Below are 72,089 nucleotides of genomic sequence, written 5' to 3' on the forward strand. Positions count from 1 at the left end.
CCCTACCCCTAACCCTAACCCTATTCTAACATTAGTGGAAAAAAAAAATTTCTTTATTTTTTTTATTGTCCCTACCTATGGGGGTGACAAAGGGGGGGGGGTCATTTATTATTTTTTTTATTTTGATCACTGAGATATAATCTATCTCAGTGATCAAAATGCACTTTGGAACGAATCTGCCGGCCGGCAGATTCGGCGGGTGCACTGCGCATGCGCCCGCCATTTTGGAAGATGGCGGCGCCCAGGGAGAAGACGGACGGGACCCCGGCTGGATCGGTAAGTATGATGGGGTGGGGGGGGACCACGGGGGGGGGATCGGAGCACGGGGGGGGGATCGGAGCACGGGAGGGGTGGAACAGAGCACGGGGGGCGTGGAACGGAGCACGGGGGGGCTAGAATGGAGCACGGGGGGTGGAACGGAGCACCAGGGGGGTGGATCGGAGTGCAGGGGCGGTGATTGGAGCACGGGGGGGGTGATTGGAGCACGGGGGGAGCGGACAAGAGCACGGGGGGTAGCGGAGCACTGGACGGAGGGGAGCCGGAGCAGTGTACCGGCCAGATCAGGGGGCTGGGGGGGCGATCGGTGGGGTGGGGTGAGGGCACATTAGTATTTCCAGCCATGGCCGATGATATTGCAGCATCGGCCATGGCTGGATTGTAATATTTCACCCGTTATAATAGGTGAAATATTACAAATCGCTCTGATTGGCAGTTTCACTTTCAACAGCCAATCAGAGCGATCGTAGCCACGAGGGGGTGAAGCCACCCCCCCTGGGCTAAACTACCACTCCCCCTGTCCCTGCAGATCGGGTGAAATGGGAGTTAACCCTTTCACCCGGCCTGCAGGGACGCGATCTTTCCATGACGCCGCATAGGCGTCATAGGTCGGATTGGCACCGACTTTCATGACGCCTACGTGGCGTCATGGGTCGGGAAGGGGTTAAAATGCAATAACGGGCGATCAAAAGAACGTATCTGCACAAAAGTGGTATCATTAAAAACGTCAGCTCGGCACGCAAAAAATTAGCCCTCACCCAACCCGATGTCTCAGAAAATACAGAATCTAAAGGGTATCAGAAAATGGCGCAATTATTTTACTTTTTTTTAGAAAAGTTTTGAGTTTTTTTTCACCACGTAGATAAAAAAATAACCTAGACATGTTTGGTGTCTTTGAACTTGTAATCACCGGGAGAATCATAATGGTAGGTCAGTTTTATGCTATGTGCACATATTGCAGATTTGGGAGTAGAATTTTCTGCACAAAATCTGCATCTCCTTGCAGAAAACACAGCTGCGTTATTTTTGCTTTTTTCACGTTTTTTGCGCGGTTTTCATGCAAGTTTTTTGTGCGGTTTTGATGCAGTTCTTGGTGCAGTTTTTGGTGCGGTTTTGATTCAGTTTTTGCTGCAGTATTTGGTGGGGTTTTTTGCGTGGTTTTGATTCAGGTTTTTGATGCTTTTTTATGCAGTTTTTGGTGAAGTTTTGATGCAGTTTTTAGTGCAGTTTTGATGCAGTTTTTGATGCAGTTTTTGGTGTCGGTTTGATGCAGTTTTTGGTGTGGTTTTGATGGTGTTTTTATGCAGTTTTTGGTGTGGTTTTGATGGTGTTTTTGATGCAGTTTTTGGTGCGTTTTGAAGCAATATTTGGTGCGATTTTGATGCAGTTTTTGGTGCGGTTTTGATACAGTTTTTGGTGTGGTTTTGGTGCAGTTTTTGGTGTGGTTTTGATGCTGTTTTTGGTGAAGTTTTGATGTGTTTTTGGTGCAGTTTTAATGCAGTTTTTGGTGCGGATTTGATGCAGTTTTTTTGGCAGTTTGATGCGTTTTTTATGCAGTTTTTGGTGTGGTTTTCATGCTGTTTTTGGTGCGGTTTTGATGTAGTTTTTGGTGCGGTTTTCATGCATTTTTGGTGCGGTTTTGAGGCAGTTTTTGGTGCGGTTTTGATGCAGTTTTTGGTGCGGTTTTGATACTGTTTTTGTGGAAGTTTTGATGCAGTTTTGATGAATTTTTGGTGGAGTTTTTGGTGGAGTTTTTTGCATGGTTTGATGCATTTATTTGGGTGCGGTTTTTGCGCAGTTTTTGTGCGTTTTTGTGTGCGTTTTTGAAAGCTAAATAAAAATGTATTATTGAAAAATAAAAAAGATTTGTGATGTCAATATTGTCCAACCTCCTCTTTTACATTTGTCCAACCCACACTTAATTACACACAGATAGACAGATGATAGATGAAATGGATAGACAGATCTACATATAGATAGATCTATAGATGCATACATCTATCTATTCATATATCTATCTATAGATATATCTGGATAGATATATCTATTGATAGATGTATGGATAGTGTAGGGTGCGTGTCCACTGTCCGGATTACATCTGAATTAGCTGCATATTGGATGCTGCGTACTTGTAGTCCCATCGGATGATGCCTGCACACACACCCCCACAGCCCCGCACACGCCCGAACAGTCCCGCACACACACCCAAACAGTCCCGCACACACCCAAACAGTCCCACACACATCCAAACAGTCCCGCACACACCCAAATAGTCCCGCACACACCCAAACAGTCCCGCACACACCCAAACAGTCCCGCACACACAGAAACAGTCATGCACACACCCGAACACATCCGAACAGTCCCGCACACATCCGAACAGCCAGGCACACAACCGCATAGCCCCGCAAACAACCGAACAGCCAGGCACACACCCACACAGTCCCGCACACACCCGAATAGTCCCGCACACACCTGAGCAGTCCCACACAGTGCTGCACACATCCGAACACTCCTGCACACACATGCACACATCCAAACAGTCCCGCACACATCCAAAAAGCCAGGCACACACCCGCACAGCCCTGCACACAACCAAACAGCCAGGCACACACCCGCACAGCCCCGCGCACACCCGATCAGTCCCGCACACACCCGAGCAGTACCGCACAGCACTGCACACATCTGAACAGTCCCGCACACACCCGCACACATCCAAAACAGCCCGCAGACCCCGCCCACACACACCCAAACAGTCCCACACACATCCGAACAGCCCGCAGACCCCGCACACACACACATACATGCACAGTCACTGCCCACACACTTCCCTCCTCCTGAACTGCAGCATTTCTCAGACCCACATCCGCAGCAAGACTGCAGATCTTTTTTACATCTGCGGTTTTGCTGCGGATGTGCCCGACTCAATGAAAGTCTAAGGGTGCAGAAACACTGCAGTTCGGCACAAAAGAAGTGACATGCTGCGGAAAAAATAAGCTGCGTTTCGGTGCAGCTTTTTCTGCAGCATGTGCACAACAAGTCTGCTGCTCCCATAGACTTACATTGGTTGTTGTGCACTGCACTGCAAATTCTGTGCAGCAATAAACCCTGCGGATCTTGAATCAAATCCCCATCATGTGCACACAGCCTTAGCATTTAGTGAACCTAGCAAAAAAGCCAAGTAAAAAACAAGTGTGGGATTTGCACTTTTTTTGCAATTTCATCGCACTTTGAATTTTTTTCACATTTTCTGTTACACAACATGGTAAATTCAATGGTGTCGTTCAAAAGTAGAACTTGTCCCACAAAAGATAAGGACTCACATGGCCATATTGATGGAAAAATTATGGCTCTGGAAAGAAGGGGAGCAATAAACTAAAAATGCTCCAGGGGTGAAGGGGTTTAGAAATATGGATATGGACATATCTATGTAAATAGACATAGATATATAGATACATATGTATCTGTTATCTATCAATATATCTGTATGTAATGGAGTGTGGGTTGGACAAATGTAAAAGAAGAGGTTGGACAGAAATGACATCACAAATCTTTTTGAAGATAGAGGAGGGAGGGGTTTGGGTGTGTTTTGGAGTGGGTGTGGTAGGTTTGAGCTTAGTGGCCAGTGCAAAGCATCATGGAACTTGTAGTATTAGAGCACAATAACTCAGGAGAAAGGAAGTTGTCGATTAACCCCATGAGAGCTGGATCCAGCACTGAAGATGTGCTGCTACAGCATGATAAAAGGTAATATCGCTAAAATAAACACAGTGGATGTTTTCAGTGGCACATAATAGCAAGATTTATGAAAAAAAAATTATTGTAGTGGACAACTTCTTTAGCAGAAATAAACACTTGACATAGATCACTCTGTTTGAAATTACTCTATATAATATGAATTTCACTTTTTCTATTGAAGAACTGAAATAACAACTTTTTGATGATATTCTAATTTTGTGAGAAGCACCTATATACAGTTAGGTCCATATATATTTGGACATAGACAACATTTTTCTAATTTTGGTTATAGACATTACCACAATTAATTTTAAACAAAACAATTCAGATGCAGTTGAAGTTCAGACTTTCAGCTTTCATTTGAGGGAATCCACTTTAAAATTGGATAAAGGGTTTAGGAGTTTCAGCCCCTTGTTTAAAATTCATTGTGGTAATGTCTATAACCAAAATTAGAAAAATGTTGTCTCTGTCCAAATATATATGGACCCAACTGTATATATAGATAGATAGATAGATATAGATACAGTAAATATATACATATATATATATACTAGCTGAAGAGCCCGCGTTGCCTGGGCATAGTAAATATCTGTGGTTAGTTATAGCACGTCACTTCTCTTATTTTCCCATCACGCCTCTCATTTTCCCAATCACATCTTTAATTTTCCCCCTCACATCTCTCATTTTCTCCCTCACACATCTCATTTTCTCCCTCACTCCTCTCATTCCCCCTAACACTTGTCATTTCGACCTCACATCTTTCATTTTCCGATCACTACACTATTTTCCCTCACTCCTCTCATTTTGCACTCACACCTTTTCATTTTCACCTCACACCTCTCATTTTCACCTCAGTATATACATGTTTGTCATCTCCCTTATATATAGTATACACCTGTATGTCATCTCCTGTATATAGTATATACCTGTATGTCATCTCCCCTGTATATAGTATATACCTGCTGTGTGTCATCTCCCCTGTATATAGTATATACCTGTATGTCATCTCCTCCTATATATAGTATATACCTGTATGTCATCTCCTCCTATATATAGTATATACGTGTATGTCATATCCTCCTATATATAGTATATACCTGTATGTCATCTCCTCCTGTATATAGTATATACCTGTGTGTCATCTCCCCTGTATATAGTATATATCTGTGTGTCATCTCCCCTGTATATAGTATATACAGTGGGGCAAAAAAGTATTTAGTCAGTCAGCAATAGTGCAAGTTCCACCACTTAAAAAGATGAGAGGCGTCTGTAATTTACACCATAGGTAGACCTCAACTATGGGAGACTAACTGAGAAAAAAAAAATCCAGAAAATCACATTGTCTGTTTTTTTTAAATTTTATTTGCATATTATGGTGGAAAATAAGTATTTGGTCAGAAACAAACAATCAAGATTTCAGGCTTTCACAGACCTGTAACTTCTTCTTTAAGAGTCTCCTCTTTCCTCCACTCATTACCTGTAGTAATGGCACCTGTTTAAACTTGTTATCAGTATAAAAAGACACCTGTGCACACCCTCAAACAGTCTGACTCCAAACTCCACTATGGTGAAGACCAAAGAGCTGTCAAAGGACACCAGAAACAAAATTGTAGCCCTGCACCAGGCTGGGAAGACTGAATCTGCAATAGCCAACCAGCTTGGAGTGAAAAAATCAACAGTGGGAGCAATAATTAGAAAATGGAAGACATACAAGACCACTAAAAGCTGCCAAAAAGGAAACAGAGAAGCACATTGCTAAGGAGAGTAAAACTAATCCCAAACTGTTCTTCAACTATATCAATAGTAAAAGAATAAAAACTGAAAATGTAGGCCCCTTAAAAAATAGTGAGGAAAGAATGGTTGTAGATGACGAGGAAAAAGCTAACATATTAAACACCTTCTTCTCCACGGTATTCACAGTGGAAAATGAAATGCTAGGTGAAATCCCAAGAAACAATGAAAACCCTATATTAAGGGTCACCAATCTAACCCAAGAAGAGGTGCGAAACCGGCTAAATAAGATTAAAATAGATAAATCTCCGGGTCCGGATGGCATACGAGTACTAAGAGAACTAAGTAATGTAATAGATAAACCATTATTTCTTATTTTTAGGGACTCTATAGCGACAGGGTCTGTTCCGCAGGATTGGCGCATAGCAAATGTGGTGCCAATATTCAAAAAGGGCTCTAAAAGTGAACCTGGAAATTATAGGCCAGTAAGTCTAACCTCTATTGTTGGTAAAATATTTGAAGGGTTTCTGAGGGATGTTATTCTGGATTATCTCAATGAGAATAACTGTTTAACTCCATATCAGCATGAGTTTATGAGAAAGCGCTCCTGTCAAACCAATCTAATCAGTTTTTATGAAGAGGTAAGCTATAGGCTGGACCACGGTGAGTCATTGGACGTGGTATATCTCGATTTTTCCAAAGCGTTTGATACCGTGCCGCACAAGAGGTTGGTACACAAAATGAGAATGCTTGGTCTGGGGGAAATTGTGTGTAAATGGGTTAGTAACTGGCTTAGTGATAGAAAGCAGAGGGTGGTTATAAATAGTATAGTCTCTAACTGGGTCGTTGTGACCAGTGGGGTACCGCAGGGGTCAGTATTGGGACCTGTTCTCTTCAACATATTCATTAATGATCTGGTAGAAGGTTTACACAGTAAAATATCGATATTTGCAGATGATACAAAACTATGTAAAGCAGTTAATACAAGTGAAGATAGTATTCTGCTACAGATGGATCTGGATAAGTTGGAAACTTGGGCTGAAAGGTGGCAGATGAGGTTTAACAATGATAAATGTAAGGTTATACACATGGGAAGAAGGAATCAATGTCACCATTACACACTGAATGGGAAACCACTGGGTAAATCTGACAGGGAGAAGGACTTGGGGATCCTAGTTAATGATAAACTAACCTGGAGCAGCCAGTGCCAGGCAGCAGCTGCCAAGGCAAACAGGATCATGGGGTGCATTAAAAGAGGTCTGGATACACATGATGAGAGCATTATACTGCCTCTGTACAAATCCCTAGTTAGACCGCACATGGAGTACTGTGTCCAGTTTTGGGCACCGGTGCTCAGGAAGGATATAATGGAACTAGAGAGAGTACAAAGGAGGGCAACAAAATTAATAAAGGGGATGGGAGAACTACAATACCCAGATAGATTAGCGAAATTAGGATTATTTAGTCTAGAAAAAAGACGACTGAGGGGCGATCTAATAACCATGTATAAGTATATAAGGGGACAATACAAATATCTCGCTGAGGATCTGTTTATACCAAGGAAGGTGACGGGCACAAGGGGGCATTCTTTGCGTCTGGAGGAGAGAAGGTTTTTCCACCAACATAGAAGAGGATTCTTTACTGTTAGGGCAGTGAGAATCTGGAATTGCTTGCCTGAGGAGGTGGTGATGGCGAACTCAGTCGAGGGGTTCAAGAGAGGCCTGGATGTCTTCCTGGAGCAGAACAATATTGTATCATACAATTAGGTTCTGTAGAAGGACGTAGATCTGGGGATTTATTATGATGGAATATAGGCTGAACTGGATGGACAAATGTCTTTTTTCGGCCTTACTAACTATGTTACTATGTTACTATGTTACTAATAATCTCCCTCGATCTGGGGCTCCACGCAAAATCCCACCCCGTGGGGTCAGAATGATCACAAGAACGGTGAGCAAAAACCCCAGAACCACGCAGGGGGACCTAGTGAATGAACTGTAGAGAGCTGGGACCAATGTAACAAGCCCTACCATAAGTAACACACTACGCCACCATGGACTCAGATCCTGCAGTGCCAGATGTGTCCCACTGCTTAAGCCAGTACATGTCCGGGCCCGTCTGAAGTTTGCTAGAGAGCATTTGGATGATCCAGAGGAGTTTTGGGAGAATGTCCTATGGTCTGATGAAACCAAACTAGAACTGTTTGGTAGAAACACAACTTGTCGTGTTTGGAGGAAAAAGAATACTGAGTTGCATCCATCAAACACCATACCTACTGTAAAGCATGGTGGTGGAAACATCATGCTTTGGGGCTGTTTCTCTGCAAAGGGGTCAGGACAACTGATCTGGGTACATGAAAGAATGAATGGGGCCATGTATCGTGAGATTTTGAGTGCAAACCTCCTTCCAACAGCAAGGGCATTGAAGATGAAACGTGGCTGGGTCTTTCAACATGACAATGATCCAAAGCACACCGCCAGGGCAACGAAGGAGTGGCTTCGTAAGAAGCATTTCAAGGTCCTGGAGTGGCCTAGCCAGTCTCCAGATCTCAACCCTATAGAAAACCTTTGGAGGGAGTTGAAAGTCCGTGTTGCCAAGCGAAAAGCCAAAAACATCACTGCTCTAGAGGAGATCTGCATGGAGGAATGGGCCAACATACCAACAACAGTGTGTGGCAACCTTGTGAAGACTTACAGAAAACGTTTGACCTCTGTCATTGCCAACAAAGGATATATTACAAAGTATTGAGATGAAATTTTGTTTCTGACCAAATACTTATTTTCCACCATAATATGCAAATAAAATGTTAAAAAAACAGACAATGTGATTTTCTGGATTTTTTTTTCTCAGTTTGTCTACCATAGTTGAGGTCTACCTATGATGTAAATTACAGACGCCTCTCATCTTTTTAAGTGGTGGAACTTGCACTATTGCTGACTGACTAAATACTTTTTTGCCCCACTGTATCTGTGTGTCATCTCCTCCTGTATATAGTATATACCTGTATGTCATCTTCTATATATAGCATATACCTGTATGTCATCTCCTCCTGTATATAGTATATACCTGTAGATAATCTGCTCCTGTATATAGTATATACCTGTGTGTCATCTCCTCCTGTATATAGTATATACCTGTATGTCATCTCCTCCTGTATATGGAATGTACCTGTAAGTCATCTCCTCCTCTATATAGTATATACCTGTGTGTCATCTCTCCTGTATATAGTATATATCTGTGTGTCATCTCCCCTGTATATAGTATATACCTGTGTGATCTCCTGTATTAGACCTCAATAACACGTTATTTGCTCAGTATTTTTACCTCAGTATTTGTAAGATAAATTGGCAGCCTGATAAATCCCCAGCCAACAGGAAGCCCTCCCCCTGGCAGTATATATTAGCTCACACATACACATAATAGACAGGTCATGTGACTGACAGCTGCTGTATTTCCTATATGGTACATTTGTTGCTCTTGTAGTTTGTCTGCTTATTAATCAGATTTTTATTTTTGAAGGCTAATACCAGACTTGTGTGTGTTTTAGGGCGAGTTTCGTTTGTCAAGTTGTTTGTGTTGAGTTGTGTGTGGCGACATGCATGTAGCGACTTTTGTGAGATGAGTTTTGTGTGGCAACATGCGTGTAGCAACTTTTTGTGTGTCGAGTTGCATGTGACAGGTTAGTGCAGCAAGTTTTGCGCATGGCGAGTTTAGCGCGTGGTGAGTTTTATGTCTGGTACCTTTTGAGTATGTGCAAGTTTTGTGTGAGGCAACTTTTGCATGTGTTGCAAATTTTGTGCATGTGGCAATTTTTCCTCGTGTGCAAGTTTTGCGTGTGGCGAGTTTTCCATGAGGTAAGTTTTGCACTTGTGGCGAGTTTTGCGTGAGCCTAGTTTTTGCATGTGGCGAGTTTTGCGCGTGGCGAGTTTTGAGCGGCGACTTTTGTTTTTCAACTTTTATGTGGCGAGGTTGGTGTATGTGTGGTGAAATGTGTGCTGAGGGTGGTATATGTGTTCAAGCACGTGGTAGTGTGTGGCGCATTTTGTGTGTGTGTTCATATCCCCGTGTGTGGTGAGTATCCCATGTCGGGGCCCCACCTTAGCAACTGATCGGTATATACTCTTTTGTGCCATCGCTCTCATTCTTTAAGTCCCCCTTGTTCACATCTGGCAGCTGTCAATTTGCCTCCAACACTTTTCCTTTCACTTTTCCCCATTATGTAGATAGGGGAAAAATAGTTTGGTGAATTGGAAAGCGCGGAGTTAAAATTTCACCTCACAACATAGCCTATGACGCTCTCAGGGTCCAGACGTGTGACTGTGCAAAATTTTGTGGCTGTAGCTGCGACACCTCCACCACTTTAACTTTCACTTTTTTCCCCATTATGTAGATAGGGGCAAAATTGTTTGGTGAATTGGAAAGCGCGGGGTTAAAATTTCACCTCACAACGTAGCCTATGACGCTCTCAGGGTCCAGACGTGTGACTGTGCAAAATTTTTTTGCTGTAGCTGCGACGCTTCCAACACTTTTCCTTTCACTTTTTTCCCCATTATGTAGATAGGGGCAAAATTGTTTGGTGAATTGGAACGCGCGGGGTTAAAATTTCGCCTCACAACATAGCCTATGACGCTCTCGGGGTCCAGACGTGTGACTGCAAAATTTTGTGGCTGTAGCTGCGATGGTGCAGATGCCAATCCCGGACATACACACACATACACACACACACACACACACACATACACACATTCAGCTTTATATAGGATATATATATATATATATATATATATATATATACACTTGTTTTATCTATATGACGATAATTAACCACATGGTTAAGAATATATAATTGACAACATTAACATTAAGATAAATGAAAAAATACAACTTTTGTCCTATGGATAAAGAATGCTATGACAGTTTGGTCTGACAGATATCCCATGATGACTCAGAAGTTACGGAAGAAACTATTCTTAATATGCTGTGAGATGCAGACAATGTGCAACATGTACTGTCAGAAAATAGTTTCCAAGGTAAAAAAAAATGGCTAATAGAGAATCCATTGCTTGAGTACTGCATTCGGTCTATTTTTATCTACATATTCTGCATTTTATATTTTTTGAATTGTAATTGTATGGCCGTCAGAAAACAGTGAAAAACAAGTAATACAAATAAATTGTGTAGTCTTAATAATGAAAATAGAAGAATAATAAATTACATCAATGTCAGTTGAAAATTATCTATATTAATAGGGGGTTCTTGTTAACAAAACAAGACACAAATTGAAACAGCCACATTGAATCACCGTTTAGGCTGGTCATAAGATCAAATAAAATTGGAAATTGAATACAAGTAGCTTCATCAGTCTTTTCTTCAACAGTTATGATTGGTGTTAGAGCTCATTTAGACAAGCATATTAAATGACCATGTGCTATATATGTAAGGCCAGTTTCACACGTCAGTGGTTCCGGTACGTGTGGTGACAGTTTCCTCACGTATTGGAGACACTGACTCACGTAGACACATTAAAATCAATGTGTCTCTGCACATGTCAGCATGTTTTCATGGACCGTGTATCCGTTTGCAAAACACGGAGACATGTCAGTGTTTGTGGGAGCGCACGGATCACACGGACCCATTAAAGTCAATGGGTCCGTGTAAACACGTATCGCACACGGATGCTGTCCGTGTGCCGACTGAAGACCACACGGACCGTGCAGGAGACAGCGCTAGAGTTAAGCGCTGTCCCCTGCTTTTGGAGTTAAAGCCGGCATTCATTCCTTCTCCCCAGCAGCGTTCGCTGGAGAGAAGGAATAAAAAATCAGTTGTTTTTTTTCTGTATAAAATAAAGTTCGTGGTCACAACATCCCACCATCAGCACCGCAGCTTGTCCTGTGTGAGCGGTCATGTGGTACTGCTAATTATAGTGATGAATATGCGGCTCCACCCCTATGGGGAGAAGGAATGAATACAGGCTTCAGCACCAAAAGCAGGGGACAGCGCTTAACTCTAGCGCTGTCTCCTGCACGGTCCATGTGGTCCTCAGTCGGCACACGGGCGGCACATGGCTGCCACACATGTGTCACACTGATGTGCCACGTGAACACACGGACACACGGACACACGGACACGGATAACTCCGGTACCGATTTTTCCGGTACCGTAATTATCTGGACGTGTGAGACTTGCCTAAAACAGGTAGCATATGGCCAGTATACTGGCCAATGCTAATCTATGTGGTAGTTGACTTTAAAGTTTTTATATACAGGCCAATGGTCCGCATGTAAAAAAAACTCTCAACATGCACTACTTTAACCCCCTCCAACATCAGGCGTAATAGTATGCTGATTTCAGACACCCTCCCTTTGATGTGAGCTCCGGCGGTGAGCCCACATCTTCTGGCACATGTCAGCTGTTTTGAACAGCTGACATGTGCCCGCAACAAAAGCAGGTGGAATCGCAAATCACTTGCTGCTTGTCAAACTCTGACAGCAAGAAATACGAATACATACTGGGAAAGAAAAAGCACAATAGGGTCTTATCCGATGACAATGGGGTGTCATGAAAAAAAGGAGATACACTCACCTTGCCAAGTTGCTGATTGGCAACACAAAAGGCATGTAATAGCTGCTGCACAGATACCTGTCAAGAGGATGACCACAGCAATAAAATAGAAATGAACGGAGGTATCACTTATGCGCTGCTGAGATGAAATATCATTAGAACAAAAACATTTATTTAAACCTGGCATTCTGAAACTCTGACAGCAGCATTCAACAGGTCCTTCAGTCAAGCATGCCGGAAAGCCCTTCCATCGGCATCCGTGTCACATGATTCGCGGGTTGCCGATGGGTTGGCATGACAACCATAGGTCTCCAGCAGAGCTCTACGGTTGTCACTGCCGGATTGTTATGAGCGCCGCCCGGTGATCTGATCATCGCCTATTTGTAGCAGGGCCAATCGGGATATGGAAGTTTCTAGTCTCCCATGGAGACTATTAAAGCATGCCAAAAGTAAAAAAAAGAGTGTTTTTAAAAATATTAAAAAATTATATAGAAAAGTTCATATCACCCACCTTTTGCTCCATTCAAATTAAAACAATAAAAAAAATCAAACATAGAAATATTTGGTATCACCATTTTCAGAATTGCCCAATCTATCAATATAAAAAAAGAATTAACCCGATCGCTAAATGACATAACAAGAAAAAAGGTCAAAACGCCAGAATTATGTTTTTTTTGGTCGCCGCAACATTGTATTAGAATGCAATAACGGGCAATGAAAAGGTTGTATCTACACCAAAATGGTATCTTTAAAACCCTCAGCTTGGCACGCAAAAAATAAGCCCTCACCCAACCTGAGATCACGAAAAAGGGAAACGAGTATTGGAAAATGGTTCAATTTTTTTTTTAACAAAGTTTGGAATTTTTTTTCCCCACATACAGGCTCGGACTGGCCCACCGGGGAACCAGAGGATCCTCCGGTGGGCCCTGGCACTGACACCTGCTGGCAGGGCCTCCCCCCGCTCCAGGGCCCCCTCCCCCGCTGCCGCCCGCCCGCCTTGAATACTCACCCTGCCTGCTCCAGCGATGGTCTCGGCGTCTGCACTGCAGCTCGTCCTGAATGAGCTGTCACGTGACACCGCTCATTAAGATCATGAATATGCGCATATTCATGATCTTAATAAACGGTGTCACATGACCGCTCAAGCAGGAAGAAGGTGCTGCGCCGGCGCCGCCGCCTGGAGTCGGGACAGAGCGCGAGGGATGTCGGCACGGCCGTGCAGTGGGACAGGTGAGTATGAGGAACGGAGGGACGGGGGGGATGAAGGAGGACATAAGCCGGCGCGCCGAGCAGGAGCAGGAGCGGAGAGATAAGCCTGCATCCTGGGGGGAATATGAGCCATGCAGGGGGGAATATGAGCCATGCAGGGGGGAATATGAGCCATGCAGGGGGGAATATGAGCCATGCAGGGGGGAATATGAGCCATGCAGGGGGAAATATGAGCCATGCAGGGGGGAATATGAGCCATGCTGGGGGGAATATGAGCCATGCAAGGGGGAATATGAGCAATGCAGGGGGGAATATGAGCCATGCAGGGGGGAATATGAGCCATGCAGGGGGGGATATGAGCCATGCAGGGGGGAATATGAGCCATGCAAGGGGGAATATGAGCCATGCAGGGGGGAATATGAGCCATGCAGGGGGGAATATGAGCCATGCACGGGGGAATATGAGCCATGCAGGGGGGAATAAGAGCCATGCAGGGGGGAATATGAGCCATGCAGGGGGAAATATGAGCCATACAGGGGGGAATATGAGCCATGCAGGGGGGAATATGAGCCATGCAGGGGGGAATATGAGCCATGCAGTGGGGAATATGAGCCATGCAGGGTGGAATATGAGCCATGCAGAGGGGAATATGAGCCATGCAGGGGGGAATATGAGCCATGCAAGGGGGAATATGAGCCATGCAGGGGGGAATATGAGCCATGCATACAGGGGGGACTATGAGCCATGCATACAGGGGGGAATATGAGCCTTGCATACAGGGGGGAATATAAGCCATGCATACAGGGGGGGATATGAGCCATGCATACAGGGGTGGAATATGAGCCATGCATACAGGGGCGGACTATGAGCCATGCATGCATGGGGAGATATGAGTCATGCATACAGGGGGGGGTAATATGAGCTATGTATATGGGATAGGAGGGAGATGAGCCATGCATACAGGAGGGGGGTCATTATACAGTATGGAGCATCATGTGTGGCCAATGGACATTATACAGTATGGAGCACTGTGTGGCCGTTATACAGTATGGAGCATCATGTGCGGTCATTATACAGTATGCAGCATCATGTGTGGCCATTATACAGTATGGAGCATCATGTGTGGCCATTATACAGTATGGAGCATCATGTGTGGCCGTTATACAGTATGGAGCATCATGTGCGGTCATTATACAGTATGGAGCATCATGTGTGGCCATTATACAGTATGGAACATCATGTGTGGTCATTATACAGTATGGAACATCATGTGTGGTCATTATACAGTATGGAGCATCATGTGTGGCCATTATACAGTATGGAGCATCATGTGTGGCCAATATACAGTATGGAGCATCATGTGTGGCCGTTATACAGTATGGAGCATCATGTGCGGTCATTATACAGTATGGAGCATCATGTGTGGCCGTTATACAGTATGGAACATCATGTGTGGTCATTATACAGTATGGAGCATCATGTGTGGCCATTATACAGTATGGAGCATCATGTGTGGCCATTATACAGAATGGAGCATCATGTGTGGCCGTTATACAGTATGGAACATCATGTGTGGTCATTATACAGTATGCAGCATCATGTGTGGCCATTATACAGTATGGAGCATCATGTGTGGCCATTATACAGTATGGAGCATCATGTGCGGTCATTATACAGTATGGAGCATCATGTGTGGCCGTTATACAGTATTGAGCATCATGTGTGGCCATATTTTTGTTTGCTTATAATTATTGTATATAAAACAGTGTGATCAGCAGTGCTAAATGGCTGCGGTTGGGACGTGGATATGGGTGTGACTAGTTGTGAAATGGGTCTGGTCAGAGGCGTGGCCTAAAATTTGCCGCGGCGCACTACGCGCGCCGCAAACTTAATACCTCCTTCCCTTCAAAAGTTGGGAGGTATGGTACCACATTTGCCAGATCACGGCAAGTGCTGCAAATCCCATAGGGAATGAATGAGTCCGAACGCAGTGTTGCCATAAGTGATCCGTTACGCGGCAGATGCAGAAAAACTGCCTGATCTCCTGCAAAAGGCGACTTTCACATAAGCGATTCTTGCCAAAGTCACTGCCGATTGTGTCATACTCACCAAAAGGGGAGGCAGCACTAAAAGTGCGTAGGGCAGCAGAAACTCTAAATACGGCCCTGGGGGGCTACATTATATTCTGTGGGGGGACTGCATTATACTCAAGGTACTACATTATATTATGGGGGGCTACATCATACTATATGAGGGGTTACAGTATACTCTATGGGGGGCTGCATTATATTCTGTGGTGGGGCTGCATTATTCTCTCAGGGGACTACATAATATTATGGGGCTACATCATACTATATGAGGGGGCTACAGTATTCTCTATGGGGGGGCTGCATTATATTCTGTGGTGGAACTGCATTCTCTCAGTGGACTACATTATATTCTGTGGTGGGTGGCATTACACTATATGGGAGGGGGGGCTGCATTATACCCTATGGGGTGCTACATTATATTCTATGGTGGGGACTGCGTCATACCTGAGAGGGTTGCATTATATTTTGTGGGGTGCTGCATTATATTCTATTAGAGGGGACTGCATTATACTTTATGAGGGGGCTGCATTATATTCTGTGAGGGGGCTACCCCAACCCTTGCTACATTATTAAGACGTGAACTACCTTATATTATACCCTGATATTAGCGCTTTTTACCGCACAATTGTTGGTCTTGTATCTATTTCTATGTAGCCAAATAGTGGGCCCCAAGAATGATTTTCTCTGGTGGGCCCAAGGTGCTCCAGTCCGACGCTGACCACTTATATAGAAAAGTTCAAAGAGATGAACGGCACCAGGACTCAACAATGTAGTATTGGGAGCGCTGAATCAAATACACCTCTTTAGACCCACAGCGTGCAATATCCATGCAGTACTGGAGCGTGGTCCTCAGCATCAATAGCCATAACAGCACAGTAACACTTTGCACAAGAAAGTAGAAAAATGCCGCACTCACCCAGGTTACGAAACCTTCACAACCTGGGTGAGTGCCGCATTTTTCTACTTTCTTGTGCAAACTTATATAGAAAAGAACCTATACATTTTTGGTGTCTATAAACTAATAATAACTGGAGAATCACAATGGCAGGTCAGTTTTAGCATTTAGTGAACCTAGTAAAAAAGCAAAACAAAAAAACAATTGAAGAATTGCAATTTCACAGCACTTGGAATTTTTTTTCCCATTTTCCAGTGCACGATATGGTAAAACCAATGGTGTTGTTCAAAAGTAAAACTTGTCCCGCAAATAAACAAGCCCTCACTTGGCCATTTTGACAAAAAATAAACAAAAGTTATGCTTCTGGGAAGAAGGAGAACAAAAAACCAAACAGGAAAAACAAAAATACCTCTGGGAGTTAAGGTGTTAATCCATATTCAAGATCAGCCTTGCCAATTATGCAACCCCATTTTTCAAAAAGGTTTGACGCATTGTAAAATGCAAACAACACAAGAATTCAAATATTTGGAAATATCTTATAGCCATATTTTATTCACAACAAAACATACAACAGAGATTAGAAGTTGAAAATTAAACCTTTTTCCATTTCATTTGAATAAACTGATTTATTGTTCCATAAACTTTTAGTAATCTGCGAGTCAGCTGCAGTGCTCAGAATATATGAGTATACCCACAGCTCCCAACCAACCCGGATTCATCGGAACTGTCCAGGCAGGTAAGAGCTTTTTGTCCTGATTTTCCACACTCGCCTCTCTCTGACCTCAAAATCGCTTCATGGCTCCTCCTCGGGAGAACGGCCCGCATCTCTCTGTTCTGACATAAATTAAATAAATTATTCCCTTCTTTTGTGCTCAGGTTTCCCCAAAACTTAAACTCGTGGTCTCATGTTTACAAGCAGCTGCTCTAGCTATGAACCACAGCTCAGAACGTTGCACAAAGAAAAATTTGGTAATCTTGAGTTGTATTGCAGGCAGTGAACCCAGAAGCGGATTATACAGGTACATAGAGATACATTGTTTATAGCAGTGTAGTTCTATGTCACTGTATTCTAGAGGTGAAGAAAAAGTCTTTTTTTTGTTCCAATAAAACTACTAAAAATAAAAAAACAATTTCAAAGTGTATTTTTCTTTTTTTGTGAGTCTCCATGGGACTTGAACCAAAAACCTCTAGAAAACAGCTAAATGTTTGAGCCACAGGCTTCAACTGCAATTGTGGCACAAATTTGTATACATGTTCTGTATTGCAGGCAGGGACCCCATATGCACATCATACTGAGAGCTAGAGATACAATGCATCTAAGGCCAGGGTTACACTTGCGAGAAACTTGCATGAGTCATGCGTCTCAATTCCCGTCACTGCCGCCAGCACTCGGGACAGGAGTGTGTGGCTGCATGTATTTCTCTGCAGCTGAGCGTTCCGGTCCAAGTGCCAACCGCAGTTCCGGGTACTGATGTGAGAGACCCTGGCATTAAAGTGTATTTCTATGTTCCCATATTCTAGAGACAGAATATAAAAAGAGATTTTTTTTCTTGCAATAAAATTACTAAAATGTAATGAAAATCGCTTAAAATAATTTTTTTTTTGTTGTGCTTTTTTCAAAATAATAAACATCACAAATCAGCAAATTAAATAGACATATTTGTTGTTCCTGTAATCGTAATGACCAGCCCAACCCAGTCATCATTGGTAAATGACGTAAAAAAATGGTGTCATTGACTTTTTTCTCTTAATTAAACCCATAGGTAGTGTAAATGCTGTGTTTTTTCTACTGATTTTTTTCTGCACGTTTTCTGCAGGTGTCCTCTCAACACAATGCAATAACTGATTATTAAATGTTTGCTGTGTTTATACTATGCATTTTCCCCCATGCTTAATGCATTTTTGGTGCCAATGTAAATATCTGTAATACTACAGAAAAGCTTTGATTGTACTCTTAAAAAATGCAATTGCGTTTTTTTTCCTTATGCTTTTTCATGCTCCACATTAAAGCCTATATAGAAAAAAGCACAAAAACTTCACAGTTCAGCAGCATATTTCGACACACCGAGGGCAGAATTTTCATGAAATCACATCTGCTTTGCTTGGATATTTAGACTATATTCACATGCAGCATAAATTATGCTTTTGCTGGAACAGAAATTTTGCTGTGTATAACTGTCCAAGCAAAGTGGTAGCAATTTCATGAAAACTGCACCACTGTGCATCTAAAGATGCTGCTGAGTTCTGGCGGCAAAGACAAAGGTTCCAACTGGAGATGAGCATGACACACAGATGAGTTACACCTGCTCTGGATAATCAAAATTTGTGTGGGGAATACCTGAAGGTAAGAAATTTGTGGCCAAATACCACTGACCTGAACAGTGGACCATAGTCCCATGAATCAATCCACTCTTCTCTACTCCCAAATGTCCCAGATACATTAAGGTAGTTCTGGATTTGGATCTATGCTCTGCAGCCTCGAAATTATTCTGAGTGTCCTTCACTGCCTCTGCCCCTCTGACATGTCCTCCTGTCAGGGTAAAAAGAAATGCTAAATCAGTGTGGATGGGGTGTGGCTAGAAGTGTGGGCAAATGCTCCATACCATCTCTGGCTTGTCAAGGTAAGGAGGCTTAATCGCCGTGCAATGCTCCTCTGGGAAATATATTATACAAATTGCGTCTTCTGAGAAAAAGAGGACTTAAACTCTATAACGCCACATGTTGGAAGTTAAACTCGTTAAAGGGTTGATTGTGACTTGTAGGATCGCTACTTCCAACAGGTGGCGCTATAGAGTTTAATTCCTCTTTTTCTCAGAAGAGGCAATTTGCATAATATATTTCCCAGAGGAGCATTGCACGGCGATTAAGCCTCCTTACCTTGACAAGCCAGAGATGGTATGTCACTCTCCATAAGGAGAAACGATACCCCTTAGACTCCAGTCCAGAGCCTCTCACCTAGCCAAATCAGTTCTCATGCTTCGCACTGATGAGGGCCAACAGCCCGAAACACCGTGTCTGCGAATTGAGACACTGATTTGGCTTTTATCCTAAGTCATATTGCACGACTCCTTAAAGGGTTGATTGTGACTTGTAGGATCACTACTTCCAACAGGTGGCGCTATAGAGTTTAAGTCCTCTTTTTTCAGAAGAGGCAATTTGCAAAAAACAGAAAACATTTTTTATACAGTCTGTTATCTTAGTCAGATTCCTGGTGTATCTGGGGTGTAAAAATCTACACTTTGCAGACATACGTTGCATAGTTCTGTCTGCTAGCCTTGTTTTACTCAGTATTTTCTATTTTCAAAAATTACAAAAAAATAAAAAAACTTTATACAGTCTGTTATCTCCGTCAGATGCCTGCTGTATCTGTGGTGTAAAAATCTTCACTTCGCAGGCATATGTTGCATAGTTCTATCTGCTAGCCTTGTTCTACTCAGTATTTCATGTTTTCAAAAATTACAAAAAAACATAGAAAAAATGTATACAGTCTGTTATCTCCGTCAGACACCTGGTGTATCTGCAGTGGAAAAATATTCACTTTGCAGGCATACATTGCATAGTACTGTCTGCTAGCCTTGTTCTACTCAGTATTTTGTGTTTTCCAAAGGAACAAAACATGTTAAAAAATGTATACAGTCTGTTATCTCTGTCATACGCCTGGTGTAAAAAATATTCGCTTTGCAGGCATACGCTGCACAGTTCTGTTTCCTAGCCTTGGTCTACTCATTATATTTTGTTTAAAAATGTTATTTAAAAAAAAAAAAACATTTTCACTGTCGTTATCTCCATCAGACTCTCGTTGTATCTGTGGTCTCTAAATACTTGCTTTTCAGGTATACTGTTCTTATATAATTTTTCTCCAAATAAATCTATTTGTATTGAGCTTTTCAAATATTTCAGTAGTCCATTTAAAATGGGCAAGGCAAGGAGCAAGGGACAGGGAAGTGGACGTGATGCTGATGGTGCATGCAGAGGAGGAGGCCGTGGCCAAGCTGAAAGTGGGCCACAACAAAGACCAAAATCTCGACATTCCTGTCCCAGTTTCTAGAGGACCGCAGCACACCACTATTGAAGTCAGAGCAGTGTGAAACGGTTGTTGGTTGGATAGCGGATAATGCTTCCAGTCACTTAGCCACCACCACCACTATGGTTTCAACATGGTCAAGTCTGAGTAGCTGTGAGTGTGGACCGGATACTACTCACCCTGATCCTCCTTCCTCCCACCATGGTGAGTACCCTGAGACAACTGATCCCACATTTGAACACTCTGAAGAGCTGTTCAATTTTCCTTTTAAAGATTCCGAAATCTCGGCCGGTCAACTTGAAGTGGGACCAGATGAGATCGCATGTAGCGATGGCCAAAGATGTGAACAGCCATGGCCACATGAAGGTGATGGTGGGGACGTGTCACTAGAGGTGGACGATGATGAGACACAATTGACAGAATGTCAGGAGGAGCAGGATGCGGATGTGGAAGACGAGGTGGTGGATGACACAGTGACTGACCCAGTCTGGCAAGAGGACATGCAGAGGGAGGACAGCAGCACACATGAGGAAGGAGGCATATCACCCCAATATGCAGGAAGAAGCAGTGTGGTGGCCACAGCAGAAGGCGTGCATCCAACTGTTAGATCTTCCCGAGTCTGGTTATGTTTTAAAGACTCTGCCGATAACCTCAAACAGGCCATTTGCAGCACTTGCTATGCCCCCATTAGCAGGGGTAGAAAAACTACCAGTCTGACCAACACCAGCATGATTAGGCACACGGCAGCAAAGCATCCAATTTTATGGGCCGAACCACAGGCTCCAGTAACACTGTCTACAGGTGACAACACTGCTTCTTCCACTGTTTTGAGTACAAGCTATTCCCCAGTTCACCATGCCTGTAAAGATGCCTTGGACACTGCACCAGTTGTTGCCCACAGCCAACCAGCACCATCATCAAGCTCAACTACGTACTTGTCCCAGCCCAGCCTTCAGTTGTCTATACCCCAGTCACTGGAACGCAAGCGGAAATACCTAGCCAATGCCCCACAGGCCACAGTGCTAAATTCTAACATTTCTCGCCTGCTTGCACTCAAAATGTTGCCTTTTAGGCTTGTTGAGATGGATGGTTTCCGCCACTTGATGGTGGCGGCCGTTTTAAGGTACTTGGTTCCCAGTCGCCACTTTTTCTCCTGGTGTGCCATACTGGCATTACACCAGCACGTGCCCCACAATATTTCCCATGCCCTCAACAATTCTGTTTTGGGGAAAGTCCACCTAATCACGGACATGTGGACAAGTGCTTATGGGCAGGAATGGAATATCTCACTGACGGCACACTGGGTTAACATAGTGATAGCTAGGACCCAATCGGACCATGAGATGGAACCCATCCTCCCCACGCCGAGAATTGCGGGCCCTACATCAATCAGGGTTTCCCCCCACAGTCTACAGCTCCTGCACCTCCTTCTCCACTTCTGCCTCCATCTTTGAAATTAACACGTCAGTCAGAAGCTGGAAGCACTGCAGCACTGCCTCAGCCAAGCATTTTTACCTATCCTTACTATCCTATACAGCGTTTCTTCACCTCTTGTGTATACGTATGTGTATACTTGATTGACACCCTGCTTATTGGAAGTTGGTCAACTGTAATTTTTTTATGTCTCAGTATTGTTCGTAATTTTCTAGGGTTATTTTTTCTAGAGTTATATGCTAATGCTTGTAATTTTATTGCATTTAATTATGAACATAATCGCTTCTTTCCATATCCTTATTTTAATTTGTATTGTTTGTATTTACTTCTAGTGATGTTTGAAAAAGACCAGGACTAGGCCGAAACGTTACTCGCTGCTTAACATTTTGTCATTCATCAATTTTACATTACTTTATTTTGTGGTGTGATTTTTCCATACAAGAATTAAATGTTTCACTTTGCATCCACTTGAGTGCGGCTGATTAAATCCTTCTAAGAAAACTGTATGGCAGGACTAACTGAAGACTGTAAAGTGGGTTTTCCTGTGGCCATTTAGTATCTAAATTCAAAGGCTTATTGGCATGCATATGACTTGATAGCAGGGCAGGCCTTGCATTCAATGCAAAGTTTTTTCAGGAGGTCCTCCTGTACCTCTTGTGAAAGGGGTATTGGGATGCATTGTAATTCTTGGCAACCCAGATGCTCACTGCATAGGCAATAACAGCATAGGATACCCACTGTTTAATTTGGCCCATTAAGAATATTAATGCCACCTGATGCCCCTCTAAAAATAGGCTTTGTGACTTTGAGTCCCTCCTTCTTAAATGAAACAAGATGTGCCTCCTTATGTGTCACACACCACATGCCCAGCTAGGGTTGTTAAATGTTACAATTACATTTCACAGTGAATGCATTTGTATTGGTTGAAAGCAATGTTAAAGTTGAAAAATGCATCAAAAACGCTGCGTGTGAACATAGCCCAAGTGGTGGAGGAACATTTTGGTCTGGGGTAAAATTTTTTGCCTTATATACAAGTCATTACCCTGGAAAGGATGTACCTTAACATATTTCCCAACAAAATCCATTTTGGTTTCGTTTTTGTATGTTTTTTGGTGCACCTTTAAAAATGGCATGAAACTCTGACAACAATGCTTACAGCTGTGACCTAGGAGTCAGAAATGCTTCTAGGGGAGATCCCCATGATGTTTCTGTGTCATTTGAGCAGTGTTTCCATCATTTTCAGATGTTCTTAGACCTTAAAAGGACCCCGGGGGGATCACGGTAAAAATACTCGGGTTGCCCATAGACTTACAGCTCGTTGCTCGGGTCGAGTGCCAGAGTATTCCAACTTAATGAATGAGACAACATTCCTTTTCAAAACTCCAGGAATTGATGTTCTCAATATCGATATGTTTAAAGACTGTTAAAACTAGTGGAGGTACAATATAATGGTTGACATGGCCCTGCCACAATTTTTTTGTGAGATGTGTTACTGTCAACAATTTCTAATTGAGTTAGTTATTTCAAACGAAATAGAAAAAATGTCTAACTTTCAACTTCTGATATATATTCTATATTTTGTTGCGAATAAAATACATGGCTATAAGAGATTTTCATAGTTCTTATTCTTGTTGTTGGAATCTTCCTTTTTTGGAATCGGTGTTGTTGGTCAGTGGGTTAAAAAAGTAATCATAGAGGTCACACGTCATATGTCGAAAATATAACATCAAGTTTTTATAAACAGGAAGATCGGACATTTTAGGCTACAGAGTACTATTGAGCTTTTGAGAGCTTTCTTTTCAGCAATGTCTCCATTGTTTATGTCAAAAGATAGCATCTACACTTTGTCAACATATTTTAATTGTATTATAAGGTCAAAGTGAGAGGATTTTACTTCAAATTGCATCTAAAAAACATGCATTACAGATGTCAAAAACTGACACGCAGATAGCACAAGGACATAATAAACAGACATATCAATGCAATACAAATAAGAAAAATGGACATACAAAATCCATTACTTAAAATTGTAAAAATGACAGAAAATGGACACATTTTGTTTTATCTCTGCCTTAAACAAATGACTTTATTTCAGAAAATAAAGATTATTCATTCATACTTGCAAATCGTCTATATATTATAGGGTGGTCCCACAAATTTAACCACGAAGAGGGAAGTGGTTGTTTAATTCTGCCTTAAAATAGGTGTTTAAGAGAGCATTTGTGGGTAAAAGAGGGTCGTTTAGATACAGTTTACATACTCAGCAGAGATTTTGAAAACAATGAAGAATTTATACATAAGGCTTAAGGCAAATTAGTAAATTATATTACACAAAAGGAAAATAACATTTATTTGCATACAAATCCAGCCAAAACACATGAAAAATCGTACACTGTTTTGACTTACTCCTGGCTAATGCTAATGATAGTGTATGGAACTGTCGAATTTACCAATGTATTCACTCAATATACAGACAAAACATGATATGAACCTAGTACTTTTAAGCCTCTCAATTATATTTGAAATTTGTCTAATATGAAAAGCTGGAGAAAATCTTTCTGAACTCCAGAGCTGAAAAACATAGACAATTATGCAATACATATGTCCTTAGTTTTTGTATGATAAGCTCTGCGTTTTGTGATTAATGCCAGCTTTGGATATAGTTTGGATTGTTAGTGTTGATGTTTCCAATTTGCTTGAGACAAGCAGGCCATTGTAATGACAATAACCAAGGCAGGGCTGATATAATAGGTCACATGGTCCTGGTCGCATAGATGGAGCGGCAATGAGCATTGTGTATATTGGTACAAAGGAGAGGAAGAAAAGAAAAAGAAGAAGACACGCATTAATAAAATCTTTTTTTGCTTCTGGGTCTCTGACAAGCTCTGAAAGACAATAGTTGATACAAAGAAATTGATAACTGGTATGTGAGCTGCCAAGCAAAAAAGTAGAGAAAGGTCGGACATAGTTTTCCTTTAAGAACTCTATAGCTAGATTCCTTGGTAAAACTTCTTCCACTGGCAAAATTTGTCATAATCAGGAACCAACTAATACAACCGCTTGTCTCTCCTTTGATACAGGTCCTAAGATTTCTTCCTTTCATATATTTCTGCAGGTGACACTGTTACATCTTATTTTAGATGCTATTGTCAGAAAAATGAGAGTCTTTAAAGAGGCATTAAAAATGTATCTGCTCTGTATATTTTAAGGCAATATGCACTCGTGTTCTGCCAAGCCTATTGTATATTAAAGACCCAGTCCTCAATTCAAGGCTTAGTAAGTAATAAATCAATAATAATTAGGATTTTCACCCAAAATATTAAAATAAAACAAATACAGTGCAACTCACCATTATTGCCACCCCTTTTATTTCTTTCAACGACAGTACATTATCTTCAGAAATAAATGGAAATGTACCATAGTTATATCCTCAGGATTTTTTAATTAGTAATACAACAATAAAACATTTTGTTTTCACTTACATGTTGCAATTTCAAAGAAGAATCAGAATAAACAGCATGTGCAGCAATAAAAGCACCCCTAATTAATACTTGGTTGCACAGCCTTTGCCATTGATGACATTCTCCAAATGTATCTTTTCGCCATCTATAGGCTTCTTGCACGTCTCAGCTGGTATTTACTCTCACTCTTGCTTTGCAATTTGTTCGAGCTCTTGAATATTTGCAGGGTTCTTTTTCCCAATGGTAGATTTCAGCTCACCCCAAAAATTTTCAATGAGATTGAGGTCAGGAATCATTGATGGCCATTTTAAGGCAGTTCAATTTTTTCTTTTTTTAACCACTCCTGTGTACTTTTAGATGTGTGCTTTGGATCATTGACTTGCTTGAGGACCCATGAGTTTTGACTCAAACCAAGTTTTCTTACACTGAGTAGGAAATTTTCCTCTAAAATCTCTTGATAATTCTCTGATTTCATGATTCCTGTGATATGGTCAAGGCCTCCAGTATCAGATTCTGGTGTGGTTTTTATCCTAAGTCATGTGAAAAGGCTCGTTTAAGGGTCAACATTGACTGGCAGGATTGCTACTTCCAATAGGTGGCACTAGAGTTCTAGTCCTCTTCCACTCTGAAGAAACAATTTGCATATTTCCCAGAGGAGCACTGGGGCTTTAAGTCTCCTCATCTCGACATGCTTAACATGTCATCCTCCGCACGGAGAAACAATACTTCTTGGATCCCGGTCAGACGCCTCTCACTCCGCCAAACCAGATCTCCACTTTGCACTGACGAGGGGCAGTACCCCAAAACACAGTGTCTGCAAATTGAGATTCAGGTTTGGTTTTTATCCTAAGTCATGTGACAAGGCTCGTTAAAGGGTCGACATTGACTAGCAGGATTGCTACTTCCAATAGGTGGCACCAGAGTTCTAGTCCTCTTCCTCTCGGAAGAAACAATTTTCATGTGATCTAGACTTTATACTTCTCTCAATACATCCTAGAATTGTGCTTGCCTTTTTTTCTGCTGCATCACACTGATGACTCATGTGCAGTCTGTGATCTATTAGTATACTCAAGTCTTTTTCACACGTGCTGTTTCTTAGTTCTATTCCTCCCAGTCTATAGATGTATTTTTTTTTTTTTGCCCAGATGTAGAATCTTGCATTTTCCCTGTTAAATACCATTCTGTTAGTCGCTATTCGTTGTTCAAACTTATCTAGATCCTTCGAAATCCTTGTTCTTCTCCAGTGTAAACTATCCCTATAAGCTTTGCATTTTTAGGTTTTCTATTTTTCCCTACCATTGCTTTTTGTTTAACATTTGCTCTTTTGTATTTAACACAAATACTCTGTAAAAAAAAAACTGTTTCACTTGATTCATTTTTTTCAGGAGATATTCTACATTATGTACTTAAACTTCATGGGTGCTAATAACGATGAGTAGGACTGTATGAACAAAATGTAAATTAGACTAATATGGAAAATGTAGTAGTTATATTTTGTTTACTTGTAGAGACATTGACATTTTCTATTTTGCTGCAATAGGATGTGCATTCATTTGTACCTCTTGTTAAAATGTTTTGCAGTAAATGCACAAGTACCTAAGTCAACAAATGACGCAGACATTATTATTATTATTATTATACATTTTTATAGCGCCATTTAATTCAATGGCGCTTTACATTTGGATACGGGGCAAATATACACAAAAACATTAAACATGAGCAAATAAGGCACACGGGTACATAAGGAGGGAGGACCCTGCCCACTAGGGCTCACAGTCTGCAGGGGATGGGTGATGAAACACTAGGAGAGGGTAGGGCAGGTTGTGCGGCGGTTCAGTAACTTCAGGATCACTGCAGGCTGTAGGCTTGTCGGAAGAGGTGAGTCTTCAGGTTATTTTTGAAGGTTTCTATGGTAGGCGAGAGTCTGATGTGTTGGGGTAGAGAGTTCCAGAGTATGGGGGAAGCACGGGAGAAGTCTTGGATGCGGTTGTGGGAAGAAGAAATGAGAGGGGAGTAGAGAAGGAGGTCTTGAGAGGATCGGAGGTTGCGTGTAGGTAGGTACCGGGAGACCATATCACAGATGTATGGAGGAGACAGGTTGTGGATGGCTTTGTATGTCATAGTGAGGGTTTTGAACTGGAGTCTCTGGGCGATAGGAAGCCAGTGAAGGGCTTGACATAGGGGAGAGGCTGGGGAATAGTGGGGAGACAGGGAGATTAGTCGGGCAGCAGAGTGTAGGATGGATTGGAGTGGTGCCAGAGTGCTAGAGGGGAGTCCAGAGAGTAGGAGGTTGCAGTAGTCGAGGCGGGAGATGATAAGGGCACGAACTAGCGTTTTAGCGGTGTCGTGGTCAAGGAAAGCACAGATCCGGAAAATATTTTTGAGTTTGAGACGGCAGGAGGAGGCAAGGGCTTGGATATGTGGCTTGAAGGAGAGGGCAGAGTCGAGGATCACCCCGAGGCACCAGGCGTGTGGGACTGGGGAAAGTGAGCAGCCATTGACATTGATGGATAGGTCTGGTAGGGTAGAGTGAGATGGGGGAAAGATGATAAATTCTGTTTTGTCCATTTTCAGTTGTAGAAAGCGAGCAGAAAAGAAGGCTAAAATAGCAGACAGACAGTGTGGGATTTTGGTAAGTAAGGAGGTGAGGTCAGGTCTGGATAGGTAAATCTGCGTGTCGTCAGCGTAGAGATGGTACTGCATACCATGGGATTCTATGAGCTGTCCCAGGTCGAAAGTGTAGATGGAGAAGAGTAGGGGTCCTAGACCAGAGCCTCGAGGAACACCGACTGACAAGGGGCGAAGAGAGGAGGTGGTGTGGGGGAGGGAGACACTGAATGTTCGGTCTGTCAGATATGATGAGATCCAGGAAAGGGCCAAGTCTGTGATGCCAAGAGATGAGAGGAGAGAGGATTTGTAGCAAGAGGGAGTGGTCCACAGTGTCAAAGGCAGAAGACAGGTCCAGGAGAAGGAGGACAGAGTAGTGTCGCTTGCTCCTGGCAGTTAGTAGGTCATTGGTGACTTTAGTTAGGGCAGTTTCAGTTGAGTGATGGGATCGGAAGCCTGATTGTAACCGATCAAAGAGGGAGCAGGAGGAGAGGTGGGAGGACAGTTCAAGATAGACGTGTTGCTCCACCAATTTGGAGGCATAAGGGAGAAGGGATATCGGGCGATAGCTAGACACAGAGGTTGGGTCGAGGGAGGGCTTTTTGAGGATGGGTGTGATCTTGGTATGCTTGAAGGATGAGGGGAAGACACCTGTTGTGAGTGAGAGGTTGAAGAGGTGCGTTAGGGTTGGGATAAAGACCGTGGAAAGGTTAGGGATGAGGTGGGACAGGAGCGGGTCAAGCGTGCAGGTGGTGAGGTGTGATCTTGACAGGAGGGTGGAGAGCTGATCTTCTGTCATGGTGGAGAAGCTGGTTTTGGAGGAGCAGGGTTGAGCAGCTAAGAGGGGCAGTGGGCGCTGTGGGCCAAAACTTTCTCTGATCGTATCGATCTTCTGTTTAAAGAAAGAGGCGAAGTCTTCAGCAGAAATGAGGGGGGAGGTGCTGGGGGACGGAGTAGAGAATTGAAAGTGCTGAAAAGCTGTTTAGGGTTGTGAGACAGGGAGGATATTAGAGATGAGAAGTAAGTTTGTTTTGCGGCAGTGAGCGCAGACTTGAAGCTGGCGAGGGACTGCTTGTATGCAGTGAAGTGGTCAGCAGAGCGGGATTGCTTCCATCTCCGCTCGGCAATCCTGGAAGCCCGTCTCAATTCTTTGGTCAGGCTGGTCAGCCAGGGCTGCCTGTTGAGTGTACGAGTTTTACTATGCATGAGCGGGGCAGCTGAATTGAGTGTTGCTGTTATTGTGGTGTTATAAAAAGTGGCAGCAGCATCTGTGTCATGAAGGGAAGCTATGTCTGTGAGAGGGAGAAGGGACTCAGAGAGTGATTGTAAGTTGAGATGTTTGAGATTTCTGTGAGGGAGTTTGTGGAGTGGGGGTTGCACATTAGGAGAGGAGAGGGGAGAGAATGTCAGTAGGTTGTGGTCAGACAGGGGGAGGGGTGTGTTAATGAGATTAGTAAGGGAGCAGAGGCGGGTGAAGATGAGGTCCAGCCTGTGGCCATCTTTGTGAGTGGCCTCAGAGGACCATTGAGTGAGGCCAAAGGAGGCAGTCAGTGATAGAAGTTTAGAGGCAGCTGAGGTGGAAGTGTCAATGGGGATATTGAAATCACCCATGATGATAGTGGGGATGTCGACAGAGAGAAAATGAAGTAGCCAGGTGGTGAAGTGGTCGAGAAAGGTGGAGATGGCTAGTTCTGGGGGGCGGTAGATGACAGCCAGCTGGAGGTTGGAGGGGGAATAGATGCGGACAGAGTGCACCTCAAACGAGGGAAGAGTAGCGGAGGGTGGTAGCGGGATTGAAGTGAAGGAGCAGGTGTCAGACAGGAGGAAGCCAACTCCTCCACCACATTTGTTGCTGGGGCGAGGGGTGTGAGAGAGGTGGAATCCGCCATAGGAGAGCGCAGCAGGAGAGGCCGAGTCAGAGGGGGTGAGCCAGGTTTCAGTGAGGCCGAGGAAGGAGAGTTTGTTGGTGATGAAGAGGTTATGGATAAATGTCAGTTTGTTGCAGATGGAGCGTGCATTCCATAGTGCTCCAGGTAGGGGGACTGGGGGTGTGAGGGCTGGATGAATGGGTATGAGGTTGTCATGGTTGGGAAAACGTGCGGATGATCGTGCCAGGGGGTTAGAAATGAGTGTGGGGATGAGTTGGGGAGGGCCGGGATTTGGGGATATGTCACCAGCAATGAGGAGTAGCAGACAGAGCGTTAGAAGGTGGGAGCAGGATAGGACATGATGCGGCCGTATGTGTCTGGAGAAAAAGGATTGTATGTGGAGGAACAGTTCTGAGCAGGAGGTGAGATGGCTGGGGAGGATGGATGAAGAAATGACTAGTTCCTTACTAGGTGGAGGAATTGCAGGAGATTGTAAGAAGGAAAGTAGTATGGGGGTGAAAGAGAAAAGAAACCGAAACATTGTAGTGGTTGGTATTCTGTTACCTTCCAATAAAGGGGTTGTGTACTTATCAGATAGCCACTTATTCAATATTGTATTCTCCAGTGTAAAATAAAATTAACAGATAATCACTTCCCACATTGGCGGCATTCCAGCAAGAATGTAGCCAAGTCTATCAGGGCTCACCTAGCACTGCAGATAATCAGCTGTCATTAATTGGCTGTTTTGCTCACAATTCACTCTGAACAACATCCAATGTCCAAAGGAACTATGTGAACCACACAAAGAAGCGTGCAAACAAAATATATGTTTTAAGAGATAAACCCTTGAGTTTAAAATGAAAGGTTATGGACATTTTTTCCTTAGGATGTAAAAAAAATTCTCTTGTCGGGTTCTTAATGAAGAAAATTGATCACCCCTCATCTTAGGAGTCTCCTCTTTACCATGCTGAAGCTCTGCAAGCTTCCACTGCAGCAACTCTTGCTGCCGCTGCAACTGCATCTCCTGCTGCTGCAGCTGCAGCTCTTGCTGCTGCAGAACCTCTTGATGCGACTGCTGAAACTGCAGCGCCTCTTGCTGAAGCCCTTGCTGATTGAGCACAACCTGCTCCAAAAGTTCCTCCAATTCTCCAGCAGACTTGCACAACGATCTGCAGCACTCGCTGGGGCCTTAATTCACACGGCCAGCATTTTTTCCACCATATGGAGAGCAGCGGGGTCCACGCTGCACAGTGATGAGGCAGTGACCCAAGCAAGTTCAAAACAAAACATTCCTTTAATGTGTTACTTCACACAGTCCATTAAAATACATAGTTAACGGCTTTAGTTTGCAGTCCCTAAACAGGCCGGACTTCCCTTTGTCCAGTTTCCCTGGGCGACCGCATGCCGGGACAAAGTCTCTTTACTCACGCAGTGTGCAACATGCTGTATCCTCCGGATCGCAGCTGGGTAACCAAAAGATAGCCCGAGACACAGGGTGTAATTCTCTTTGGTTCCTCTTGCCCCTGTGTGGCCTCACACAGGGAGTGCTCTGCAGACAACTAGTCTGTCTGCTTCCAAGACCAACACTGACACACCTCTCCCTTTACTACAGGGCTTTTAATCAGTCACTGCTTCACCATTCTAATCATAGCTACACCTGTGACTGCAATACGCCCTCATGGCCTCACTATGCTTCCGTGCGCATTCTGGCGAGCACAAACAGTGCCCCCTAGCTGTAACAGGGGTCTCTGCCTCACATTAGGTAATGTGTCTTGAGTATATCACACATAAATCAATGAAGTCACACTGAGTGACTAAATAAATGTGGCATTTCTCAATATATCACTTGAATCTTTTATTTAGTATTTACAGACTGAGACTTCAACTCCCATTTTTACTGTGATCCAGCACTGAAGTAGTACACCACAATCAAAAAAGGCCTTTTTCTATCCTTATGTGTAATGAGATGTGCTCTTTAACTAGATATGTGTAAACAAAGAATGGAGGGCACCATAAGACAAGATATAATAAGACATCGGGATCAATCCCCCAGCATGTGAAAAGCATTATGAAACCAAAAAAAGGAAAAGAACATGCTGATATGGAGATCACTAAAATTGTAAACAATGCAATCTTTATTCAAGTGTGCACACAGACCAACAATATTATAAAAACATTTAAAACATACAAAAATAATTTCCTGGTTGATGTAAGCCCCCCATACAGACCGGGCAGCAAAACGTATAATGACTAATAGAGGCTTTGATCCAGCAATATATCCAGAGCCGATGTTAAAGGCTCAAAATACACATCCAATGCAAAAAATGATATTGGAAAAAGCACCTGGTAGGGTAGGTTAAGACTCAGTCTAGTGTGTCTCAAAAACAGAAAAAAATATAAATAAAAATATAGTATAATGTCAATATCACAAAAGTACAAAAATCAGAACCACCCCCAACACACACAGGCAATGAATGGCATATCAAGGGTGTCACAAAACTGGCCTGCTTGATAATAATGTTTAGTAAAGGTGGAAGTTATAACTAGAGGGTACTAGATCCCTAGAACCTGGTCAGCAAAATGCATGACAGATAATTACTCATTATTAGACATTGCAAGTTTGGACATTGAGCACGACCAACCAGTACCAGGGTGCAAAGGAAGCAAGAAATGTAAGTATACATAACATCGGCTCTGAATGTATTGCTGGATCAAAGCCTCTATTAGTTATTATACGTTTTGTTGCCCGGTCTGTATGGGGGGGGGGCTTACATCAACCAGTGAATTATTTTTGTATGTTTTTAAATGTTTTTATAATATTGTTGGTCTGTGTGCATATTTGAATAAAGATTGCATTGTATACAATTTTGGTGATTTCCATATGAGCATGTCCTTTTCCTTTTTTTTGCTTTCGAGATGTGCTCTTTAACCTCATCTTTTATATCACCTATGATATGCCACCTTCGCATGCTGGACTAGGCCATGTGATGTGATAACTGCAGAGCAGTACAGAGGGTTCCTACGAAGTGTCATGTGATGTCATTTTCTCAGAGTCTTCAGAAAGAAATGGTGCTTCACCCTTCTTCTTGTAGTTGATTCTATATAAATAGATTTATCTCTAAACACCTATTTTCAACTGGTGATTAGTTAGATAATTTAACCCTGCTGTTCTGTTGGTCAAAAATGACCGACTTTGAACTTCAATAATCTTTAAAATATTCAAGATGCGGCTCTGAAACCCGTGGCCGACCGACCCATCCTCATTTAAGTCAATCAACCACAAGTTTCAGAACCGCATCTTGAACACCCCAAAAAATACCAAAGTTCAAAATAGGTCTCCCCAGACCGAACAGAACAGCAGGGTTAAGTAGTATGGTAAACTGTTTGAGTAAAAAGTATAATGAAAGTCAATGGGAAAGCCGAGCACTTGTAAGGGTTATATACCAAGGAAATGTACTCCAGACCATGAAATAGTCTATAGGCATGCAATTTAATACTGATTCATTGTTGAACAAGTTTTTTGAGGGTTGTATACCAATGAAATGTACTCCAGACCAATGAGTGAGCAATATAATACTGATAAGGGTATGTGCACACATTGAGTAAAATTTCCGCACCATTTCTGCATGTCTTGGCAGGAAAAACGCAACTGCAAAACATGCATTTTTCGTGCATTTTTGCCGGTGATTTTAATTGATTTGGAGAGACGCTAATGGAGAAAAACGCAACGAGAAATCACATGCAGCAGATTATTTTCTGTACCAAATCTTCAAGTCAAAAATACTCAAAGTCAGGTTTCTCTTTCACTTAGCTAGCATCAGGTTTTTGTTACAAACCTGCGCTGAAAGAACATAACAAAAAGCACAAAATCTGCAACGTGTGCACACTGCCTACATTTTTTAAGATGTTTTTTGAGGGCTATATACCAACGAAATGTTCTCCAGACCACAGAATGGTCTATGTGTGAGCAATACAATACTAATAACATTTTGAACAAGTTTTTTTAGGCATTTATAACAACAAAATGGACTCCAGGCCATTGAACAGTGTATGACTGAGCAATATAATACCGATAAATTATTTAACAAGTTTTTTGAGGCTTATATTGCAACAAAATGCACCCAAGATGTAATACCCTGTGAGAGAGAAATATAATAGCAATACATTCTTTGAACAAGTTTTTTGAGGCTTTTATAGCAATAAAATGTAGTCAAGAAGGTGTAATACCCTATGGGTGAGTAATATGGTACCGGTAAATTTGGAACAAGTTTTTGGAGGCTGATATGGCAACTAAATGTAATCCACACCACAGAATGCCCTATGGCTGAACAATATAATAGCAATAAAACTTTTAGCAACTTTCATAAGCTTATATAGCAACAAAATGTACTCCAGACAACGGAATAGTCTGTGAGTGATCAATATAATAACGATAAAATTAGTTTTTGTTCAGCAATGGAGTTTTGCGTGGGGAGCATGAATACAGGCTATGGATGTTGAAAGTATTACTTATAGTTTTCTTTCTGTAGCTCTTCACCGGTTTATAGCATCATCGCCACTCAACATTTTGGTGAAGTCCTCAAAGTTTTGGAGCATGGCACATATGTCTGACATCCATGCATGGTTGCTTGCTCCATGTCCTCATGCTCTGCTTGCAATGCATCCTCTTTATTTGTGAGTAAACAGGTTTTTAGAAAGCAGAGAAGCAGGATGGTGATACTAATTATGGCATCATCTTTGCTCACCATCTTGGTTCAGTCCTCAAAGTTTTTGAGGATGGTACATGTGTCTGACATCCATGTCTACTCCTGAGGTATTATGTGTGGAATCTGAACTGAATACTGATGGCCTTACTGATGCTGGTAGTCAACAACTGCCCTCTTCTGCTCAAAAATCCTTTCCAACATCTGCAGAGGAGAGTTCCAATGCGTGGGGACATCACACAACAGTCGGTGAGCCAGAAGCTTCAAACGCTGCTGAAGTATGGCAAGGGCGGCAGAAGCTGTAGCTGACATTCTAAAATGAGCACACAGGTGGTGTACTATGACAAGCAGATCCGGCAGCTCTGTACACTTTTTAAGAAACTGCTGAACCATGAGGTTAAGCACATGGGCCAAGCATGGCACTTGTGTGAGCTTGCTTTGCCTCAGAACCGCCACCACATTCCAGCCATTGTCAAACACGACCATGCCTGGCTGTGGGTTCAGCAGTGTCAGCGACAGATCTGCCTGCTCTTTCACAGGTGTCCACAACTCTTCAGCATTGCGCGGTTTGTCACCTAAGCATATTAGCTCCAGCACAGCCTGTTGCCACATGGGTGAGGCAGTGCTGAAGTGCTTTCAGCTTGTGGCTGATGTAGTCATTTTGGAGATAGAGGCTGAAGAGAAGGAGGAGGAGCAGGAGCTGTAGACTGTGGGGGCAACCCTGACTGACATAGGGCTTGCAATCCTCAGTGTCTTAAGGACGTGTTCCATCCTAAAGTCTGACTAGGTCCCAGCTTCCATTATGTTAACACAGTGTGCCATCAGCAAGATGTATCATCCATGTCCACAAGCACTTGTCCACATGTCTATTGTCAGGTGGACTTTCCCAGTAACTGCATTGTTGTGGGCACATGCTTGTGTAATGCAGGGACAGCACACCAGGAGAAATAGTGGCAGCTGGGGACCGAGTACCGAGGGACAGCCACTGCCATTAGGTAGCAGAAAGCTTCCATCTCCACGAGCCTAAAAGGCAACATTTTGAGAGCAAGCAGTTGAGAAATGTGTGATTTTAGTAGTGTCACCTGTGGGGCGTTGGCTGCGTATTTGCGCTTGCGTTCCAAGGACTGGGGTATGGACAACTGAACGCTGTGCTGTGACAAAGACGTGGACGTGCTTGCTGATGATGCAAGCTGAATGGGTACAATGACAGGTGCAGGGCAGGAGGCATCTTCGCATGCACCATGGACATGTAATTGGCTTACACGCACAACAGCGGAAGAAGCAGTGGTGTGACCCACAGACACTGTTCCCGGACCCTGGGGTTCGGCACACAAAGTCGAGTGCTTTGCTGCCATGTGCCTGATCATGCTGGTGGTGATCAGGCTGGTAGTTTTGCTAATCCTGCTGATGCTGGCCTGGCAGGTGGTGCAAATGGCCTTTTTTGGAGTTATCGGCAGAGTCTTTAAAAAACAACCAGACTTGGGAAAACCTAATATTTGGACTGGCAACTTCCGTCGTGTTGGTGTTATGGGGAACGGTTGCCCACCTTATGTCTGCTGCCAGCACACTGCTTCTTCCTGCCTGTTGGTGTGCCATTCCTCCCTCCTCCTGTGAGCTGCTGTTCTTGCTCTGCATGTCCTACTGCCAGCTTTGGTCAGTTACTATATCATCTACCACCTTGTCTTTCACTTCCACAGCTTGAGCCTCCTCCAGACTTTCTGGCAATTGTGTCTCATCATCATCCACCTCTAGTGACACTGTCACACTGTCACGTTTATATGACTGGCTGCTCAAATATTTGGGCATCGCTACAGGCCATCTCCTCTTGCCCCACTTCAAGTGGACCTGGCGAGAGGCCCGAATCTATAAATGGAAAAGTGAACAGCTCTTCAGTGTCCAAGCATGTGATCTGTTGTCTCTGGGCACTCAACATGGTGGGAGGAAGGAGGATCTGGGTGAGGAATATGCAGTCCAGACTTACTTCTACTGAGACTTGACTGTGTGGAAGACAGAGTGGTGGTGGAAAATGTACTTGAAGCATTATCCGCTATCCAACCAACAACCTTTTGACACTGCTCTGCATTCAATAGTGGTGTGCTGCGGTCACATAATAATTAAGACAGGAAGGTCAGGCGAGAAGATGTGGGTGTTTGTTGTGGCACAATTTCAGCTTGGCCACGACCTCAGCCTCTGCATGCACCATCACCATCACGTCCAGTTCCCCGTCCCTTGCCTCACACCTTGCGTATTTTAAATGAAGGACAATATTTTACATGTTCACTACAAATGGCTGAATTTGGAGCGCACTAATATGTAATTTGTGTGATGGACAAACCCCTGTTTAAAATAGATGGCCTAACAGTAGACTACAAATGGCAAAATTTTCAACACACTGAGATGTACTTCCTGTGACGGCCAAACCCCTGTTTAAAATAGCTGGATTGTTATGCTGTAATAAAGAAAGGATCTGGCTGTATTCTGCAATGGAGCAGAAAAATGATTTGCTCTGAATTGCTTTTAAAGAAAATAATCAGGATTAAAATTTAAAAAAAATTATTCCTGGCCCCTGATACTATGCATATAAATATCTGTAATAGGCAGCAGCAGAAGCATACAGTACTGCAAAGGACCTTCTTGCTATATGCAATGAAGTCTGCCACATACACTGCTTGCCTGCCTATCACTGATATTTGTATACCCACATACAATGCCTGCCTGCCTAGCACTGATAATTATATACACACATACACAGCCTGCCTGCCTAACACTGATATCTGTATACTCACCTACAATGCCTGCCTGCCTAACACTGATATCTGTATACCCACATACAATGCCTGCCTAGCACTGATAATTATATACACACATACACAGCCTGCCTGCCTAACACTGATATCTGTATACCCACATACAATGCCTGCCTGCCTAGCACTGATAATTATATACACACATACACTGCCTGCCTGCCTAGCACTGATATCTATATACACCTTGCTTAGTCCTCAGAAGAACTGATGGTTGAGATGGATTTGTGCATTACAGATGGTATAACCACACTAACAAAATTGAAAATCTCTCCCTATCACAGCAGCAACTCTCCCTACATTGCGTGATTCCGGAGCTGACTGTGACGAGCAGGGCGGCGCCAGGTCGGATATAGACCTGATGAGGCTGTGCGGCCAGCCAATCACTGTAATGCCACAACCAACATGGCTGCAACATTACAGTGTGTGGCAAACAATCCCTGCATGTTGATTGGTGCTCTAAATAGCGCCAAACATGCAGGGTGGGGACCTGAGCTCCCGGCAAGCAAAGCCAGGAATACTTGGCGAGCTCCAAGCAATGCGAACACTGCAGTGCTCAGGCGAGCACCGAGTAGTGGCAAGCGGGTTCGCTCATCACTAGTACCCATCAGTGACATAACAAGATCCCCATAAGGGATGCAAATTGCAGATTTTATATTAAGCTTTTTGGTGCTACTCTGATTTTCTGTACCCTTCAAGACCACAAACAAACAAGTGGTCAAACAAGGACAGCATCACATATGTATCACATATGGTGCACAGACAGAGCAACAAGTAGAAATGCAGGAGAAGGCTTTTGTCTGGGTGACTAAATTCTCCTGCTAAGCATAAATCAATGTGTTATCTTTGTATAACAGTTTTATTCTTGTTCAGCCTGTGCACAAGAGATTCTTTCTATTGACCCTCATGTGGATGTAAGCCATACCTTACCTGCGAGCAAGCTCAGCATTAATTAGACAGATGGAGAGGACTATGCAGCCACTTAGTTACTTCAGTGATAGGAGCACAACAAATGCTCTACGCTCTGATTTAACCCCTTAACAACCGCCGATAGGCATTAAATCAGCAGTCTTTAGGCTATGTGCACACGTTGCGGAATGGGGTGCAGAATTTTCTGTGCAAAATCCGCATCTCCTCCATACATCTGTGACATGGTCTCCCGGTACCTACCTACACGCAACCTCCGATCCTCCCAAGACCTCCTTCTCTACTCCCCTCTCATCTCTTCTTCCCATAACCGCATCCAAGACTTCTCCCGTGCTTCCCCCATACTCTGGAACTCTCTACCCCAACACATCAGACTCGCGCCTACCATAGAAACCTTCAAAAAGAACCTGAAGACTCCTCTCTTCCGACAAGCCTACAGCCTGCAGTGATCCTCAACCTACTGAACAGCTGCACAGCCAGCTCTTCCCTCTCCTAGTGTATCCTCACCCACCCCCTGCAGACTGTGAGCCCTCGCGGGCAGGGTCCTCCCTCCTTATGTACTCGTGTGCCTTGTTATCTGCTCATGTTTAATGTATTTGTCTATACTTGCCCCGTATTCACATGTAAAGCGCCATGGAATAAATGGCGCTATAAAAATGTATAATAATAATAACAATCTCCTGGCAGAAACCACAGGTGCAGATTTGGAGCGGATTTTGTGCACTTTTGATGCGGAATTGATGTGGATTTTCGCTGTTTTTTACCACTGCGGATTTCTATAATAGAAAGGTAGCAGATTCGCACAAAGGAAGTGACATGCACTTCTTTTCAATCTGCAGCAAATTCAGTGCGGATTTTTCCGCACCATTAGCACAGCTTTTTTTTTCCCTATTGATTTACATTGTACTGTAAATGACTGTGCGGAACTGCAGTGTTTCTGCACGGAAAAATCCGCTGCGGATCCGCCCAAATTTCGCATCATGTGCACATAGCCTTAAGGGTACTTATTCCCTCTATGCTGTTTCAAAAGAGTGGTTGGGAATAAGAGAATAGCACCACCCAGCAGTATCGGACCAGTATGGTTATGCTACATATCGGGGCCGATTAACCCCTTAAATACAACTGAGTACAGCAATCTATGAGACAAGTGATCAAAATAAAAATTTTACATGTTCCACAGTGGAACTAATAAAAAAGTAAAAAAGTCAAATAAAACATGTAAAAATGTAAAAAAAAAGCACAAAAAAGTGCACACAAATCACTAAAATCCATTTCACTACTCAAAACGCAGCATTTGTGATAAAACCAAAGTAATCAAAGTACACATAATTGTTATTGTCACATTCGGGACAACCCGCTCTATAAAACTGGCATGCTATTTATTCATTTGGGCGAAAGCTGAACAAAAAAATTAAATAAAAAACATGGCATCGCTTTTCCATCACTCTGACTCACAAAAAATGTGTATAAAAAATAACAATCAGGCTGCCGTCACACTAGCAGTATTTGGTCAGTATTTTACAACAGAATTTGTAAGCCAAAACGAGGAGTGGGTGATAAATACAGAAGTGGTGCATATGTTTCTGTTATACTTTTCCTTTTTTTGTTCCACTCCTGGTTTTGGCTTACAAATACTGATGTAAAGTACTGACCAAATACTGCGAGTGTGACAGCAGCCTCATAAGTAAAAAAAAATGCTATAAATGAAGATGCCAAACCGTCTCACAAAAAACAAGCCTCAACATGGCTCATTTGGCAATAAAAGTAAAAAAGTTACAGCTCTCAAAATAATTGTTTTTAGTGTGGAAAAAGAGCGAAGCATAAAAAAAAATCTGGTACCGATGTAATCGTACTGACCCGATGAACAAATTGGTCTTATCACTGAAGTGCTGGCTTTGTTCATTATGTGTCTTAAAAATCTGAATAAAAAGTGAAAAAAGAAAAATGATGTACCCCCAAAATGGTATCAAAAATAGTCTGCACCTCGTCCTGTCAAAAATAAGCCCTCGTACAGCTCTGTTCGCCAAAAAATTTTTTACTGGACGATAGCAGCAAAACCTAAAAAAACAACATAAATCCGATATTGCTGTAATTGAACCTACCTGAAGAATAAATTCACCTCATCACTTAAACCACACAGTGAATCATACAAAAATAAAAACAAGAACTATTCTTGTACTATTCTTGTACTGCGATCTATTTCTTCATTCTACCTCAAAAAAATTGGAATAAGGCTTGGGTCATATTTATTATGCACTCTCCTCGCTGAGCACTTATGACCGTGTAAATTTCCCCAAACCACGATTCAGACAAAACCCCAGATGCAGTCACTTTGAACTTGTCTGTGTTCTGGTAAGGTCCCATGATTTTAGGCATCTTTGTAGTACACAATTGTGGGAGACCACATATCTGTGCACTTCTAAAAATATGGATACCACAGGAGCAGATGCCTAAGGCCTGTCCCACACGTCCAGAAAATTCCGGTACCGGAAAAATCGGTACCGGAATTATCCGTGTCTGTGTGTCCCAGTGCTCACGTGGCACATCAGCGTGGCACACGTGCGGCATCCGTGTGCCGCCCTTGTGCCGCCTGAGGACCACACGGACCGTGCAGGAGAGACAGCGCTACACTAAGCGCTGTCCCTCCTGCGTGGTGCTGAAGCCAGCATTCATCTCTTCTCCCCCATAGGAGAGAAGGGATGAAAGATCAAGTTTTTGTTATTTTTTGTTAAAAATAAAGTTTGCTGGTGAGCTCCCGCCTCCCAACCCCTGTGCGCCGCCCGGCCCCTTGCATAGAAATACTCACCTAGCTCCCGCAATGTCTCCTCTCTTCTCTCAGCACTGGCAGCTTCTCCTGTATGAGCGGTCACGTGGTGCCGCTTATTACAGTGATGAATATGCGGCTCCACTCCTATGGGAGGTGGAGCCGCATATTCATCACTGTCATGTGCGGCACCACGTGACCGCTCATACAGGAAGAGCTGCAACGCTGAGAGGATGGAAGTGCCGAGGGAGCTGGGTAAGTATTTTAATGCCAGCGGGCGGCGCACAGGGGGCGGGCGGCGCACAGGGGGCGGGAGGGGGGAGATTACCGGGAGCTTTATTTTAAAAACATTAAAAAAATTTAAAAAATGATTTTTCATTCCTTCTCTCCAGCAAATGCTGCTGGAGAGAAGAAATGAATAGGGCTTCAGCACCACAAGCTGGGGGGACAGCGCTTACGGTAGTGCTGTCTCCTGCATGGCACACGGACTGCACACGGACAGCATCCATGTGCGGTACGTGTTTTACACAGACCCATTGACTTTAATGGGTCCGTGTGATCCGTGCGTTCCCACAAACACTGACATGTCTCCGTGTTTTCCAAACGAACGCACGGTCCATGAAAACACGCTGACTTGTGCAGAGACACATTGATTTTAATGTGTCTACGTGAGTCAGTGTCTCCGGTACGTGAGGAAACTGTCACCTCACGTACCGGAGCCACTGACGTGTGAAACCGGCCTAACAGAGTTCGAAATATCTCTTGGAGGTTGGTTCCATTGGGGTTTCGTCTGAATCCGATTTTTGTGGTATTTACATGGAAACCCCGAGGTAAATGCTCAGCGTACAACACAAGAAAGTGATCAGAACCTTATTCTGGAGGCAACCAAAATATATAATGTACCCCAAAATGCTACCAATAAAAACCTTAATTTATCCCGCACAAAACCAGCCCCCACTCAGGTCCCTCATCTGTCACTGGAACTATAGGGCATTCCCACGTTACTGGCAGAACAAACACTCTTCTTTTTGAGCCACACTATGCCTAAACCAGAGTAAGCGGCCACATGTTTGGCATTATTGTAATGGAGAAAAAGCACTTAATTTATGGGTGTGTAATGCTAGAAGCACAAGCGGGGCACAATATATGGGGGCTCTACACTGTATGAAGAAAAATGTATGGGTACTAGACTGTCAGATTTGCAATTCTTCAGTAATAAAGCCTGGCATGGATGTTGCAAAATAGTCACTGCAACCATAGATTAATTCATTGAGAGGTGCAGTTTCTACAATGGGGTCAGTTTTGTTTTTTTTCTGCTGTCCTGGCACCTTTGGGGCTCTGCAAATCTCTCATGTAAACTATTCTACAAAATCAGTCCTCCAAAAGCCAAATAGCGCTCCTTCCTTCTCAGCCCTGACATGTGTCCTAACAGTAATTTCTGACAACATATGGGGCAGCATCGTGTTCATGAGAAATTGAGCAATAAATTGTGGGGTTGAGTTTTACCTATTAACACTTGTGTGCCTGACAAATTTGCAGCATAAACAAAAATTACATTTTTACCACAAAAACGTCATATTTACACGTCTCAATGTTAACAATTGTGAGGAATCTATTGGATCAAAAAGCTCACTAAACTCCTAGATGAATTCCAAGAGGGGTCTAGTTTACTAAATGGGGTTACTTGTGTGGAGTTTCTGCTGTTTTCGCTTTTCAGCGGTTTTTTAAGGGTATGTGCACACGTAGAAAGCTCCTCTGCGGATTTTTTCGCAGTGGATTTGATAAATCCGCAGTGCAAAACCACTGCGGTTTTTCCTGTGGATTTATCGCGGGTTCTATTGCGGATTCCGCTGCGGTTTTACATCTGCAGTTTTCTATTGGAGCAGGTGTAAAAACGCTGCGGATTCCGCACAAAGAATTAACATGCTGCGGAAAATAAAACGCTGCGTTTCCGCGCGTTTTTTCTGCAGCATTTGCACTGCGGATTTCGTTTCCCATAGGTTTACATTGTACTGTAAACTCATGGGAAACTGCTGCGGATCCGCAGCTGCGGAAACGCTGCGGATCCGTAGCATAATACGCATCGTGTGCACATACCCTAAATGTGACAGAGCATTCACAATCTATCCCAGACATCCCTTCCTAGCCCTGCCATGTTCCCAAGCAAAAGTTTTTAATCACATATGGGGTATAGTCGCACAACAAATTATGGAGTCCCTTTTCTCCTAATACCCATTGTGAAAATTAAAAATTTGAGACCAAAACAACATTTCATGAAAAAAAATTAACTTTTTCAATACATGACGTCTGCAGACCATTCCATCAAAGTCTGTGTTCCAAAACATCACTCCTTCCTTTCCGAGCCCTGTCATGCCCCCAAATGGTAATATTCCCCAACATATGGAATATTGGTATATGGAGCACCCCCGTGAGCCATGGGGTACTCGGTACTGGGTCCTTTGGTTCTCAAGGGGGATGTCACAGTGGCCGACCCAGTCTGTGGCCCTCAGGAGGTCCGTTGTAAAGGGGAAATGTTTGTGATGCCACCTGTGGTATTCGGTCAGGGTGACCGACGCTGCTTAGGGATCCGCTGGGGTGATGTTATGGCAGCTAGATGGTATACCTTCCCAGAGGTGAATTGTGTCCCCAGGGCTTCCCAGAGTGTAGATGGTGGATGGTGTGAGGCGCAGTGAAGAACAAGGACACAAGTTTGCAGTCACTTTACCTTTCTACTGAAGGCTTCAGCATCCACAGTCCAGAGCACCAGATCACAGGGCAGGCAGAGCCCGGCCGTTTTGGAGGCAATTCCAGAGTCCTCTTATCCAGGTGGAAATCAGTAGCCTTCCTCTAGCGCCTGGGTGTTGTAGTTTCTTACTGCTGAGCCTTTCATAAGGTCCTCACAACTGTTGTAGATGTACTAGATGTTTTGTCTCTTTCTCTGTCCCCCAGATAGATAGGACAAACCCGTATGACTGGTGGCCTGAGGCTTTTTACAGGGACTCTAACACGCCCCGGCCCCCACAAGTTGCCACCGTGCCACCTGGGTATAGGGCGGATCAGTAACTTGCAATTAGCTGTCCTGCCAGCCTCTGAAGTAAAGCGTAGAGATTCTTACTCCCTCTGTATTCTGGCTACCAGATTTCTGTGCCTCAGAAGGAAGCAGCCGGCTCCTGGCTGGTCTCCCTCTGATATTCCTCTCCTGTGCTCTGCTTTCCTGCACACTCTCTGCAATATGCTCGCTTTAGTGTCTTCTTCCAGGAGCTGCAGCACTTCATCCCACAGAGCTCCTATGCTTCCTCTCCCCCTGTCTCCCTGACAGGAACTGAACCCTTTCCCTCCAGATCAGGATGTTCTTATAGGGAGTTCACCTTAAACAGGTTTAGAGCTCCCCTTTCTGGTCTGGAATGTGAACATGTTGCATGCATTGTGTTTACCTGGTGAAGAGATCTCCTTTATTGCCTTCAAACATAACATCACTCCCCCTAAAGGAAAATGATATTACTGCAATGACCAGCACCCTGGGGCGCTGCACTTACTCCTGTTACCCTTGTGAAAATAAAAAAATGGGGCTAAAAGTATATTTTTGTGGGTGAAATGTTTTTTTTTTTATTTTCACAGCTCTACCTTAAACTTCTGTGAAGCACCTGGGGGTTCAAGGTGCTCACCAGACATCTAGATACATTCCAAAATGGGGTCACTTCTGGGGGGTGTCCACTGTTTAGGCACATCAGTGGCTCTCCAAACATGACATGGTGTCCGCTCTCGATTCCAGCCATTTCTGTGTTCAAATAGTCAAACAATGCTACTTCCCTTCTGAGACCTGCCATGCACTTAAACGGTTGATTTTTTTCCCACATATAGGTTATTAGAGAAATTGCACAATACATTTTATGGCCCATTTTCTCCTGTTACCCTTGTGAAAATAACAAATTTCGAGCTAAAGTAAAATTTTTGTGAAAAAACCTTAAATGATCTCTTTTTCCTTCCACGTTGCTTTAGTTCCTATGAAGCATTGGAAGGGTTAATAAACTTCTTGAATGTGGTTTTGAGTACTTTGAGGGGTGCAGTTTTTAGAATGGTGTCAATTATGGGTATTTTCTGTCATATAGACCCCTCAAAGCCACTTCAAATGTGAGGTGGTCATTAAAAACTGTTTTTGTAAATTTTGTTGGAAAAATTAGAAATTGTGGATCAACTTTCAACCCTAATAACTTCTTAACAAAAAAATGTATGTTTCAAAAATGATGCAGATGTAAAGTGGCAAGTGGAAAATGTTATTTATTAACTATTTTGTGTGACATAACTTTTTGATTTGAGGGCATAAGTATTAAGTTTAAAAGTTGCAAAGTTTTTGACATTTTTGCCAAATTTCTGATATTTTATCAAATAAACGCAAGTCATATCAAACAAATGTTACAAGTATTATGGACCTGCCTCTTTTGTGTTTATTTATTTTTCTTTGCTTTTTAGGACCTTACGGTCACATGCCCTGTATCTTCCAATGACAGCGGGCCGGGTGGTACGCACGCCTTCGCTGTCGTCCTGGTTGCTCCGCCTGCCGGTTCCATGTCCCCCGTGGCTGCGTCATCTGCACGCGGCGGCGGGGATCACATGGACCGGCGGCGGTTGTCGCCATGGTTGCGGTCAGCGTTTGCGCGCGTCGGTCCACACTCGTTCCCCTCTCATTGGCTGCCTTTCCTTTAAATACTTCCTCTTCGCTGGATGTTGCTACCCCCTGACGAAGGCTGACGCCGAAACGCGCGTCGGGGACTGGTACATCCAGGAGACGATCTGTTCAGGTATTTGCGGCTTGAGTCCATGTACTTATATCTATATTATTGGAGTTCATTTGTACCAACATCTCAGCGCATTTACCTAGATCCGGTTACCCTCTTTTTTGTCACAGCAGCTGCTTATCCTTTATATATTGCTACTTAATATACACGCACATGGGTTTAAAATATGCATGCACTATACGCACTTTAGTTTTTAAACTGGTCTCATAATATCTCCCAATACGGTATATCTATCTTATTTTCTACTGCGTATGCACATGTGTGTATGTATATTTATTTATTTATTTACTCATTTATTTATATATATATAGCAATATTCTACTATTTGATTCTTTATCTTTTTGGGGCCACACTCATTTTGTGCGACTATTTGAATATTTTGTTTCGTCTCCTGGCTTTTGTGCCTTTCTTTTGGTTTCATTTTCCCCCCCTACCATATGGTGTACTCTACCCTTCAATAAATATTTATTTACTTGATTTGGGCTTGAGTTCGGTTTGTTTCTTCTTTTCTTTTTGCTTATATACCTCCGAATTGTCCCACAATTTGTGTCCATATGGGTTACAGATCAGGCACTAGTAGGTAACGCATATAGTCTGACATTCTTATTTATTTATTTTGATTTATTTGTGATGTATACCCTGCCTTGAGATCTATATTTGACTCATTTACTGTGTTTTGCACAGGTTTCTTCTCTTTTGGCCATGGACTTTAAAGCCAAGGAACTTTCTTGGCTCGGCTGTGTTAACCAACTATTTGGTAGCGGTGGGTCTGATTCCAATGGCCCTGGTGGCCAAGGTTCTACTGATTTTAATACCACAATAAAAAAACTGTTACATAAGCGTACCCGCTTATGGTGGAACAAAGCTTTTTTACAGAACTATATTACTAAAGATCTCATTCCTAGGGGTCTTAGGGTTAAAGTGATACCTTCTTTTCCCATAGAAGACAATGAATTTATAAAAAACTGGGAAGATGTGTGTAACAGCACATCTAAAAAATTTATGGAATTACTTATCAATCTCAATGCTAAGAGCATTTTGATGATTGATCAACAATTGGAAACTACTTACACCTTGGCGAAAACTCAATTAACGGCGGATAATTTTCAATCGATTAACTTAGCCATGGAAAAAGATTTAGATATTTGGGTCAAGGACATTCAAGAAAATCATGCCAATAAATTGTCACGTGACTTAAAGGACGTGCAAATGAACAGGATATACCGGTGGAAAAGAGCATCTACTATTGACTCCTCACGTACCCGGACTGCATCCATTTCATCCACCCCATCATTGGGCGAGTTCTCTGATGCCTCCGCTTCCTCTTCTACATCCTATAAGGATACATCTAAACGCAAACGACATCTACGCAACACGCCGTACAGACGCAATTTCGATTATCCTGATGATAATAGGTTAAAGGTAATTAATTTGAGCTCCCATTCCCTTTCACAAAATGACATTCAGGTCCTTCACAAGGGCCTTTCCTTTTGTCCTGACTCTGAATTTGACCCTTTCTCTGCCATCAAGGACTTGCATATTTTTGCTAGATCCTTGATGTTTAAGAAATATTTTCATGATGAAGCCACATTTGAATTGTTTCCTACAGACACGGAACAAACGGCACTACAGGCCCTAACTGAACTTGCTCAGGAGAACCTAATACCAGAGGGAGGTAAGATTCCTCCTTGTATTGCACCACGTTCGAAAAAATTTCCTTCATTTGCCACGTGTTCCAATATTGATTTATTTGTTAAAATTGTCAGTGAAAATTTTAAAAAGATCCCTCGTCACGTCACCAATGGTAATCTAAATTTTGAGGAAAGAAAAAGCCTCCAGAAACTGAGGGAGTTACCTGAGGTAGTAATAAAGCCCGCGGACAAAGGGGGTAATATCGTCATCTGGCCGTCCTCTATGTATGAGGCTGAAGCGTTTAGGCAATTAAAAAACAAAATATGCTATAAAAAGCTTACTTTTAATCCACTATCATCCTTTATGTCTGCACTTAATGCCATTCTGAGTAGGGCCAATAGTGAAGGTACCATATCAAAGGAACTCTGTCAAGCTCTGACAATAAAAGAACCGTGTGTATCAACTTTTTACTTACTGCCTAAGGTGCATAAGAACCCTGAGTTACCACCGGGTAGACCGATCGTCTCCGGTAATCATAACTTTTTGGAGAATATAGGGAAGTTCATAGACCATAAACTTCAACCTTTAGTTGAATGCCTTCCCTCTTACACTCGGGACACGGGTGATTTCCTTAAAAAAATCGACGGACTACACGTAGATGAGGACACCATCCTCGTCACGTGTGACGTCGAATCATTGTACACAAGCATCAAACACACGGATGGCATAAGTGCAACAAGGTGGTTTCTCAACACATCCGACTACCCTGCCACAATGATCAATTTTATTATTGAAATATTGGAATTCAGTTTGACTCACAATTTTTTTACTTTTAAAGAGGCCCTCTACCTACAGCTCCAGGGCACTGCAATGGGCACGTCATATGCACCTGCATATGCAAATCTATTCCTGGGGCTGTGGGAGAGGGACCTCTTTATGTCTGACAGCCACCAATCTATGTACCGTGTCCTATTTTGGGCACGGTACATCGATGACATTTTTTTCATTTGGCAGGGTACTACGGAACTACTGGATTCATTCATTTCTAATCTCAATCAGAACAATTTGAACATTAGATTGACGTATCATCATCATAGATCAAAGATTGAATTTCTGGACGTCATGGTAAAACGTGACGCAGACAATATCCTTCAAACTGACATATTTCGCAAAGAAACTTCTACAAATTCATTATTGCACGCCTCATCCGCTCATCCTAAGTCTTTGATTAAATCAATTCCAGTAGGCCAATTCCTCAGACTTAGGCGTTTGTGCTCCACAGAGGGTGATTTTGAGACTCGGGCACATGAATTAAAATTGAGATTCATGGATCGCGGATATAGTCGCCGTAGCATAAAAAGAGCCTACAATAGAGCCAAACACTCGTCTAGACATGAACTATTGTATTCCGGCCCAAGACCATCTGATACTACGAACGTGCGGTTTATTACCGACTATAATTCAAAAAACCATCAAATGAGACAGGTCCTCGAGAAAGCATGGCCCATTTTACTTGCAGATGAGACGCTTTCGAAATATCTCAAAGAGTATCCCAATATTACATTTAGGCGGTCAAGAAACATCCGTGACACTCTGGTAAAGAGCCATTACCATAGTAACCCAAAAACTTTCCTTGCTCAAATACAACATAAGAAAGGCTCGTTTAAATGTGGCCACTGTATAGCATGCTCCAACATGGAGAGGATCAACACATTTGGCGATTCGTCGGGGTCAAAACAATTCACAATCAAACACTTTATCAATTGTGAAACCAAAGCCGTTATATATTATGCCACTTGCCCTTGCCCGAAAATTTACGTCGGCCTCACTACCCGCAAACTTAAAGTGCGTGTACGCGAACACGTGAATGGCATTATCGCCGCACAGAATGAAAATGATATTTCCATCTTAAAGACCATTCCTAAACATTTCAAACAATTTCATAACTGTGACCCAGTGTGTTTTAAGGTTAGAGGTATTGACAAAATCATTCCATCTATCAGAGGAGGTAATATCAGTCAAAAACTAGCACAAAAGGAGTCCAGATGGATATGGTCACTGGATACAATACAACCTAGAGGTCTTAACGAAAATATTAGCTTTGTTCCATTTTTATGATTGCCTTTTCCACCAGTCATTCCAGTTTTAGATTATGTGGTTCTTGCGTTTTTATAGTATTTTAATTATTTATATTATTAAAAATGTGTTTTTAATTTTGTTTTAGCTAGCACTTTGTCTGTTTATGTCGTTTTAGTATATTTTATCACTAATGGGGCTTTGGTATTATACTTACATTATTTGTCTCCTTCCTTAGTTTTTTCTTGGATCACTGTAATCACTTTACCGTGCTGGAGATATACGTGGATCGGTGCCATGGCAGTAATTTTTCCATTCCTTACTTGTTTTCTGCGGAGTATGAGAAGACATCCAATGAAGTTTTTTCGTCTCTTGAAATACAAATGAAAGGAAGATGGACTACATTAATATATCATTTTTTATTATTCACTGTCTTTTATGACGTTTTTTGTATTGCATTTTTGCACATTATGTATATATTTGTGTTTTCACCTTTTGTGGTTTCACTTTGTTGTATGCATACATATACAGGCACATGCACGTATATGTCTTTGGACATACATTATTTATTTATATTCACTCATCAGACACTTTTTTGTCATATCATTACACCCTCGCATCACAACACATTCTCATGCTTCCACTTATCTCACAGTGTTATTTTTCTTTTTCCTTTGATTTATTCTATTTATTTATTTTCTTATTTCTAATGTTAGCCATCTCTTTCTCATCTTCTCCCCTGCTCCTCGCTATGGTCCCCACATTTGTCCATACCGGTGCATTTGCACAGACACACCAGGACCTGCCTCTTTTGTGTTTATTTATTTTTCTTTGCTTTTTAGGACCTTACGGTCACATGCCCTGTATCTTCCAATGACAGCGGGCCGGGTGGTACGCACGCCTTCGCTGTCGTCCTGGTTGCTCCGCCTGCCGGTTCCATGTCCCCCGTGGCTGCGTCATCTGCACGCGGCGGCGGGGATCACATGGACCGGCGGCGGTTGTCGCCATGGTTGCGGTCAGCGTTTGCGCGCGTCGGTCCACACTCGTTCCCCTCTCATTGGCTGCCTTTCCTTTAAATACTTCCTCTTCGCTGGATGTTGCCACCCCCTGACGAAGGCTGACGCCGAAACGCGCGTCGGGGACTGGTACATCCAGGAGACGATCTGTTCAGGTATTTGCGGCTTGAGTCCATGTACTTATATCTATATTATTGGAGTTCATTTGTACCAACATCTCAGCGCATTTACCTAGATCCGGTTACCCTCTTTTTTGTCACAGCAGCTGCTTATCCTTTATATATTGCTACTTAATATACACGCACATGGGTTTAAAATATGCATGCACTATACGCACTTTAGTTTTTAAACTGGTCTCATAATATCTCCCAATACGGTATATCTATCTTATTTTCTACTGCGTATGCACATGTGTGTATGTATATTTATTTATTTATTTACTCATTTATTTATATATATATAGCAATATTCTACTATTTGATTCTTTATCTTTTTGGGGCCACACTCATTTTGTGCGACTATTTGAATATTTTGTTTCGTCTCCTGGCTTTTGTGCCTTTCTTTTGGTTTCATTTTCCCCCCCTACCATATGGTGTACTCTACCCTTCAATAAATATTTATTTACTTGATTTGGGCTTGAGTTCGGTTTGTTTCTTCTTTTCTTTTTTTTTTTTTTTTTAAGTATTATGAAGTACAATATGTCACAAGAAAACAATCTCAGAATCAGTGGGATCCTTCGAAGTGTTCCACAGTTATTACCACATAAAATGACATTGGTCAGATTTTAAATAATGGCCTGGTCATGAAGGTCAAAATGCAAGTGCTAGTCAAAAGATGGAAAAAAACAGGGTATTTAGTTAATACGTTTTTTGCAAAAAAATGTATACTAAGCTGCTCCACTAATCGTCAAGGTATACCCATATAGAGCCATCCTAACTAATGTATATAATCCCTATATGATGTATTTAAAAACCTGATGATCTGTATAGTACCTGTATAAGCAGGGTTCAGAGAGGGAATATCCATATGGACATGCTGGATGGAACAGCTTTGATGCAAATGACCCATAAGGAGTGGTGGACTTCCTAGTCTTGTAGAAACAAGAGAACAATTATAGAACCAGAAACACATGGGCTACTTGCACATTGAACAAGTCTGTAGGAACCTGTTCACACAGCACCAAGAAACTTGAAGACACCAAAGAGCACAGTGAGGTCAAAAATACTCTGTTGTAAAAAAAAAATCACAGTAATAAGCAAGTGCTAGTCAAAAGATGGAAAAAACAGGGTATTTAGTTATTATTATTATTATTATTATTTTTATTATTATTTTTTGTTATAGCGCAATTTATTCCATGGCGCTTTACATATGAGGAGGGGTATACATAATAAAAACAAGTACAATAATCTTAAACAATACAAGTCATAACTGGTACAGGAGGAGTGAGAACCCTGCCCGCGAAGACTCACAATCTACAAAGGATGGATGAGAATACAGTAGGTGAGGATAGAGCTGGTCATGCAGCGGTTTGGTCGATCGGTGGTTACTGCAGGTTGTAGGCTTGTCGGAAGAGGTGGGTCTTCAGGTTCTTTTTGAAGGTTTCGATGGTAGGCGAGTGTTGTGAATTCTGTGGCTGAGTTCACTTCTGTGGTCACAAGTGGTATTGCAGTCTCTGGGCTTCCTCCCTCAGGTGTTTTGGTGAGCTCGTTGGCTGCCTTGCTATTTAGCTCCACCTGAGTCTGTCTTCCTTGCTCCTTGTCAATGTTCCAGTGTTGGATCTGAGCTACTGCATCTTTCCTTGGGCCTGCTGCTCTGCTAGATAAGTGCTTCTAGTTTGTTTTCTGTTTTTTCTGTCCAGCTTGCTATTAACTTTTGCTGGAAGCTCTGAGAAGCAAAGGGGTGCACCGCCGTGCTGTTAGTTCGGCACGGTGGGTCTTTTTGCCCCTTTGCGTGGTTTTCGTTTTAGGGTTTTTGTAGACTGCATAGTTCTCTTTGCTATCCTCGCTCTGTCTAGAATATCGAGCCTCACTTTGCTGAATCTATTTCATTCCTACGTTTGTCTTTTCATCTTGCTAACAGTCATTATATGTGGGGGGCTGCCTATTCCTTTGGGGTATTTCTCTGAGGTAAGTCAGGCTTGTATTTCTATCTTCAGGCTAATCAGCTCCTCAGGCAGTGCCGAGTTGCATAGGTAGTGATAGGCGCAATCCACTGCTGCTTATAGTTGTGTGAGGATAGATCAGGTACTGCAGTCTACAGAGATTCCACGTCTCAGAGCTCGTCCTATTGTTTTTGGTTATTGCCAGATCTCTGTATGTGCGCTGATTACTGCACGCTGTGTTGCCTGATTGCCAGCCATAACAGTCATAGTTCTCTTTGCTATCCTCGCTCTGTCTAGAATATCGGGCCTCACTTTGCTGAATCTATTTCATTCCTACGTTTGTCTTTTCATCTTGCTAACAGTCATTATATGTGGGGGGCTGCCTATTCCTTTGGGGTATTTCTCTGAGGTAAGTCAGGCTTGTATTTCTATCTTCAGGCTAGTCAGCTCCTCAGGCAGTGCCGAGTTGCATAGGTAGTGATAGGCGCAATCCACTGCTGCTTATAGTTGTGTGAGAATCAGGCAGGGAGATGAATGGAAAACGGCATTTAATACGCCCGAGGGTCATTTTGAGTATCTGGTGATGCCGTTCGGACTTGCCAATGCTCCATCTGTTTTTCAGTCTTTTATGCATGACATTTTCCGTGAGTATCTGGATAAATTCTTGATTGTTTACTTGGATGACATTTTGATCTTCTCGGATGATTGGGAGTCTCATGTGAAGCAAGTCAGAATGGTTTTCCAGGTACTGCGTGCTAATTCCTTGTTCGTGAAGGGATCAAAGTGTCTCTTCGGTGTGCAGAAAGTTTCATTTTTGGGGTTCATCTTTTCCCCTTCTACTATCGAGATGGATCTGGTTAAGGTTCAGGCCATCCAGGATTGGACTCAGCCGACATCTCTAAAAAGTCTGCAGAAATTCCTGGGCTTTGCTAATTTTTATCGTCGCTTCATCTGTAATTTTTCTAGCATTGCCAGACCATTGACCGATTTGACCAAGAAGGGTGCTGATTTGGTTAATTGGTCTTCTGCTGCCGTGGAAGCTTTTCAGGAGTTGAAGCGTCGTTTTTGCTGTGCCCCTGTGTTGTGTCAACCTGATGTTTCTCTTCCGTTCCAGGTCGAGGTTGATGCTTCTGAGATTGGTGCAGGGGCGGTTTTGTCACAGAGAGGTTCTGGTTGCTCAGTGTTCAAACCATGTGCTTTCTTTTCCAGGAAATTTTCTGCTGCTGAGCGTAATTATGATGTGGGCAACCGAGAGTTGCTGGCCATGAAGTGGGCATTCGAGGAGTGGCGTCATTGGCTTGAGGGTGCTAAGCATCGCGTGGTGGTTTTGACTGATCATAAGAACCTTACTTATCTTGAGTCTGCCAAGCGCTTGAATCCTAGACAGGCCCGTTGGTCGTTGTTTTTTGCTCGTTTTGATTTTGTGATTTCATACCTTCCGGGCTCTAAAAATGTGAAGGCGGATGCTCTGTCTAGGAGTTTTGTGCCCGACTCTCCGGGGTTATCTGAGCCGGCGAGTATCCTCAAGGAAGGAGTCATTGTGTCTGCCATCTCCCCTGATTTGCGGAGAGTGTTGCAGAAATTTCAGGCTAATAAACCTGATCGTTGTCCGGCCGAGAAACTGTTCGTCCCTGATAGGTGGACTAGTAAAGTTATCTCTGAACTTCATTGTTCGGTGCTGGCCGGTCATCCAGGAATCTTTGGTACCAGGGAGTTGGTTGCTAGATCCTTCTGGTGGCCGTCTCTGTCACGGGATGTGCGTGCTTTTGTGCAGTCCTGTGGAATTTGTGCTAGGGCTAAGCCCTGCTGTTCACGTGCCAGTGGGTTGCTTTTGCCCTTGCCGGTCCCGAAGAGGCCTTGGACACATATTTCGATGGATTTCATTTCTGACCTTCCCGTTTCTCAAAAAATGTCGGTCATTTGGGTGGTCTGTGATCGCTTTTCTAAAATGGTCCATCTGGTGCCCTTGGTTAAATTGCCTTCCTCCTCTGATTTGGTGCCTTTGTTCTTCCAGCATGTGGTTCGTTTGCATGGCATTCCTGAGAATATTGTTTCTGACAGAGGTTCCCAGTTTGTCTCGAGGTTCTGGCGAGCCTTTTGTGGTAGGATGGGCATTGACCTATCTTTCTCCTCGGCCTTCCATCCTCAGACTAATGGCCAGACCGAACGAACCAATCAGACCTTGGAAACATATCTGAGATGTTTTGTTTCCGCTGACCAGGATGATTGGGTGTCATTTTTGCCGTTGGCTGAGTTCGCCCTTAATAATCGGGCCAGCTCGGCTACCTTGGTCTCTCCATTTTTCTGCAATTCTGGGTTCCATCCTCGTTTCTCTTCAGGACAGGTTGAGTCTTCGGACTGTCCTGGTGTGGATTCTGTGGTGGACAGGTTGCAGCAGATCTGGACTCAGGTAGTGGACAATTTGACCTTGTCCCAGGAGAAGGCTCAGCTTTTCGCTAATCGCAGACGCCGTGTGGGACCCCGACTTCGTGTTGGGGATCTGGTTTGGTTATCTTCTCGTCATATTCCTATGAAGGTTTCCTCTCCTAAATTTAAACCTCGTTTTATTGGTCCGTATAGGATTTCTGAGATTCTCAATCCGGTGTCTTTTCGTCTGACCCTCCCAGACTCCTTTTCCATACATAATGTATTCCATAGGTCGTTGTTGAGGAGATACGTGGCACCTATGGTTCCATCTGTGGAGCCTCCTGCCCCTGTTTTGGTGGAGGGGGAATTGGAGTATATTGTGGAGAAGATTTTGGATTCTCGTGTCTCTAGACGGAAACTCCAGTATCTGGTCAAATGGAAGGGTTATGCTCAGGAAGATAATTCCTGGGTTTTTGCCTCTGATGTCCATGCCCCAGATCTTGTTCGTGCCTTTCATATTGCTCATCCTGGTCGGCCTGGGGGTTCTGGTGAGGGTTCGGTGACCCCTCCTCAAGGGGGGGGGTACTGTTGTGAATTCTGTGGCTGAGTTCACTTCTGTGGTCACAAGTGGTATTGCAGTCTCTGGGCTTCCTCCCTCAGGTGTTTTGGTGAGCTCGTTGGCTGCCTTGCTATTTAGCTCCACCTGAGTCTGTCTTCCTTGCTCCTTGTCAATGTTGCAGTGTTGGATCTGAGCTACTGCATCTTTCCTTGGGCCTGCTGCTCTGCTAGATAAGTGCTTCTAGTTTGTTTTCTGTTTTTTCTGTCCAGCTTGCTATTAACTTTTGCTGGAAGCTCTGAGAAGCAAAGGGGTGCACCGCCGTGCTGTTAGTTCGGCACGGTGGGTCTTTTTGCCCCTTTGCGTGGTTTTCGTTTTAGGGTTTTTGTAGACTGCATAGTTCTCTTTGCTATCCTCGCTCTGTCTAGAATATCGGGCCTCACTTTGCTGAATCTATTTCATTCCTACGTTTGTCTTTTCATCTTGCTAACAGTCATTATATGTGGGGGGCTGCCTATTCCTTTGGGGTATTTCTCTGAGGTAAGTCAGGCTTGTATTTCTATCTTCAGGCTAGTCAGCTCCTCAGGCAGTGCCGAGTTGCATAGGTAGTGATAGGCGCAATCCACTGCTGCTTATAGTTGTGTGAGGATAGATCAGGTACTGCAGTCTACAGAGATTCCACGTCTCAGAGCTCGTCCTATTGTTTTTGGTTATTGCCAGATCTCTGTATGTGCGCTGATTACTGCACGCTGTGTTGCCTGATTGCCAGCCATAACAGGCGAGAGTCTGATGTGTTGTGGTAGAGGGTTCCAGAGTAGGGGAGATACGCAAGAGAAATCTTGTATACGATTGTGGGAAGAGGAGATAAGAGGGGAGTAGAGAAGGAGATCTTGTGTTGATACGTTTTTTTGCAAAAAAAGTATACTAAGCTGCCCTACCAATCATCAAGGTATACCCATATAGAGCAGTCCTACCTAATGTATGTAATTCCTATCTGATGTATTTAAAAACCTGATCATCTGTATAGTACCTGTATAAGCAGGGTTCAGAGGGGGAATTTTCATGTGGACATGCTGGATGGAACAGCTTTGATGCAAATGACCCATAAGGAGTGGTGGACTCCCTAGTCTTATAGAAACAAGAGAACAATTACAGACATTGGTCAGATTTTAAATAATGGCATCATGTGTGGCCATTATACAGTGTGGAGCATCATGTGGGGCCATTATAAAGTATTAAGCATCATGTGGGGTCATTATACAGTATGGAGCATCATGTGTGGCCATTATACAGTATGTAGCATCATGTGTGGCCATTATACAGTATGGAGCATCATGTGTGGCCATTAAACAGTATGGAGCATAATGTGTGGCCATTATACAGTACTAGATTGTGGCCCGATTCTAACGCATCGGGTTTTCTAGAATATGCATGTCCCCGTAGTATATGGACAATGATGATTCCAGAATTCGCGGCAGACTGTGCCCGTCGCTGATTGGTCAAGGCAACCTTTATGACATCATCGTCGCCATGGCAACCATTATGACATCTACGTCGATACTATGCCCGTCGCTGAATCAGAAACGTGAGATGTCTACGTCCTTTATGACATCATCGTCGCTGTGCCTGTTGCTGATTGGTCGAGGCCTGGCGGCCTCGACCAATCAGACGCGGGATTTCTACGTCCTTTATGACATCATCGTCGCTGTGCCCGTTGCTGATTGGTCGAGGCCTGGCGGCCTCGACCAATCAGAGACGCGGGATTTCTACGTCGATGCTGTGCCGGTCTCTGATTGGTCGAGGCCTGGCGGCCTCGACCAATCAGAGAGCCGGGATTTCCAGGACAGACAGACAGACAGACAGACAGACGGAAAAACCCTTAGACAATTATATATATAGATTGAGTATCATGTGGGGTCATTATACAGTATGGAGAACTGTGTGCGACCATTTTACAGTATTGAGCATCATGTGTGGCCATTATATAGTATTGAACATCATGTGTGGCCATTATACAGTGTGGAGCACTGTGTGGCTATATTGTTTTTGTTTATAATTATTGTTTATGAAACAGTGTGATCAGCAGTGCTAAATGGATGTTGTTGGGATGTGGATAAGGGTGTGACTAGTTGTGAAATGAGTGTGGTCTGAGGCGTGGCTTAAAATTTGCCATGGCGCACTATGCGCGCCACAAACTTTAGACCTCTTTCCCTTCAAAAGTTGGGAGGTATGGTGCCACATTTGCCAGATCACGGCAAGAGCTGCAAATCCCATATGGAATGTATGAGGCCAAACGCAGTGTTGTCGTAAGTGATCCGTTATGAGACAGATGCAGAAAAACTGCCCGATCTGCTGCAAAAGGCTATTTTCACATCAGCGATTCTTGCCAAAGTCACTGCCGATAGTGTCATACTCACCAAAGTGGGGCGGCACTAAAGGTGCCTAGGGCAGCATAAACTCTAAATACGGCCCTGATTACCCTTGTAAAGAGAAAGCCACCTCACCTAGTACTTGGAGTGCAGCTTGCACGGAGCCAGGTGGATCCACACCAGAACAATACCAGAGAATATACTCAAGGAAAAAAAAGTTGTTCCAGCGTCTGGTAACATAGTTCGTTCTTTATTTTAAGTCCATTAAAAATTTATAAAAATTATACAAAGGTTGCATAGACAGGGCAAGGAAGCTCTTTACTTACAATAAAAAACTATTTTACTAGACGCTGGAAAAACAACTTTTTTTTCTTTGAGTATATTACCCATGTACTGTGACATCCCAATGTACATTACCACTGTACTGTGATATCACTATGTACAGTTGTGCTCAAAAGTTTACATACCCCGGCAGAATTTTTGCTTTCTTGGCCTTTTGTCAGAGAATATGAATGGTAACACCCAACGTTTTTCTCCACTCATGGCTAGTGGTTGGATAAAACCATTTATTGTCAAACTACTGTGTTTTCACTTATTAAATAATAATGACAACTCAAAACATCCAAATGACCCTAATCAAAAGTTCACATACCCCATTTCTTAATACCGTGTATTTCCCCCTCTAACATCAACGACAGCTTGAAGTCTTTTGTGGTAGTTGTGGATGAGGTTCTTTATTTTCTCAGTGCTAAAGCTGCCCAGTCTTTTTTGCAAAAAGCCTCCAGTTCCTGGGCTGTCTGTCATGAACTGCGTGATTGAGATCTCCCCAGAGTTGCTCAATAATATTGAGGTCAGGAGACTGAGACGGCCGCTTCAGAACCTTCACTTTGTTCTGCTGTAGCCAATGACAGGTTGACTTGGCCTTGTGTTTTGGATCATTGTCATGTTGTATTGTCCAAGTACAGTGAGTGAAAAGACGTGGGCACTGCTACTCAGGTGCTCGGGTAGGTTCCCAAACCGTGTGCATATAGATAACAAGAACCCGGCACTCAACTTTAAGTCAAACTTGTGATTTTTATTTTGTAGTACGTAAAACGTTTCGGCCTGGTCTGGCCTTCGTCAGTTACTACAGTGTTATAAAGAAAATAAATAGTGAGTACATACATGGCTACATCTGTACATACATCAGAGAATACATGCAGTGTATAATACATCAACAAACAAAAAAACAAGAAAACAGAATAAACAGAAGAACAAAAAACAGAAGTATATACAGAGTATCCTATGGTCCTGGTATGATAATCTTAAAAATCCACCATAAGAGGAATCAACTAGTATATCCCGGCCCTCCCTAGTGGTGAAAAAATGTGAGAAACAGGGTGCTACTATGCATACCGTACTGAGAGGTGTCTGGATAAATGGAGGAGTGCTTCTATGAGCATAATGAGCTCCAGGGAGATCCCTGGGGAGGGAGAAAGGGAGAATAAGCCCATAATAGGAGCTACCATCAATATGCTGAAGTGGGACAGTGACAGTGTTATGTGTGGTCCCTGTCGGTGCTAATACCTTAAACAATGTAAGTCCCTGGGCAGAGCCGCGACTGCAGACGATACTGCAGGCTGTGGAGGGAACAAGGGTGAATGTCAGGATATTGAACACGAGGCTGCAGGCTGAATCGCCCGGTGGTATGCCATGCTGGGAGGAGGCAGAGTCCCTGCAAGCGGTAGTAGTGGGGAGCGAGTTACCTGGATAGGAGATGGGTCAGGACGCGGTGTCCACCGCTGTCGGATGAGCATGCCCGAGTGAGGAAACGCCAGTGCGGCGTTCCTTATGTGCGCGCTGGTCCTACCGGATGTGATGTACCGGAAGTGACCGCGTATGTTTCCCCGTGATTGACAGAGGAAAACCAGCCAATCCTGTGGCTCTCTAGTAGGGAGGCGGGACAAAAGCCAAGTGTGCACTGTGAGATGGAGCCGATGGACAGCCTCAGATGGTACGGAAACAGTGATAGTAGCGCTGGGAAGGTGAAGGTGGTGGTTATTCATAACATATCCACTTGTGACCCCGTGGAGAGGTGGAAGAGTCCTGGTGATTCAATAAAGGCGACTCTAGGAAGATAAATAAATATGTTAGAGACATAGATCTGCTTGGAACATAAATATGAAAAGTAGACATTTAGTAACTAGATCATAATGTGTACAATCAGCATCTCGGAGTGCTAAGTTGTAGGAGCCCATAATGATGAGACCCGTAGATAAATTCTAAGATTGGCACATGTCAATTAGGTGAAGGAAACAAGGTCATAATCCCTGTTGAGACCTTTAGGGTGCAGGGTATCGAGGGTATGAATCCAGAAAGCCTCCCTGTGTTTTAGGGAGGCTAATCTGTCTCCCCCCCGTCTGGGTGCTGAGACCTGCTCTATTACCTGAAACAAAAGTTGAGAAATGTTATGACCTTGCGATATAAAATGGTGTGGAATGGGTAAGAGTGTGTTGCCGCATCTGATCGTGGATTTATGCTTGGAGATGCGTTCCCGGATAGGCCGGGTTGTCTCGCCAACATACAGCATGCCACAGGGGCATTTAATAAGGTAGACCACATATGATGAATCGCAATTGAAATAGTTCTTAATGGGAAACGATCTACCAGATCGTGGATGATGGAATGAGCTACCCTTAAGTACATTGCTGCATTGGGTGCAGTGGAGACAAGGGAAGGTCCCGAGACGTGGGTTCTGGAGGAACCGTTGGATGGGTGCTTTTTTGTCTGGACCTACATCAGCTCTTACGAGTGTGTCCCTTAGGTTGCGGGGTCTCCTAAAACATGGGAGAAAGGGTTCTCTAAACTCCGGGATGTTTGGGTGGGCAGTTGTAAGTAGATGCCAGTGTTTGCGAATGTTACTGTGGAGAATATACGAAAACGGATGGAAAGAGTGAACAAATGGTATACGCTTATTGGACTTTGGTCTGCTATTAAGGCTAGGTGTCCGGGATTCTTGGAGGACCGAGTGGGGGTAGCCGCGTGCCAGAAACTTGGCTTCCATCTCAGACACTCGTAGTGTCCGTAGTTCGTTATCCGTGACTATACGTGTTACCCGCTGAATTTGAGATCTAGGGATCGCTTTTTTGATGGCTCTGGGGTGTAGACTTTCAAAATGCAGCAGGCTATTTCGGTCGGTGTTCTTTATGTGGATATCGGTGCTCAGCTTGCCAGTGTTATCTTTAATGACCACAGTGTCCAGAAAATTCATTCTGTGTTGGTCATGAGCCATTGTGAAGGAGATACCAGGCCATGCGGTATTAAGGAAATCCACAAAAGACCGGAAGGACTCCAACGAGCCCCCCCATACGCAAAAAATATCATCTATGTAACGCTTCCAGAGTAGGACATTATCCTGGAAGCGAGAGTCGGAATAGATGATGGTCTCTTCGAAATCTGCCATATAGCAGTTAGCGTACGGGGGCGCTACGTTGGAGCCCATCGCGGTCCCCCGTATCTGTAGGTAGTAATGGTCCTGGAATAGAAAATGATTAGAGTCAAGAACCAATGTGAGTAAATCCACAACTAAGTCAATTTGTTGTTTGTGGGTCCCTGTGGTGGATAGTAATTTCTTGATCGAATTAATGCCATCCGCATGTGGGATGGAAGTGTATAGATCCTTAACATCCAGTGATGCCAGTATCGCATCAGCCGGTATACTACCTAGGTCCCGTATTGTACCCAGAAAGGACCCTGTGTCCAACAGAAATGATCTAGTGGATTGGATATGGGGGGTAAGTATTTTTTCTAAAAAGATTGCTATAGGGGACAGTATAGAATTAGTGGCTGCCACTATTGGTCGTCCCGGGGGATGCTCCACGTTTTTGTGAATCTTAGGGAGTGTGTAAAAGACCGGGGTCACCGGGTGGTCGTTGGTGAGGTAGTTGCAGGTTTTAAGGTCTAAGACCCCTAATTCTGTGTATTGCTGTAGTATACGTGAAATTCTGTTTCTAATGGCTTGGGTGGGGTTGGAATCCAGTTTTTGGTACACGGTGGTGTTATCTAACTGTCTCCTAATTTCCCGTAAGTAATCACTTTTGTCCATGATCACTATGGCACCCCCTTTGTCTGCTGGTTTAATTATTAGGCTGGAGTCAGACTGGAGTGATTGTAGTGATTGACGTTCACTTAACGTTAAATTAGGAGGATAGTAAAGGCGACCCATTTCAACTTCCCCCCGGAGTGACTGGAAAGAATTTTGAATGAATTGTATAAACGCGCAAGAACTGGACATCGTTCTTCCACAGACTACTCCACCTCGGGTTCGGAGCAAGACAGGAGTTCCTCCATTCCCAGCACATCCCATTTTTTAGGTCAACGCACCCAACGAGGCCGGAAAAGAGGACGCGGCGGAGCCAGAGATTTCGGCAGAGACACGGAGCTTACACGAATGACAAGATCTCAGGTACTGAATCTCTAATCGTGAACATTTCCTCCAGAACTCTGGGCGCATCAGACTGTAGTGTCCTTCAAAAAGGTCTTTCTTTTTGCCCCACCTATCGCTATCGGACCTTTGACCTGGACATGGACCTACAAAGGTTCTTTAGATCCCTAAGGCTTAAAGTGTATTTCTCTGATCCACAGAACCAAGTAGTAAATACCGTACGAGCCCCTACAGCACCTCAACTCCTTACAGCAGAAAGTTTAGGCTTACGTACTAAGAGCCCATTTAGACCCCCACGGGGCTCTCACGCCCTTGAGACGTTTATACAATTCATTCAAAATTCTTTCCAGTCACTCCGGGGGGAAGTTGAAATGGGTCGCCTTTACTATCCTCCTAATTTAACGTTAAGTGAACGTCAATCACTACAATCACTCCAGTCTGACTCCAGCCTAATAATTAAACCAGCAGACAAAGGGGGTGCCATAGTGATCATGGACAAAAGTGATTACTTACGGGAAATTAGGAGACAGTTAGATAACACCACCGTGTACCAAAAACTGGATTCCAACCCCACCCAAGCCATTAGAAACAGAATTTCACGTATACTACAGCAATACACAGAATTAGGGGTCTTAGACCTTAAAACCTGCAACTACCTCACCAACGACCACCCGGTGACCCCGGTCTTTTACACACTCCCTAAGATTCACAAAAACGTGGAGCATCCCCCGGGACGACCAATAGTGGCAGCCACTAATTCTATACTGTCCCCTATAGCAATCTTTTTAGAAAAAATACTTACCCCCCATATCCAATCCACTAGATCATTTCTGTTGGACACAGGGTCCTTTCTGGGTACAATACAGGACCTAGGTAGTATACCGGCTGATGCGATACTGGCATCACTGGATGTTAAGGATCTATACACTTCCATCCCACAAGCGGATGGCATTAATTCGATCAAGAAATTACTATCCACCACAGGGACCCACAAACAACAAATTGACTTAGTTGTGGATTTACTCACATTGGTTCTTGACTCTAATCATTTTCTATTCCAGGACCATTACTACCTACAGATACGGGGGACCGCGATGGGCTCCAACGTAGCGCCCCCGTACGCTAACTGCTATATGGCAGATTTCGAAGAGACCATCATCTATTCCGACTCTCGCTTCCAGGATAATGTCCTACTCTGGAAGCGTTACATAGATGATATTTTTTGCGTATGGGGGGGCTCGTTGGAGTCCTTCCGGTCTTTTGTGGATTTCCTTAATACCGCATGGCCTGGTATCTCCTTCACAATGGCTCATGACCAACACAGAATGAATTTTCTGGACACTGTGGTCATTAAAGATAACACTGGCAAGCTGAGCACCGATATCCACATAAAGAACACCGACCGAAATAGCCTGCTGCATTTTGAAAGTCTACACCCCAGAGCCATCAAAAAAGCGATCCCTAGATCTCAAATTCAGCGGGTAACACGTATAGTCACTAGTGTTGAGCGATACCGTCCGATACTTGAAAGTATCGGTATCGGATAGTATCGGCCGATACCCGAAAAATATCGGATATCGCCGATACCGATATCCGATACCAATACAAGTCAATGGGACATCAAGTATCGGAATGTATCCTCATGGATCCCAGGGTCTGAAGGAGAGGAAACTCTCCTTCAGGCCCTGGGATCCATATTAAAGTGTAAAATAAAGAATTAAAATAAAAAATATTGTTATATTCACCTCTCCGGCGGCCCCTGGACATCAGCGGGAGGATCCGGCGTCCGGCACGGCTTCTTTCTTCAAAATGCGCGCCTTCAGGACCTGTGGAATGACGTCCCGGCTTCTGATTGGTCGCGTGCCGCCCATGTGACCGCCACGCGACCAATCAGAAGCCGCGACGTCATTCCTCAGGTCCTAAAAGGCGCTCATTCTAGGACTTTAGCTGAGGAATGACGTCGCGGCTTCTGATTGGTCGCGTGGCGGTCACATGGGCGGCACGCGACCAATCAGAAGCCGGGACGTCATACCACAGGTCCTGAAGGCGCGCATTTTGAAGAAAGAAGCCGTGCCGGACGCCGGATCCTCCCGCTGATGTCCAGGGGCCGCCGGAGAGGTGAATATAACAATATTTTTTATTTTAATTCTTTATTTTACACTTCCGATACCGATACCCGATATCACAAAAATATCGGATCTCGGTATCGGAATTCCGATACCGCAAGTATCGGCCGATACCCGATACTTGCGGTATCGGAATGCTCAACACTAATAGTCACGGATAACGAACTACGGACACTACGAGTGTCTGAGATGGAAGCCAAGTTTCTGGCACGCGGCTACCCCCACTCGGTCCTCCAAGAATCCCGGACACCTAGCCTTAATAGCAGACCAAAGTCCAATAAGCGTATACCATTTGTTCACTCTTTCCATCCGTTTTCGTATATTCTCCACAGTAACATTCGCAAACACTGGCATCTACTTACAACTGCCCACCCAAACATCCCGGAGTTTAGAGAACCCTTTCTCCCATGTTTTAGGAGACCCCGCAACCTAAGGGACACACTCGTAAGAGCTGATGTAGGTCCAGACAAAAAAGCACCCATCCAACGGTTCCTCCAGAACCCACGTCTCGGGACCTTCCCTTGTCTCCACTGCACCCAATGCAGCAATGTACTTAAGGGTAGCTCATTCCATCATCCACGATCTGGTAGATCGTTTCCCATTAAGAACTATTTCAATTGCGATTCATCATATGTGGTCTACCTTATTAAATGCCCCTGTGGCATGCTGTATGTTGGCGAGACAACCCGGCCTATCCGGGAACGCATCTCCAAGCATAAATCCACGATCAGATGCGGCAACACACTCTTACCCATTCCACACCATTTTATATCGCAAGGTCATAACATTTCTCAACTTTTGTTTCAGGTAATAGAGCAGGTCTCAGCACCCAGACGGGGGGGAGACAGATTAGCCTCCCTAAAACACAGGGAGGCTTTCTGGATTCATACCCTCGATACCCTGCACCCTAAAGGTCTCAACAGGGATTATGACCTTGTTTCCTTCACCTAATTGACATGTGCCAATCTTAGAATTTATCTACGGGTCTCATCATTATGGGCTCCTACAACTTAGCACTCCGAGATGCTGATTGTACACATTATGATCTAGTTACTAAATGTCTACTTTTCATATTTATGTTCCAAGCAGATCTATGTCTCTAACATATTTATTTATCTTCCTAGAGTCGCCTTTATTGAATCACCAGGACTCTTCCACCTCTCCACGGGGTCACAAGTGGATATGTTATGAATAACCACCACCTTCACCTTCCCAGCGCTACTATCACTGTTTCCGTACCATCTGAGGCTGTCCATCGGCTCCATCTCACAGTGCACACTTGGCTTTTGTCCCGCCTCCCTACTAGAGAGCCACAGGATTGGCTGGTTTTCCTCTGTCAATCACGGGGAAACATACGCGGTCACTTCCGGTACATCACATCCGGTAGGACCAGCGCGCACATAAGGAACGCCGCACTGGCGTTTCCTCACTCGGGCATGCTCATCCGACAGCGGTGGACACCGCGTCCTGACCCATCTCCTATCCAGGTAACTCGCTCCCCACTACTACCGCTTGCAGGGACTCTGCCTCCTCCCAGCATGGCATACCACCGGGCGATTCAGCCTGCAGCCTCGTGTTCAATATCCTGACATTCACCCTTGTTCCCTCCACAGCCTGCAGTATCGTCTGCAGTCGCGGCTCTGCCCAGGGACTTACATTGTTTAAGGTATTAGCACCGACAGGGACCACACATAACACTGTCACTGTCCCACTTCAGCATATTGATGGTAGCTCCTATTATGGGCTTATTCTCCCTTTCTCCCTCCCCAGGGATCTCCCTGGAGCTCATTATGCTCATAGAAGCACTCCTCCATTTATCCAGACACCTCTCAGTACGGTACGCATAGTAGCACCCTGTTTCTCACATTTTTTCACCACTAGGGAGGGCCGGGATATACTAGTTGATTCCTCTTATGGTGGATTTTTAAGATTATCATACCAGGACCATAGGATACTCTGTATATACTTCTGTTTTTTGTTCTTCTGTTTATTCTGTTTTCTTGTTTTTTTGTTTGTTGATGTATTATACACTGAATGTATTCTCTGATGTATGTACAGATGTAGCCATGTATGTACTCACTATTTATTTTCTTTATAACACTGTAGTAACTGACGAAGGCCAGACCAGGCCGAAACGTTTTACGTACTACAAAATAAAAATCACAAGTTTGACTTAAAGTTGAGTGCCGGGTTCTTGTTATCTGTATTGTCCAAGTACGTCCCATGCACAGCTTCTAGGCTAGTGAGTGCAAATTTGCAGCCTGTATTTGCTGATAACGTGCTGCATTCATCTTTCTTTCAACTTTGACCAAGTTTCCTGTGCATTTGTAGCTCACACATCCCCAAAACATCAGCGATCCACCTCTGTGCTTTACTGTAGGAATAATGTTCCTTTCATCATAGGCCTTGTTGACCTTCTCCAAATGTAAGGTTTATGGTTTTGGACAAAAAATTTCAATTTTGGCCTCATCAATCCAAATTACCTTGCTTCAGAAGTTTTGAGGCTTGTTTCTGTGCTGTTTTGCATATTGTAGGTGAGATATTTTGCACAGCAATGGCTTTCTTCTGGTGACTCGACGATGCAGCCCATTTTTCTTCAAGTGCCTCCATATTGTGCTTCTTGAAACAGCCACATCGCTAGATTTCAGATTTCAGTATTTCAGCTGATGTTATTTGTGTGTTTTTCTTTGCATTCCAAACAATTTTCCTGGCAGTTGTGGATGATTTTTTTGTTGGTCTACCTGACCGTGGTTTTGTTTATACAAACACCTTGATTTTCCATTTGTTAATCACAGTTTGAACGCTGCTGACTGGCATTATCAATTCTTTGGATATCTTTTTGTATTCCTTTCCTGTTTTATACAGTTCAACCTCCTTTTCCCGTAGATCCATTGACATATCACTTTGTATATTACCCCTGTACTGTGACATCCCTAGGTGGATGAGCATAGAGCAACTGGATGAGCTGGAATCAAGTTTCCACAGAGCCAAATGTTACAGTAGTCAAGGTGGGAGATGATGAGGGCATGGATTAGAGTTTTTGCAAATTCTTGGCTGAGGAATGTATGGATCCGGGAAAAATTTTTGAGTTGAAGTTGGCAGGATGTGGAGAGGGCTTGGATATGTGGTTTGGAAGAGAGATAGAGTCAATGATTACCCCAAGGAAGCGAGCTTGTGGGACTGGGGAAAGCAGCCATTTAATAGATAGGTCCATTTGGGAGGTCGAGTGAGATGGGAGAAAGATGATGAATTCTGTTTTGTACATATTTAGTTTCTGAAAGCTAGTGGAGAAGGATGAAATAGTGGACAGACATTGTGGAATTCTGGTTAGTAGGGTGGTGATATCTGGTCCAGAGATATAGATTTGTGTGTCATCTGCATAGAGATGATAATGAAAGAAGTGGGACTCTATGAGCTGTCACCGGCCAAAGGTGTAAATGCAGAAGAGCAGGGGCCCTAGGACTGAGCCTTGCGGGACTCCGACAGAGAGGTGGCGAGATGAGGAGGTGGTGTGCTAGTGGAAGACACTGAATGTCTGGTCTGTTAGGTATGATGAGATCCAAGATAGGGCCAAGTCTGTGATGCCAAGAGATGAGAGGGTCTGTAGTAATAGGGAGTGGTTCGACTGTGTAAAAGGCAGAGGACAGGTCCAGGAGGAGGAGGACAGAGTAGTGTTGCTTCGCTTTGGTGGTTAGTAGGTCATCGGTGACATTAGTGTGGGCAGTTTCAGGGCAATGATGCGCCTGGAAGCCAGATTGTAAGCTGTCAAAGAGGGAGCAGGAAGAGAGGTGGGAGGACAGTTCAAGATGAACGTGTTGTTTCAGTAGTTTTGAGGCATAGGGGAGAAGTGATATGGGGCGATAGCTTGATACAGAGGATGAGTCAAGAGAGGGCTTTTTGAGGATGGGTGTGATTGAGGCATGTTTGAAGCATGAGGTGGGTTAGGGTTCCGATGGAGACTGTGGTGAGGTTTGGGATGTAGTGGGATGGAACCGGGTCGAGTGCACAGGTGGTGAAATGTGATCTTGAAACTAGAGTGGAGAGTCGATCTTCTGTGATGGTGGAGATTTTGGTTTTGGAGGAGGAGGGTTGTGCAGTTAGGAAGAGAGGTTGTGGGGTTGTAGGCCAAAGATTTTTCTGGTGTTATCAATCTTCTGCTTGAAGGATGAGGCAAAATCTTCAGCTGAGATGAGTGGAGAGGGAGAAGGTGCTGGGGACAAAGAAAAGAATTGAAAGTGTTGAATAGCTGTTTAGGGTTGTGAGACAGGGAGGATATGAGAGATGAGAAGTTGGTTTGTTTTGCTGCAGTGAGGGAGGCCCTGAAAGTAGTGAGGGACTGTTTGAATGTGAAGAAGTGCTAGTTGAAGTGGTATCTTTTCCATCTCCGCTCAGCTACCCTGGAAGCCCATCTTACGTCTTTGGTCAGGCTGGTGTGCCAGGGCTGTCTGTTGATTTTGCGAGCTTTGGTATGTGTGAAAGGGGCAACCTACTCCAGAGCTGCAGCTATTGTGGTGTTATATAAATTGATGGCAGTGTCCGCATTGTGTAAGAAACTTATGCCTTTAAGAGTGAGGAGGGATTCAGAAAGTGAGTGTGAATCAAGGAGTTTAAGATTTCTGCGAGGGTGTGCGAGTTTGTGGAGTGGGAATCATGGACCTGGAGAGGAGAGCGAATAAAATGTAAGTAGGTTGTGGTCAGAAACAGGGAGAGGTGAGTTAGAGAGGTTAGATGGGGAGCAAAGGCAGGTGAAGATGATGTCCAATGTGTAACCATCTTTGTGAGTTTCTGCAGAAGTCCAATGAGTGAGGCCGAAGGAGGAAGTGAGAGATAAAAGTTTAGTGACAGCTGAGAGGGAAATGTCAATGGGGATGTTGAAGTCACCCATGATGATAGTGGGGATGACAGCGGAGAGGCAATGTAGTAGCCAGGTGGTGAAGTGGTCAAAGTAGGTGGTGGCTGGCCCTGGGAGGCTGTAAATGACAGTCAGTTAGAGGGGGGGAAGATACACACATAGTGTACATCAAGGGAAGGGAGGATAATGACGGATGGCAGTGGGATTTGGATGAAGGAGCAGTTATCTGACAGGAGAAAACCAACTCCTCCACAATGCTTGCTGCTGGGGAAGGGGTGTGGGAAAGGTGGAATCCACCATACGAGAGTGAAGCAGGAGAGGCTGTGTCAGGGGGGTGAGCCAGGTTTCAGTAATAGTGAGGAAGGAAAGTTTATTAGTAATGAAGAGATCATGGACGTAGGAAAGTTTGTTGCAGGCAGAGCAAGTGTTTCACAGAGCTCCTGTTAGTGGGACTGGGGAAGTGGGGCTCGGTGGATGTGTATAAGGTTAGAGAGGTTATGAAAGTTTGTGAGAATTTGGAGAGATATCACCGGCAGTCAGGAGGAGCAGAAAGAGTGTTAGCAGGTGGGAGCAGGAGAGGGCATGAGAGGGCTTACTGTGTTTGGAGACAGAGGATTGTATGTTGAGGAACAGATCAGAGTAGTAGGTGAGATGGATGGGGAGGATGGAGGGAGAGATGACCAATTCCTTACTAGGTGTAGGGATTAGGGGGGTTAGCAGAAAGTCAAGGATTATAGGGGTAAGAGTGAAAACAAACAGAAACATTGTTGACAGTGACTGTATCTAGATACCTTCAGTCACACTTGTATGATGCACTTATGTGATGCACGCTGAAGACTGACGTCTTGCAGACATATGGTTTGCAATATATTTGCTTGAAAGTGTATTCAGGTGTGGAGCAGAGTGGAGTGGTCTGTGCTCATCTTGGTCAGATAATTAAGAGTGAGCCAGATGCATATGATCAAGTCAGTGTAAATAAGGTCATAAATAATATTGGGGGTAAAACAGGGTTAGTTGAAAGACATATCGAGTGTCATGAAACGTATTGCGACACAACAGGTGGTTGGTCAGCGGATGGCGTAACACACACACAATGTGATGGTATTAGGGAGAAGAAGGCCCTACAAGGAAATGGGGAATGGTCACCACCTGAGCTCAAACCTGAGCCCATCCCTGCACTCCTCCAACTCCCTAAGTGGGTCCTTCCCCCCTCCACAGTCACAAACCTAAGTCTCTCGCTGCCACCTAATACTGCCTTGGCTTGTGCACTGGCCGGCAAAGGGCACTAGCTTCACCACTGCAGATAATACCATATAGGGGACAGTGACAAACACAAAGGGACAAGGTGAAAATACAACACTTAGTATCCAGACACTGCTGCCAAGCTCCACACCGCAGATAGCACAGCAACAGGACTCCAAACACCAGAAGTGGCTGACACCAAGAGCAGCTCCTGCTAGGCTAGTCTCCAAAGATAAACTCTATCACCAATTGTCATGCGCGAGATAGTTGATAATTAAACATTTGATGCTGGTGGTCAAGGCCTCTATATGGATATGGCCTCATTACATTGCGTCTCAATTGAAATGCCTCATCAGCAAGCATAACATGCGGAACCGCTTCCAAACTTGAACCCGGTAGAACATGTGGTGGTGGGATGTCCAAATCATTACTTCGCAGCCGCTGACCCATTATGGAAGAATTGAAGACTCGAGTCTCCAGTTATTCCATAGGTCCCAATATCGACAATTATAAACATATGACATACAGTTAGGTCCATATATATTTGGACAGAGACAACATTTTTCTAATTTTGGTTATAGACATTACCACAATGAATTTTAAACAAAACAATTCAGATGCAGTTGAAGTTCAGACTTTCAGCTTTCATTTGAGGATATCCACATTAAAATTGGATGAAGGGTTTAGGAGTTTCAGCTCCTTAACATGTGCGACCCTGTTTTTAAAGGGACCAAAAGTAATTGGACAGATTCAATAATTTTAAATAAAATGTTAATTTTTAGTGCTTGGTTGAAAACCCTTTGTTGGCAATGACTGCCTGAAGTCTTGAACTCATGGACATCACCAGACGCTGTGTTTCCTCCTTTTTTATGCTCTGCCAGGCCTTCACTGCTGTGGTTTTCAGTTGCTGTTTGTTTGAGGGTCTTTCTGTCTGAAGTTTAGTCTTTAACAAGTGAAATGCATGCTCAATTGGGTTGAGATCAGGTGACTGACCTGGCCAGTCAAGAATATTCACTTCTTTGCTTTAATAAACTCCTGGGTTGCTTTGGCTTTATGTTTTGGGTCATTTTCCATCTGTAGTATGAAACAACGACCAATCAGTTTGGCTGCATTTGGCTGGATCTGAGCACACAGTATGTCTCTGAATACCTCAGAATTCATTCGGCTGCTTCTGTCCTGTGTCACATCATCAATAAATACTAGTGACCCAGTGCCACTGGCTGCCATGCATGTCCAAGTCATCACACTGCCTCTGCCGTGTTTTACAGATGATGTGGTATGCTTTGGATCATGAGCTGTACCACGCCTTCGCCATACTTTTCTCTTTCCATCACTCTGGTAGAGGTTGATCTTGGTTTCATCTGTCCAAAGAATGTTCTTCCAGAACTATGCTGGCTTTTTTAGATTTCTTTTTTAGCAAAGTCCAGTCTAGCCTTTTTAT

The sequence above is a fragment of the Ranitomeya imitator genome, chromosome 4 (assembly GCF_032444005.1).
Source record: "Ranitomeya imitator isolate aRanImi1 chromosome 4, aRanImi1.pri, whole genome shotgun sequence".
NCBI classification, from domain to species: domain Eukaryota; kingdom Metazoa; phylum Chordata; class Amphibia; order Anura; family Dendrobatidae; genus Ranitomeya; species Ranitomeya imitator.